Source organism: Centroberyx gerrardi, chromosome 13 (assembly GCF_048128805.1).
Source record: "Centroberyx gerrardi isolate f3 chromosome 13, fCenGer3.hap1.cur.20231027, whole genome shotgun sequence".
Classification (NCBI taxonomy): domain Eukaryota; kingdom Metazoa; phylum Chordata; class Actinopteri; order Beryciformes; family Berycidae; genus Centroberyx; species Centroberyx gerrardi.
This window is the reverse complement of record NC_136009.1, coordinates 4136206-4208294: the sequence shown is the minus strand read 5'-3', so window position 1 is coordinate 4208294 and position 72089 is coordinate 4136206. Positions and strand designations below refer to the sequence as shown.

The 72089-nt window shown below is 40.9% G+C and overlaps 3 protein-coding genes across 4 annotated transcripts; all 3 read right to left on the bottom strand.

Annotated features, from left to right (window-relative positions):
• Positions 1-22371: 22371 nt before the first annotated feature.
• Positions 22372-28424, bottom strand: shhb (sonic hedgehog signaling molecule b). 2 transcript variants are annotated; one of them, XM_071909690.2, is made up of 4 exons: positions 28408-28424; positions 25828-26113; positions 23697-23958; positions 22372-23045 (listed from the first exon to the last, which is right to left on the bottom strand). In XM_071909690.2, the coding sequence occupies exons 1-4, from the start codon at positions 28422-28424 to the stop codon at positions 22372-22374; spliced, it is 1239 nt and encodes a 412-aa protein (XP_071765791.1). The 2 variants fall into 2 exon arrangements, with proteins under 2 accessions (XP_071765791.1, XP_078143887.1); XM_078287761.1 differs by lacking the exon at positions 28408-28424 and having other exon boundaries at positions 25828-26133.
• Positions 28425-51537: 23113 nt separating this feature from the next.
• atg10 (ATG10 autophagy related 10 homolog (S. cerevisiae)) lies at positions 51538-54055 on the bottom strand. Its single transcript, XM_078287921.1, has 6 exons — positions 53951-54055; positions 53730-53855; positions 53239-53431; positions 53049-53146; positions 52602-52699; positions 51538-52319 (listed from the first exon to the last, which is right to left on the bottom strand). Exons 1-6 carry the CDS (start codon positions 54053-54055, stop codon positions 52190-52192), a joined length of 750 nt encoding a protein of 249 aa, XP_078144047.1. The 3' UTR covers positions 51538-52189.
• Positions 54056-60927: 6872 nt separating this feature from the next.
• On the bottom strand, positions 60928-64015 carry fam110b (family with sequence similarity 110 member B). The gene is made up of 4 exons (XM_071909685.2): positions 63893-64015; positions 62977-63383; positions 61432-61837; positions 60928-61335 (listed from the first exon to the last, which is right to left on the bottom strand). The coding sequence occupies exons 1-4, from the start codon at positions 64013-64015 to the stop codon at positions 60928-60930; spliced, it is 1344 nt and encodes a 447-aa protein (XP_071765786.1).
• Between the last annotated feature and the right edge of the window lie 8074 nt (positions 64016-72089).

Sequence of the window (72089 nt, the reverse complement as noted above, 5' to 3'; positions counted from 1 at the left end):
TAATTTTGAAATTATGCTTTACTCTAGTTTGCTCGTGGGAGCTAGCTAACGAAGTGGCTACAGCTATTTGGATGTGATGGGATAGGTAGGCTAGCTAGCTAACATTACTTGTTTAGCTTACCAGAGCAGCTAAAATATTTTAGGCTCTTATCTCTTTTTTAGTCTTTTTTAACCACCTAATAATCTCTGCCACTTTACTCCATGCATTATTTGAAGCTGACTGGCTTTCACTTTACTGCATCAGGCGAATTTTTCCTTCAAGTTGACAAATTTCAACTGGAACCAACTTCTCTTTACCTCAATTCACGCCACCCAGAACAGAGTTGTGTCCATCTCACTCCATTTGCCTCCTTCCATTGACTTTGCAGCATTCACACCAGCTCCAAATTGGTTTTCACATTCTGTCTGAAGGAAGGGTCAGGGCAGGGAGCTAAGTAACAAAGTCTATTGGCCACAGTGGCAAATTGATTCAGAATTTCATTAACTTCCTTTTCGTTTATTAGATGTCAGTCATTTTTTGAAAGGTAAGACTGATTGAGCACTCCCTGCCTGGCTTGTTGCATTGACAGACTTACCACCCAAAATTCACCCACATTTAATTGGCAAGTATTCATTTCCCTCCATGAAGCACATATACATTCTGAAAATGCAATTATGCATTATTTTATAATACTAGATAGGGACTGAACTGATCCAAGCAACTCAAGATCTTGGACTGTTTGATTTCATCTCTGGTAAATGCTGCTCAATGCCGTAATAGAGTGATATGCAAGGACACCAACAGATAGTGTGTTGCTTCCTCTTGAAAAGATAGACATTTCCGTTTACTGTCACTGCAAGACATGTCTTTGAGATCCTTAATCTCCGCGTATGCCAATGCAAACTCACCACAAAACGATGAGGTGGTTCAGTAAACATAGTAAATAGCTGTCACTTTTCACTTCTATCCATGTTTTTCTATTTAAAAAACCCACTTAAGAATAACAAAAAATAGACATTGTTAAGCTCAAATGCAGTCAGAGATGGTTTTTCTATGGATAGACACTGTTACATCAAAATTTAGCAATGAGTCATATGTCACTCAAATATAGCTGACTCTACCTATGAGCCAGCATTGATACAGTGCTAGATCAATTTGTTCATAACAGGGTTTCTCCTGTATTAATGCAGCAGTGCTAGACACCCAAAGCATGAAAATGTCCAACATTGCTAAAACAAATAAGCTGAGAAAATAAAGGCACGTTCTTGTCTTACTTGTCATCCATTTACATGTTAAAACTGGGAGCCAAACACAGAGTTGCCTCAATTTATAGTCACACCAATACCAAACTCAATGGAGAGTTTCCGTGTCCCATGGCTGTTTTAGAGACTTTTCCACCCTGACAAGAATAAAATTCTGGGGGAAAAATATAAAATATCGGCCTTGAAAATCCCACATTGGATGAACTGTACGTAAATACAGGTGCAGTGCCAACGAGGCTGGCTGTTGGTGACATTATCTGTCTAATGGCACTGAACACAAAGACGTGGGGTGAGGAGAGAGGGAGTGTCGGGACGAGGGGGGTATTTGGGTGGTTTTGGGGGGGATGGTCCGGGGTAAAGGGGCACTGGAATTGGTGGAGCATAGAGGGGGGAGGGGGCAGTAGGGAAATGCAGACAGATTGGTTGCCACATAAACATGACAGCTGGCATGCTACCATATTATATTTACTGTGTCTCAGCGACCAAACATTACATTTTGTTGTGAATATGCGCTTCTGACATTCACACTTTAGGCATTTTGTATATATTCTTATCCAGACGAAATGAAGGAGGTCAAAGGTGGTGGTCTTACAGTATTCCTGTGATTATAGAATGATCATGCAAGTGTTAGGAAAATATTTTTTTTGGTGAAAATATATGAATATAGACCTGTTTTTTTTTTTTTTCTTCCCCCAAACATTTGAAGGAGAGTGTTTTATTTCTTCATTTTTAAGAACAGGTATTAATGGTTAGTAATGTCTGTATTGGCACATTGCTATTTCTGCACCACCAACAATCAATAATAAATCAACAGAGAGCTGCAGGGATTTCTTTTCTAACAATAAAGGCAATTTTTCTACTGAATTTACCCCTTGCCAATTTCATTTCCATGTTGTCTTTATTTTAAAGCCTGTGTGACAGGGAGCTCTTCTGGTGGGCTGGCCTCCAACGGCACCAATTGGAGATGTCATGTGGAATCATTTCATTACACTGTGTGAGGGAATTAACCTTGACGTTCAGTAGCAGGGCTGTAATTTGGGATTCACAGCATTAAGGAAGATTGCCTGTCAGGTTTGATCCAATGCCATTTTTTTTTCACTACACGCACTCAAAGGTTTTCCATCTACCATTGAGGACCTGTGTTCAGTCATTGAGATTATTGCCATCAAACCCAGCGTTATTGATTTAAATGGTGTTCAACGGGCACCCAATCACAGGTTCTTTATCAGTAATTAAGTTGACCTGCAGTCCTTATCCTGTGTTAAACATCACAGCCTTCTTGACAAGCTGTGTCCATCTATGCTTGCCTAACAACTACATTCCGTCTATAGAGGCTTTGCAGTTACGTTAACGAATCTCCCAGCGTCTATGGCTGGCTCCATCATGGAGGAGCTAGTATCACTTTGTACATGCTGCCTTTGAGGAATTAATTGTGAAATGCAGTCTGGCAGGCCAATACTACTTTTTAGAAGTCTCCCACAATTGTTAATATTTTATCAGTAACAGAATATCACTTTAGTGTGTTTGCTTGTTAAAATGCTTGTTAGCATTTTGTGACTTCCAGAAAAAAAACATTTTATGATAATGCAGTTCTTTGATAACTGTGAAAAGGTAACAACAAATTATTTACACCATATATATTTCACATGAATTATCAGAACACAGAAAAAGCAACCACAGAAAATATAGATTTTGCCCATAGAAATAGAGCAGGCGTATCACTTGTACTGCACTTTGTGCGCGTGGCCCATTTGAAACGTCACGCCATTCTTATCTATGTATAATCACCTTAGTTAGTGATACAACTATTTTTAAGAAAAAATCATGTGAATTATCAGCACTTCCAAAACGTTAGCTACTAGGTTAGCTAGCTAGCCGCTAACAGAATCACCATGTGGCTTATCACTTGCGGTTGACTCATTGCAGACAGAGGCATGCCGGCGATTGCCTTGTAGGAGGCCGCTTGCCTGACAGGCCTTACTGAGGGAACAAAAGTCTCTTGGGCACTACCCAAGAGCTGAGGACCTCCAATATGGCCACCAGACAGTGGGGTACATCAACTGAACGCACTCTATAGCCTACCCTCCGAATGTCAAATGCCAAATTTGCATTAACTCACCATGTTTGACATTTACCTTAAATGTCAGACAAATTTCTACCTGCAGCATATACAGTATATGGGCACTACTGTACTGTATGTGTGTTTGTGTTTTAGTGTACGTAGGAGGGATATGTGGAAAGACAAAATTCTAATTTAGTTGTATAGCATGGCCAGTAAAATATGTAATCTTCCTCTGATACACTACTCTGTCTTTAGCCAGGTAACACTCATGCTTATACTTCAGGGAGTGCTTGAATCCAGCTAGAAATGATTACACCCTAGTCTTATCCAACCAACATGCCATCCACTTTTGTTTGCTATACATCAAGTTGTTGGTTTTCACAAGGCTCTTATCCTTTTGTTTACAAAATGTCCTCATTGATGCTGCAAGAGTTTGTTTTCCACAAAATACCAATTAACCCAGTCCTCAGCTCGCTTTATCCGTGTTGGTACATGGGATTATACACTAGATGACTTGGCGGCGCTCCTATTGTCAGAGCCTACGACATGAAATTTAAAATCTGCCTCGACTGATATTTAGCTGGTTTTGGTTATCCTGACTGGAATACAATATAATGGATTACAGCGCAAAGCACCGCCGCTGTATGCAAGATACTACTATTTACACAGGAGCTTGCATTAATGCTACAGCGGTTAATAAATAGCTTATACAAAATGAAGAAAGCGAAGAAGTACTATTCTTTTCTTAATCTATTCTTTGTTTATGAGTGTGAAGCGTTCATATGAAAATATCTCATGATGCTGGCCATCTCTTCTTTATGGAGCAGAGGTAAATCAGAGGTGAAAAAGGGAAAATGGTCTGTTGGCTGTTGTAATGGTTAAAGTGATATATTGTGTTGTTGATATTGGCCTTTTCATAAAAATAAGATATTTTCCAGTTTTGTCTACCTCTGATTTGATGGATATGATGCAGTTTGATTACATATTTATTACAGAATTGATCAATACTACTCTGGTTGTCTATGGGAAAACCTTAACCTCAAGTGATCCTAATGTGATATTTTGGTCAGATCACAAGCATTTTGTTCTTATTCTTACCCTGGGAATTTTCCATAGGCAGAGGCATTTTTCTCCCTGACAGGAATAAAACGGAAGACTGAATACAGTCACTTTTGGCATGAAAATGTTCAAATTTAAAGACATTGAATATGGCACAAAATATCGGCCATTGGCAGCTTCAATCCAAAAATATTAGTGTGGCCTTCAGAAAAAGCCATATCAGTTGAACTCTACTTAAAAGACATATAGCATTAGCATACTGAGTATAGTAAACGTAAAAGTAATTCTGCTTCCAAGCCAGAGGATGGTCAACTCTAATAAAATAAAGAACTAAAATAAAGTGTAAAGGAAGGTCTGGATAGGGAAGACTGGGGCTCTACTGGTTCTCTGGTGTAGGGATGGATCATTAACCGGCATGGAACCAATCCACGTCATCCATGCATCCCCAGCAGTGTTACTACCAACACAAGGACTGTTTCTCACCTTCATTCCACATTTACGGTGAATTGCACCCGGTCCAATGCTCAGATCATTCGAATAGAAAGCATAGAGCCGCAGAATGCAGAGTGGTTATGCAGAATCGAATATGTCGCAGGGAATTCAGTTACCATACATACCAGGCATTCTCCACATTCTGCCCTGCATATGCCAAAGACACTATCCCAGGCATTCCAGACTAAACGCTGCAGTCTGGCGAGTGTGTCTGGCCTATGTTGCTGTCAACAGCAGAAGCTGCACCATGGTTGAGCAGCCCAACATCTTCATTCACTGCCTGTCACAATAATCCGCCACACTCCTTCACCTGAACACCAGAACATTTCATTGAGGGCTGTGTGTCTGTGTGTGTGTGTGTGTGTGTGTGTGTGTGTGTGTGTGTTAGGATGTAGTTAGCTGCATATGGCCTGAGGACTGTATCCTGTCACGGTCATCAGTTTGCTTTCAGTACTGCAGGTGCTGGACGCTGCTGCAAAGCTTTTCATGGTAACAGCTATACCATATGTCTGTATATATGTGTGTGTGTGTGTGTGTGTGTGTGTGTGTGAGTGAGAGATAATGACAGAGAGAGAGAAATATAGAAAGGGAGAGAGAGGATGAGACAGACTAAAAGAGATAGCGCAGGCTAGGATAATGACAGAGAGAGAGAAATATAGAAAGGGAGAGAGAGGATGAGACAGACTAAAAGAGATAGCGCAGGCAATACAAATGTGGAACATGAGATGAAACTTTAATGATTCCTGTGGGGAAATTGTGTAATTGCAGCAGCGAAATATTAATAGGACACAGCAAAGAAAAATAGAATATAAATCAGAATATAGCAAATGGTGGTTATATAGACATATGCAACTGAAAACTTCCAACACTAGAAACGTGTGAAGTAGAATGTATGAATGAAAAGTATGGATTATAGCTGTATAAGTGTTCAAAAGAACAGCAGTAGGATTGACTGAGGCAAGGAAAGAATGAGGGCAAATTAGGCATGATATGAAAATGTACCAAAAATATGCTACATGTATACGAATATGCTCTATATATGACAATATGCCAAAAAATTTAAAATACATTCAGTATGAAATTGGTGAAAAAAACATTAATGTGCATGCGGTGGGGATGGGATGATATATCGAAATTCAATATATCACAATACAAAAAGGTGACAATATGTATCGTGGGGCAGAAAAATGAATCGTGATATTAGCTCCATGTTATTCTGCTGTAGTAATCACACATGAGACGCTTGACCATCACAATTTCACAAGCTCTCCATTGAAATTATACTGTTTACACTATGTAATGACATTTTTAAATTGTTGTTTACATTCTAGCGGCCAATGGCATTGCTAGAAAGATTTGTGTCTCAGAAATAAATAAATGAATAAATTCTGCAGTCAGACTTTGTTGTCACTGAACTTTTATTTATTACATCGTATCGTGGTTGTATCGAATCGTGAACCTCATATCATGTATCGAATTGAGATAAGCATATCGTCCCATCCCTAGTATGCAGTATGGAAAATATTGATATATATCCAATATGTAGCAATGAGAAGGCTATGGGGATGTGAAGAAAGCAGTTGTGTGAAATTACAGCCAACTCTGCTGGTACCTTGGTCCCTGATCTGATCTGACGTCTGGACTTCTGCTGTCACCCCGGGTGGCGGCCGCTCACCTCAGGATCAGGAAATGGCTTGCCAGGATCGCTGTGTGTGTGTGTGTGTGTGTGTTAGGGGCTTTTGTTGAAGGAATACACAGAGGTCTGTAGTCGTTAAAGCTGCACTAGAATTGAGACACTGTAGATTAACCTTATTTGTCCAAGTGACGAATCAAAACTTAAAGGAAAAAATTTGCCCTTGGATCCTGGGATTCTGTTCTTAATGCAGAGCTGGGTGCCAATACAATAAACCCTAAGTTTATTCTGTCATTTGTTCTCTCCTTTTCAGGGTGATGGGGGGCTGGAGCCTGTCCCAGAATGCATTGGGGGCAGACGGACAGGTCACCAATCCATCCCAGGGCTAACACAAATAGACAGGCAGACATTCATACCTATGGACAATTTAGAGTCTCCAGTCCACCCGTCAGGCATGGGTTTGAACTGTGGGAGTGGAGCAGTGACCAATGACTTTGGTCAGTGTGATAAACTGTCAGCTTAGAGGGAACGTCGATCCTGAATTCTCCCTGATGTGATTTTATGATATGATATGGCTTCCAAATAACTTTCTGTCAATTTTTGCTTGATCTTTGCGCTCCATCATAATGATAAAAACTACAAGAACGGATTTGGACTCACTTCTATGTGACCCTACCCTTTCCACATTTCACAGAGGTCTAACTAATTTATTGTACTTCATGATTGAACTGATGCTTGATACCATCAAATGGCTTTTGATTGGGTGTCACAGATCCAAAGTCATGAAACCAAAGGAAACCAAGTACCAAAACTGGAGTTATGAGATTTAGACCCAATGGCAGCGTTATGTTTTCTTATCGAAGGAGTTTTCAAATTTCTCACCCATGACTCCCTATCCATCGCAGCAAAACCCCTGAGCAGAATGTTTCCTGCCATCCACCATCCATCCATCCCTCCATCCATCCTTGCACCCATCTATCCCACCATCCCCCCCATTGAAAAAATAAATCATTAAAGCCTGGAGGCTCATATCAGACAATACCAGTTGTGTGGAGGGAGGCATATCAATGTTTACCAAGCCTTACAAACAGCAAACAGGCATGGTAGAATGGTGTGTGTGTGTGTGTGTGTGTGTGTGTGTGTGGGGACAGACAGAGCAGCTGCTACGCTCTGGGAGTCTCTTGGGACCACAGCAGGCCCGTGAACGTTTGTAGTGTGTGTGTGTGTGTGTGTGTGTTTGCTTAGAGAGGCATATGAAGGGCACTTCAATGAGAGGGCCAACAAAACCATGAGACAATGGCTTGGAGAGAACACACACACACACACACACACACACTTGTGCTGGTATACTTGCGGGGACATTCCATTGACCCCTTAACCTAGCCTGGTTTCATGAAATTGCGTAAAATGTAAATACGTACACGAAAAAGCTATTACTTAACCATGATCAAAACCTTAACCCTAAGTTCTTTACTTGCCTAAACATAACCATCAGCTAACTTTCCAATGTGACAAACAGGTGAAAATGCCGTGTCCAATTCGCACTATTGTCACATAATCCAATTCATGGCGGAGGAACATAATCTTTACATAATTTGTGTCCATAACACGGAGTCTGCGTCTCAGAGTTTGTCCTCGTTTCGCAAAATTGTATGAGACTGTGTTGCCTCAACCCAAATCCCTGCAACTCATAATAACCAATTTTCCAAATGAAGTCCAAAAAAGGTCCTCAAAAGTGACTGCAATACAAAAGAAGCAGAGAAACAGAAATACTGTGCAAATGGAGGTTTGTCTGAATAGACCCAGCATGTCCTAATATAGTGATTCTCAACCTTTTTCATATCAAGGACCCTAATTTAGTCCACGGACCCCCATTTGATGAGATTTTGTCTCTCAGACCCCAGTCTGAGAATATTTTTATTGTTAGATATGATTTTGTCCAGAATCCCATGACTATCTGTATTATAGGTAGAGAGATAACAGTGAAACTACGATCATTCTTCTACATTCTCTAACTGTGTTAACTTCTTGTAAATGAAATAATGCTGAAGTTGAATAATTCATCAATTTGCTGGGGACCCCCTGGAACCCCCTCAAGGACGCCTGGTGGTCCCCAGACCCCACGTTGAGAACCACTGTCCTAATATACCAAATCATATACCACCTGATAAACCAATGTCAGTCTACACTAGTGAACCATCAGGGTGTGTTGCAGTGCTGCCACACTGTCAAAAATATTACATGTGTTCTGGCTTTAATGAAGAGGTTTAGGTTCAGAGGCCTTTTCACTCCACAAAATAAATGAATGAACAATGGAAACATTGCGGTACGTCGTTTTTTTTACTGTCTCCTGTGCAATATGTTTGAAGCTAGAGGTCTATCTGTCTCTGTCAAGGTAAGTAGGCTGTTTCATCTTCTTACTGTAATTGTCTCAGAGCTATGCTTCCCTCTAGTGTTGAATATCCGTCAGCAACTGACAACTGATCCACCTTAGAATAGAATACAATAGAACATAGTAGGAATTCTCTTGGTACAGTACAATTACTGTAATACACATACGGCAGGTAATGGAAATTTTGCTCATTTTGTATCTACAGAGTAACATGAAAAGCCATAATTAGGTGGAGAATTTTTTGACCTGATTAAATGTGATGCTATTCCTACTTGGCTAGACTGTTTTGTTTCTCTGTTTAGCTTATTTTCTCTTATGGAGTGATTGCTTCTATGAGGAGACCAGGGTTGGGGTCAGTTCAGTCAATTAACAATGTAAAAAATAAACTCCAATTCATTTGTAGATGATTCCGTTTCCTACCTGGTATGAGTCCAGGCTGGAAGGACCTGATGTTTCAGAGGTGAAACCATCCCAACATGGTTGTCAGGAGCATTCACAGCTCAAGGTCAGGAAGCGCCTCTATTCAGAACTTTATCATTAGAGCTGATGATTAGCTCTGACAATGGCTGCGAGACAGATCAATACACCTGGCCGGGGCTCTTTCACTGGCCCAGTCTTTCAATCAATAGTCACTGTCAGCCTCAACAGTTAGGCTACAGCATCCAATCTCCTCTGTCTGGCCTCTCTCTGATTGAATGTCTAGTAAAGGTATCAATACATTGCTGAAATAGTACTTAAAGTTACAATGTGTAGCGTTTTAACATCAATAAATCACATTAATTTTGAGACATTGGTATAAGCAAATGAGACTCTTGACGAGATTGTCAGTCTCTACCCTTCATTTTACATTGTGTACCGCTGGGTCGGATTTGGTGGGAAATCTGCTGGATTGCTTTGCGGCACAAAGAATATTGTTTTATGGCACAAAACACATTTGTGAACAGATTCAACAACAGATCCTGCTTTTAAGACAACAAAGCAGTCCTGGGTCCATCCTCATTTTGCATTTCTATTCATGGTTTACACTAAAATTTGTATTTAAAAATAAAAGTAGATCCGGTCTCCCAAACAGGAACTATCTCTCCTAAATGGTATCCCTCCGCTATGTTCTCTTCTATCAATAAAAATGCTATTTGGCAAAATTCTGTTCTAAAACGGTGGACCAACAGTCAACTGATAATCACAGCAGCAGGATCTGTTGTTGAATCTGTTCACCAACGTGTTAAATGTCAGTTTTCAGTCTATTTTCGTGGCCTCAATCAAATGAATGGGAAGTAAAAATCTCAACGCTACAAACTCGTCCAGCTGCATCTGATCTTGGTTATTAGTTTATATTCTGGTTTTCATGGCGGTGAAGTGCCGAATAACCCCCATGTTAAAACTAAATGGAATATTGCTTTAAATAAAAGTAAGAGGTAGCTCATTTAAAATGCATAAAGATGCATTAAAAAAATGCAGTAAACAATGCAATTTCCAAATGGCCGTGTCATGTGTACCAGTGCGTCTCCACCATTGAACAGGTATGGTGAGCCCCCCCATCTAGAGCAGCTTCAACCCTGCCTGAAAGACGTTTTCTATTGGTTTCAGAGCCTTAGCAGCCTCTCTGCTCCCCTCTAAGGAACAAAAATTGTGGAGGAACACCGCAGCGTCTGTCTCTGTATCTCCGCTATCTCTCCGTTTGTCAGTATGTGTAGGGATTAAACACAGTCGACAACAGAATCAATGTGCTTCCCTTTGACATGGCAGAGCACGATGATGCCTTATTGCCCTGGGACCTCTACCGGCTGTCTTGGCTGTCTCTGAACCGGGCCTTTAACAATGTTATCTCCCGCTCTCTGTCGCTCTTTCCCTCTCCCCCGCTCTTTATCTCTTCATATTGCTCCGTTGCCATTCTACCCCCCCAACCACTTCAATTTCTCTCTTTCTCTAATTTCTGACATTTCTGACTCTCGCTCTCATTTATTTCACCCTGATTTGGGCTTCTACAGGTAAACAATGCACGTCGCTTTCAAGACGGCTAATTAATCTTTTATGTATACTCTGTGTGTGTGTGTGTGTGTGTGTGTGTGTGTTTTGTGTCAGAAAATAAAGAAACCCCTGCCTATTACCAGGGGGAATTTGGTTTTGAGAAGCTTATTGTGACAGACAGCAGATGAGTGGAAATTAAATTTTCATTGCGAATGATAAATAATAATACCTAAGAGCTTAAGCAAACGCCTGAAAGGTGTGTGTGTGTGTGTGTGTGTGTGTGTGTGTGTGTGTGTGTGTGTGTGGTGATGGGGATTTGTCAAGTGTTTGTAATGCCTCCACTCAGTGTGTAGGATGGCTACCCTATAATCAAAGAGTGTGATGACTATGGATAAGGGATTATTAAAACATTTACCAAGTAATGGTTCCCCATCTGAATGGCTGCTGTGGAATTTGTGGAGGAGTTAATCGAATTTGGAGAATTAAGGGAATATTATGGACTAAGCCGGGCTGGGCGTGTGGGGAGATTGGCCGGGTTGGGGAGAAATTCTGCAAAATTGAAAATGAAGGCAAAACCTTGTATCTCCGAAAGGTCAGCTTTTCAGGAATCATGAATTTACACTTTACACTTTGTTTTAACATTTTATACAATAGTTTGTAATATCAATAGTTTGTCATGTCAGTAATATCAGCGGTTTGTAATATCGGTAGTTTGTAATATCAGTAATATCAATAGTTTGCTTTGGTCCCCTGATCAGGCAAGAACAAAATTTTATGTCTGCTATCAGTTACTGTGAAAAAAAAAAAAGAGAGAATTATTGAATAAATGAGGGTCTTCAATAGGTTAAGGTCAAAGTGGTAATCTTTGAGTTCCTTTTGTTTTTTATTTAGTCTCCGTCTTTGCTGCTCAGCGCTCATCGCTGTGGTGTTTCTGCACTGCACTTCCCAGAGATCACCTGTCAATCAAACAGTGTGGGCGGAGCTTGGATTTTCTGTTGATGCAGTTTGAGTTTCTGTAGGTGGCGCTCTTTTCTTTGTCTGTTCAGCCTGTTCATGGTGGCTATCACTGCTCATGCTAACTACCCAGTTCTTCTTCTTCTGTTTACTCCCAGGAAAGACCGTCCAGACACCGGCTGTTTAGAACAGCCAGTGGAAAAGCTTTCATGAACTGGATATAGGTTGACTCACTCTTGTGTTGTATCAATCAGATAGAGAGTAGCAAAACAGACTTTTTTTTTATAAGGAAATGTTTATTTATATGAAAATAAGGTTAGGGTTAGGTCTTTACTTATTAGCAAGATTGGGGGTCCTCACAAATGCAGTTATAGGAACATGTGTGTTCCTGTGTGTGTGTGTGTGTGTGTGTGTGTGCATGTGTTCTGGGGCTGCTCATTAACCCTCTGTAGTGGGGGGCTCACAGTAAGAAAATGGCAGGCCATATGCAGCTTATCAAGGTTAAAGGGACACACATAGCCTACAGTACATGCCCGCATGCACACACACACTCTCTCTCACACACACACACACACACACATCTTCAAGGTCAGATGGACAACATGCCGCTTAGACTACAGGTTGTCTTAGCTCATAAGGTTCAATGGGCAATACTGGTGTGGTAGTAACCTTTACAGAGACCAAGCCATATTATATATATAGGGTTATTGGTCTTTTATTTAAAAAAAAAAATGATATTTGCAAGTCATGTCATCCACCTCTGATATGATGGAGGTTCCTATCTGACCACAGCTACATAAAAACATAAAATAAAAACCTGACATGACATATTTTCTTTGTGCATTTTATTCATTTAATTGTTCATAAATGCATTTTGTAAATTAATTATTATTATAAAGGCCCAATATATCAGAGTTGAATACTTTCAGTGGGTCACTCTGCCTTAAAGAGCTGCTAACCCTCAAAGAATTTCATCAGTCTGGGTTTCAGTGGAGAGTTTTAGTGTCCCATGATGGTCTAAATGCAGGGTCAAATTTAAGTGGAATATCAACATAAAATAACAGCTGTCGTCAGCTTCAGTTGGTATCGACACTCAAAAACCTGTATCGATCAAACCATAATGACCAAACATCAACTCTCCTACAATACAGAGTTTATTTAACCATCTACATGTGGGGTATATTCACATATGTAGCCTAGCCTACTTGAAGAGAGTTTGAAAGCTCATTCACAGAAATATGTGCTTTTGTGTGCATCCATAGGCCTACAAAAATAATACAAACACATATATACTTATCCCATTCATTGGTGGTATGTAGCTACAAGCTCAGTTGCAATATGCACACACCCTCTGGCAGCCATATTGGAGGTCCTCAGTTCTTGGACAACAGTGTGAAAAGCTGATTTGTGTTTCTAAACAGATGACAAGTTGGTTGGCTGGCATCTAAACATTGAATACATTGTAAATTTCTGTGTTGTTTTTGATTGATTTAGTGTTGAGATAAGGTCAGCTTGTTAGCTAGGTAACCATAGTATCTGGTCAGCTAACCATCACTGTCTTGTTCTTACACATCTGATTGGCACACTAGCTAACGTATCTAGTAGAAGCTAGTAGTGGCTGGCAGTTAGCCTATATGTTATCGTTAACATCAACTATCTTTGCTAAATGAGCCTGTTGGCTAGTTAGCTATCTCTAACAATTTGTTCAGGTTAACTGAGCTGACTCTTCTCAAGCTGCAACTCAATGTTAAAGACTAGGGCTAAAGACAAGACAGTTATTCACTTTCACTGAGAACGTTACTGAATGGATCTACAGCCACAACACCACAAGCTTTTTCAGCTAGCTCTCTGTTTCTAGCCTGGTTGCTATAGATTTCGGCATTATTTGCACACAGCCAATTCTCCAAACAACCTCCTATTGTATACACTGTATATATATATTTTTCAGGAATCTCTTCTTTCTTCTTCTTTGTATCTGATATTTGATATTTAAATTCTATTTGTAAAGCTTGATTGCTGCTTGTTTGTCTGTCTAAATGTCTGTATATTACACTGCACCAACTTCACCAAGTCAAATTCCTAGTATGTGAAAATGTACCTGGCAAAAAATAAATCTGATTCTGATTCTGATTCTGATTCTATGTGGCTGCCTCAAAATTTGTGATACAACTGCAAATCCTCTACACAGGGATAGTCATGACCAGGATGAAGATGAATATAATAAACCGCTTCTGCTGAACATGACCTTAATAGTATATGATCTAGTATCCACAATACTGTGTGCATATGCAACACACATTACTCGCATCTCAATACTGTTAATGAAATGACCTAGAGCAATGTGAGCCCCCCCTCCTCACCCACACACACACACACACACACACACACACACACACACCCTCGCCCCACACACACCCGTCTTATCACTCATGAAGAGAAGGTCTCCTATTGAAATGTCCCAAGATGGCAGCAGAGGGGCAAAGTCAAACTAGTTGGCTCAGCAGTAGCACGGCTTTTGACTCCGGTGGTCGGCGGTGGAAGGAGGGCAGATGGGCAGCAAGAGCCAACAGAGAGATGGGGGGAGGGAGGGAAGGATGGAGGGAGGGTGGATAGGGAGGGAGGGAAAGAAAGGGTAAAGAGAGAGAAAAGAGGAAGTACGTACGTGCTGTTTATATGCTGTTCCTATCCCTTCATAAAAGAGGGGAAGGAGGCACTGATGGCGAGCGAAGGGAACCGAGCCAAACGGGCGAGCAGAGCGGACAAGAAGAAAGAAAGGAGGAGAGGAAAGGAGGGGAGCCGGGGGGATACGGGAGAGGACGGAGAGCGCTGAGATGGGATCTGGCCGCTCTGTGTAGTTCTGTGTCAGTTGAAGGGCTTTTTCCATCATCTGCCAGCGTCCTGTAGTGAGAAACCTGCTGACGCCAGGAAGATCCTCTCAGTCGGGTCAAAGTGGCCTCGGCGCGTTGCCTGCAGTCAGTGTCAGAGCCTGTTAAAAGACTGGGAGGCAGGCTGATGGCTGATACAATCAGAAAGCAATTTAGTGTGAAAACGGAGCTGTTGAACCACAGTTGTGTTAGAATGCGGACCGGACACCGGGAATGATGGGAAAGTAATGGATAAGGCTTCAGCTGTCAGGTGCAACAATTCCAAGATAGGAAGATATCCAACTAGTGGGTTCATCTACATTATCAGGCTTGCTTTATTAACTTCAGGTCAGCTTTTATTAGTTGTGGAATGATGCACTACTGTAATGATGGACAGAAAGACTGGACACAAATTTAAAAAAAACATACTGTAGATTTTAAAAAGCCTCACCTCACAAAGCAGTTGGACGTACAACACTGGGTTCAAAACATGGTTTTGTCCTGCCAAAAATAAAGTACAAATGAAAATAAAGTTGCATATGAAGGAAGAAGCTTTTACGACAATGAGGGATTAAATAGATAAGGGGAACATCTTGTTTCTGGGAAATTGAGATACTGATTTGTTTGTTTGTCACAAAGTTATAGTTGACAGATTATGGCTCCCACTGAAATCACAGTATTTTACACCACAATGCAGGCTTTTTTTTCAATGGCTTGATCCCTGAATCGTGAAACAATTGCTATATGTAAAGGGCAATGTCAGACTGGAATCTCGCTCATGGCCTGTGTTTCATGTTGTTGATTTTATATTATTCCTACCCAACCTAGTGCATATAGTACATATTATTTAGTATAAGCAAATACAGCATGTGTAAAATATCAGCATGCTACATAACAGTTTCAACATATTACATTCAAACCATACTGAAGCCAAAATACTGATGTATATAATGTGTCATGCTGCTGTTTTCCATGGTTGGTCAATTTTTGGTAAGTTTTTTAGCTCTTAAAATTCCTGGATGGTATTTTCGCAATGTCTTCTTTTAACAATGTGGATTTTGGAGAAAAGGAATGGCATGTATATTACTGACTTTTCATTATGCTGAAAAAGTGACCTTGGATGCTTTTCTGGCATTTGTGCATTTTGTCTTGGCAGGGTGGCTCAGCACACAATTTATTCTCAAATGAGTGAACGGCACCACCTTCTGGTTGTCATATCACACTACCAATGGCTGCACACACACACACACACACACGCACACACACACACACACACACACACACACACACACACACAATCAGCTATTCTCAAATGAATCCCCACAGCTTTCCATGGCAAAAAAAACCTAATCATGATCAAAAACCTGAGAAAAACTGGCTATCATAAAAATCTAATTCATGTTAACTCGTCAACTGCATGCAAGTAAATCAAAGGTGCAAAAACAAATTCAAGTAAATGAAAGAGCTCCATATTGCAAAATGCATAGGATGCAGTCGCAAATATAGAAATGAAGTACAGTATTTCTTGAACCTATCGATTATGGTTAAAATAGCTAAATCCATCGTTTGGAAATATATAACATCTAAATCAAAAGGTAATATTTTAACCAATCAGAACTACTGTCATAGATCATATCATAGATCAATTATACATAAAACAAGTATGAGAAATTATATCATACTTGTTTTATGTATAATTTCTCATACTTGTTTTATGTATAATTGATCTATGATACGATCTATGACAAGTATGAGTATGAGAAATTATATCATACCCCAACTGCTTAACCCCCAGTCAAATGTGTTTTACTGCAACTCCAAAAAGAACCGGTTTTAAACTGTATACACCACAGGTACTTAAGCCAATAAAATGGAATTATGGACATAAAACACTGAAACAACATTAAACCAGCTGTAAAACGGTTCTCTATATGCTGTAGAGTCTATGAGTCTATGGGTGAAAAGCCAGACTGGGAGTGACAACAGGATAAAAGCTCATCTGTCCTTTAGTGACATCTAGAGGCGATGACAGGGAACTGCAGGAGTTTCTGCCCAGATTCCATGATTTCCACATTTTTCCTGTGAGGTTTCTGCCCAGATTCCATGATTTCCCTATTTTTCCTGTGGCACAACCTATTTTTAGTGATGCAGCACAAATATATAAGAAAAAAGAAAGAAATAGGAAATCTCAGTAACACTTTAATGGCCTTAGTATTAAGTATTAACCTATGGAAATAATAATAATATAGGTGTATATTTTGAACAACTTTTTTCAAGACCAGTGTTATCCATACTTTTTATTTGTAATACCTTAGGAAAATACCTCAGGACAGTACAATCCTACTTACTGGTTACTAAATCGGAATGTCTTCATTAAAGTGTATCACTACAGTTATACCTGTGTATTTAATTGTACTTAGGCTTCAGTAAAACTCCAAAATCCATTGACAAGTTGTTCAAAATATACAGCACTCAATGTTTTATTGTAAAACGATAACATACACATATAGGACAAATTCAAATCAGTAGGATTTGACATATATGTTCACATCAGTACTGGTTGTATATTGTAAACTAAGGATTTACATGTATCTAAATGTGGATTATGTTTCTGTTCCCTCAGTTGGAAATGATCAGCCCGTGGATTGGTATTGTGTCTGTACATTAGTTTTACTGTAGTCTAAGCACAATGTAAATCCACAGGTATAACTGCAGTGATACACTTTAATGAAACCATTCCAACTTACTAACCAGTAAGTACATTGTACTGTCCTTAGGTATTACAAATAAAAAGTATGGATTAAACATGCATTAGTATTTCTATTCTCATATTTTGTATTTTATGGTACGTTTACCAGTGTTTGTCACTGACTAGAATTTGTAAATGCATAAGATTAAAGTTAACTAAAGTTCTATTAAGTTTAATTATCCTACAACTAGTATTGCATTGTGCTGTGAACATATCTGTCAAATGCTGCTGAACTTGGGAAACAAAATTGAATAGAACGCTTGGTCCAATTTACTTAATTTTACATTTTGAAGAAACTCATATTGTTTTGAAGTTTCTGAAGTGCTTCTCCTGCTTGCCAAGTCTGGATCCAGGCAGCCTTCATTCATTCATTCATTTTATCTTAGTGGCTGTAAATGTGTGTAACAGATTCAAACCTGGTTCTTCTGAATGGAAAACCAAATGTCTTCCCTTTGGCTCCGGCCGAAATTTGGACTTCTTCAGGCTTCAGGCATGGCTTCTTTTGTTACAGCTGCTCGTCTGTGCTTCAATTAAAGGTGCTGTGTATATCATTTTTAAACATCAAAATAGCATTGTCAAACTCATTCTGATACCTTGGTATAATTACCGTAAACGTATGAGACCATGGTGGAGACGATTGGTCACCTCTATCTCACACAGTGGTATTGTTGATGCCAGCTGTTTCTAAAAATTAAGACCACATTACTCACAAACCCTTTTGCTTCCTGTTGTAAAGAGGATGTTGCTTCTCTGTGTGTGTCAAGTTGTTCTCTTCTGCATTACTGAAGAGGATGAATATGTTGGAAGTGATTTTTCCATCGGTCTTTGACTCCTTCCACCATCTGCCATTGTCAACTCTAAAAGGATAATTCCACCTGGGCCTTTTCCTAGTTCTTGCTATCATGATTATTGATTGTGTTCAAAGTTTCCTCACCTGTAGTTTGTAGTCAATGCAGTCTCCAACAGTGAACCCAAAAAGGTGAAGCCTGACACCTAATGGTGAAAAGTAGGGTACTGAACTGGCCATCTGCTATTGGCTGGTCTTTGGTGCCAGGTGATGTCACCTTCCATAGAGTTCAACAGGTGGTGACATCACCTTGCACCAAAGACCAGCCAATAGCAGATGGCCAGTTCAGTACCCTACTTTTCGCCATTAGGTGTCAGGCTTCACCCAAGATTTGGGTTTGGGGTTTAGTTACTCTTTAAAATACATCCTTTCAATACAATAACACACACTGCAGTTACATGTCTTTAATTAGCATGACATTTCAGTTATAACAGTCCATTTGATGCTGTTTTCCATTCGATGTTGCTCACACACTTCCTTGTTCACTTTGCTGGCTGCCGGTCGCGTTCATGTCACATCGGAGGAAGTGGAAGAACAAAATTTTGTTGCTTCAGCTTCATGTGTTTTACTCATTGGAGCACCCTTGGACTGCCAACATTGGTGGTTTCCCTACATTTACTGCTTGTGTTGACACACGAACGCAATTCATGATTCCAGGTAGTGATGTCGGAGCCTGCAAAAAAAGGGCTCTGATATACTGAGCACTTGATCAGAGCACTTGAATGGTCTAGTTAAAATAACATATCTAATACCACAATATACGTTGGAAACTGTTGGAGATTGCTTTGGCCCTCTGGCTGTGTATTGGACAGCAGCGCCCCCTGCGAACTGGAGGTATGTAAAGCTCTACAGTGAAGTAAGCAATTAAATTTTGAACACAATCAATCATCATGATGGCAAAAACTAGAAAAATAAGGCCCAGGTTGAAAATAACCGAAATTACCATTTAAAGCTTTAGTTCAGTTTGTGCTGGAAAAATAGTGCCTTCTTCCTGTTTTGCGTCAACAAAACAACCCAGCAGATTTCCTTCCACATCCCACCTGGTAGCACACAATGTAAAATGCAGTGTAGAGGCCTGTAGAGGCTGTCAATTTTCTTGGCGATGGTCTAGTAATTATAGCCTACTAATGTCTTAAAATGAATGCGGTAATGATTTATTGATGATAAAATGCTACATGTGGTACCTTTAAGTCAGTTATCAGACCAAAACACTGTGATTATATACATCAACTGTATGGTGAAAAATGGACCCTGACATATGCAGCCATGCATGGAAACTACTTCCCTAAGTTTCTAATTCCTGTCAACTCGCTTTCTCCTGTGACTGAAATGCACTAGGACTGTGAAGAGTATGTCTCTCAGGCAGCCACTAGAGGCTCTGCTTGCACCATAGTTTGAGCCTCAGTGAAGTAGTCTTGGACTGCAGTTGGCCCCTTTTCTCTTGTATGGAGAGAATGTCATGCCAAACTCCCTTCAAAAAATCTGGCAGTTTAATGTTGCATTACTTATCAGCAAAAATATGTACCTGGCAGAACATGACTTAAGACCTTTTACCAATTGTGAGAGATCATTTGTCATATAGATGATCCACCAAGCATCAACACTTAATTGCAACAAAATTTCTACTTTTACAATTGGTTCACATTGCTCACTACCGTCCACCACTGTATATTTTGGTGGAACAAGACTGTGAGAATAACATGCGGACCAATTCTAAAGTTGAAACTTTATTTAAATAAGTACTGCTTGGTGTATTGGATATAAGTGGAATTGAAGAATGTTTGCAAAAGTTCTTAACTCATGTTCTACCATGTATAGATGTTTGCCAACAAGCAAAACAGCATTAAATTGCCAGGTTTTTGGGGTGACATTCTTTCCGTACGAGAGAGAACATAAATCAGGGCTAGTGTGCAGTATATCATACCTATGATGATAAATTGATGTCGCCTAAACAAGCATGTATAAATAAGGTTCAGTGTGACTGGCCGTGTCCATGTTGGCCTGTAAAACTGTGTTTTCCCCATCATATGCACTTAAAATATGACAGGGCATTCAAGAAAAAAATATTCTTGAATGACCCTTTTCTGTAATCCCCTGCCCCCAAAAAATGTGTGTGCATGTATCTAAACTTGAAAGATAATTCTAATATCACTATATGGACAGCAGGTTGCAGATTGGAGTATTAGTTATTAGCATTGAGTTAAACCACAATGGGCAGAGCTAAAGAACCACAATTTTGTGGCTTAGTAACACTGGACTGAAACCTGGTGAAAAAGGCAAGGCGTAAAATGAAAAAAAAAAGGAAAAGAAAATCTAGCCATAGTAAGTTAATTAGGTTAGCTAGTTAGCCTAGCTGATCTTCCAAGTTCAAACTAGCCATGCTAGCCTATAGCTATCTAGGTAAGCTAGTTAGCTAGCTGCTGACCTTCCAACATCATGAATGTCATGGCCATGAGTGAACAAAAAAATAAGTCATTATTACCATTTATGTTTATATTTTTATTTTGGCTAGAGTTCCTCCTTTTGCGAGTTACGTTTGCCAGTTAGCTAACTTGTGCTCTGAAAATCCCATTGAGGTTTAACTCAACCAATAAGATTATTTCTGCCTCTGAGAAATGTTTGTAGAACTGAAACGCCACTGTGCAGGTTGGTTGCAGGAGGTCCCTTCATACCTAAGTCAACAAACTGGTACTGATAGCCTACCTAAAAGCACCAGTGCTCCTGAGCAAGCAGTAATCTCCACGTACAATAACCTGCTCTGAGGACAGGTATGGAAAACTACAGTGTCTAACATTTGCTCAAATGCAATCAACATTGTATTTTTCTGTGTAAACCTACAGTCTACAAAATATATTGATGACATATTGATGTTTCATAAGCCTTGAGTCAGTAGTATAATACATTTAAGGAGATTGAACTGTGGGCTCTATGCCTGGGAGGCTCTACCAAAATGAAGCAATGATTGCCAAATATTTCATCAGGCCACTTATTAGTTCGAGGTCGAGTTCCAGTGTATAAAAAATATAATTTATTGATGTCATACTCTATCCATCCATGAAAATATAATAGGCCCTAACAATCAGTTATAACAATCACATTTGCTCTGCATTCATTCAGTAGGCCTACATGAATCATTCAGCATGGTTTTTATACTAAAAAAAACAAAAAAAAAACATTAAAAAATAAAACATTTTCATGCCTCACACAGGCCACTATAAACACCTTCAGCCTTTCTGTAAAGAATACAGAAGAGAATAAATAAAGAGATATAAATTTAGAACAATTTCTGATATATCTGTATATATATATATTTTTTGAAGGCTCTTCATGGTCATTTCAGTGTCCGTTCATTGAAGAGGACGTCAGTGTCTTTGAAAGCAAAAATAAGAACATTTTGACCAGGGACATCAATCCACTTAAGTCCTAGCATCTAATATCATTTACCATCACAACCCACTTCAATCCACTAACTTTCTGGGGGCAAATTGAAGCGATGACTGATGACAAGATATTATTATGTGGGATATTATCATTATTGCGTAGGTCACCTAGCTATTAGCATAGAGGGAACATTGGTCCTGAATGCTCCCTGATGTGACTATATTTTAGATATGGCTTCCAAATAAGATTTCTGTTTTTGCTTCACTACAAGATAATGTTTGGACCATAGACTGGATTGGACTCACTAGGGCTAAGGCTTAGGTTATGGTGAGTGCCACACCTGGTCATAATCATTTGACACTGGTGTTGGGTGGGGTTCAATAGAGGTCAACACTTCCAAATGCTGTTTGTGTTAGACAGGCAGGCAGACAAGTGACATGTTGCCTTCATTTAAACAGGGAAGTCCCATTGACCATCCATTGATCCTGTACTTTTTACAAGGCCACCCTCGGCATAGACTCCATTATAATGATAAACACAAGATCAAATTTGGACTCGCTTTAGGCTAAGATATGGAGAGTGCCACACCTTGACGTACCTCACTGATGCCCATGCTTCTCTTACAGGCCTAACAGAGGCACGAAACTAAATCAGACTTTTGTTGTTTAACCTGGGGTTAAACTATGATTTCTCTGCTCTAGTGTGAATCCACAGATAGCGTGTATATCTCAGCTTAGCGGGTGGAAGGAGCTGCTGTCCAGAAGCCAGCTCCCTATGTGGTAGAGGAGGTCCGGGTACCAGTGCACGCCGTCCACTTGGTGCGCGCCACCGAGCTCCTTCACCATCCCGACCAGCGACGTGAATGCGCGCCCCAGCCGGACTGGCGCGAAAGCCCAGTGCGCGAGCGCGTGGTCCTCGACGACCGCGTAGCAGGACGCCAGCACCCGGTCCACTATGATGGTTCCGTGAGACGTTACCGGAGCGTAAGAGCCTTCGCGTTGCTCCACGTAGACCCGTTTCACCGTCGCGGGGGTCAGGCGTTCCGGTTGGTCGTCGCCCATGATGAGAAGCCGCTGTCCCGGTGTGACGTTGCTGGCGAACACGGCCCTGGTGTCGCCGGTGTCGGTGCTGTTGTTGTTGGTGACGAAGACGAGGTGAGCGGGAGTCAGCGTCAGTTTGCGGCGCGGTTCGTCGGTCTCCAGCACGTAGAACTCTCGCGTTATCTGCCGGTCTCTGTCCATGAACATGAGGAAGTCACTGGGGACGAGATTTCCCCTCCGGTCGGCGGCCAGCACCCTGTCCCCCAACTGGAGCTCCTTCATCGGTTTAGTCCCTCCGTCCGCCAGGATCACCGAGGATGAACCGGGGAAGCAACCACCGGATTTAGCTGCAACAGAGTTCTCTGAAGGAGAATAACAAAAAACACACCATGTTAACTATGAATCTTTCTCTGAGGAATAATTCGTTTCAGTTTCCTATTATAAAACATTGGTGGTCAAGAATTTGGCTAGATTTCCCAAAGAACACTTTAAAATGTAGACTAATAAACAAATAATTCGTTTGTTATTAAGCAGTAGGCTATATTATTTTAATTATTAGGCTATTATTCGTATTATTATTGTTGTTAAATATTTTATAATGCTTAGCTACTTATTTTATTTTGTTTAATTTAAACTAAAAGACATTTTCCTAAAATTATTTAATAAGAATATTTTGTTAGCAATTCTTATTGTTATTCTTATTAAATAACCATAATTTATTATTAAAATATTATTAAAAAATAATACCAATAATAACAATCCTGTTGTTTTGAATATTTTGTATTATATTTAATGCTATTGTAATTAATACATAGGGCCTACATAGCCTACATACATACATACATACATAGCCTACATACATACATACATACATAGCCTACATACATAGGCTACATAGCCTGCCTACATACATAGCCTACATACATACATACACACATACATAGTCTACACACACACACACACACACACACACACACACACACACACACACACACACACACACGTCCACCCACCTGCTTTAACAGAGCAGTGGATGTGGGCTTTGGACTCGTAGTAGACCCAGTCGAAGCCCGCCTCCACGGCCAGCCGGGACAGCATGCCGTACTTGGTCTTGTCCCGGTCGGAGGTGGTGATGTCCACCGCCCGGCCCTCGTAGTGGAGGGATTCCTCGGAGTGATGGCCGTCCTCGTCCCAGCCCTCCGTGACCCGGAGCTTGACCCCGGGCCACTGATTCATGACTGAAATAGCCAAAGAGTTCAGTTTGTCCTTACATCTCTGAAAAGGGAGAGACAGGTTCGGATAATAAGCCTTATAGGTTAGAGTGAAAACCGCTTTTTTTTTTTTTTTTTTTTACCATCAAAACTTCCAAATCTGCTGATATCCACCAAATTTCCGACTTAATGGCTCCCAAATACCTACATTTCTGTTCATTTTTGTTTGATCTTTGCTCTCTCATGATAAAAAAAAAAACCCTACAAGATTACATTTGGACTTTCATAGGCTAAAGGATGGAGAGCCACACCTTGCCATACCCACCTGAAAAAAATAACCTAGTTGATATTCATGACTGAATATTTCAAAATACAGACAGTTCATAAGTGAGATTAATTTCACTTCACTCCAGTCTTTATTATAATACCACGAGGCGATTGCATTGCGACGAATAAAGATGCAAAAAGTTTGCAAATACAGCTGATAACTCCAATATTCGACATGGAGTTTACATTGTTTCTTTCTTCTGTCTTTTTGACAGCAGGGTTGCGTTTCATGAAGCCTTTTTACCAGATGGCTTCCCCCTTGGCTTCAGTAGGCGAACATTCAGAGTTAGGGAGTAACGGATTACATGTAACTGGATTACAGTAGGCCTAATCTGATCATTAAGCAACCGATCCGTTACATTTAGGATATTCAAAAACAAAAAAACCCCACATAATCTGATTACACCTGAAAAGATCTTTAGATTAAGATAGTTTAGACACATATCATTTTAACTTGAAATAACGCATGGTGATAAATAGCCTACACTGTTAAAATTATAAATTACAAGTAACGGGTAGGCTACCGAATTACTGATCACAGCTTTGTGCACGTGTAAAATAAAATAAAATAATAAATATTAAACAAGCAAACAAATAGCCTACACATAGCCTAAATAAATAAATAAATAAATAAAACATCTAATAAATAGCCCTATTCCTAAACGAAAATAAATCGAATTTGCCAACGTCGTTAATTTCTTTCTTTCTTTTTTTTTTTTTTTTATCTTTAGGCAACATCAGCCTTTCTCAGTTTAGTCAAGCACGATATATGGTGCAATGTTGCAATATCAGCTAATGGACTGAACTTTTCAATGTCCGATGCCACCACTAAACAAGCCTTTCTCTGTAAATGAAATGCTGTGGGACTTTGCAATAGGCTATAGGCTGCGATCTTATTTTGATCGGAGCAGATGCTTCTCAATGGGATCAATAGAAATATAGGGAAGACAGCATGCATGAGTTGAGATCGGGGACACCGCATTATAGCCCAGAATATGTGTGCGTTAGCGTGTGTGTGTGTGTGTGTGTGTGTGTGTGTGAGAGAGAGAGAGAGAGAGAGAGAGAGAGAGAGAGAGAGAGAGAGCGCTCACGAGTGCTTCTAAAAATGATGTGCCATCTTCAACACATTTGTTTCCAGTTCGTTTGAGACAGCACATAGGCTATTTGCGTCACTTTTCAACACAATATAAACACACATTAAACCCAACATATGCTGTTCTTAACGTATGTGCTGTCGAAAAAAGTGTCCCAAACTAACCAGACGCGCAAAACGTGCACAAATGCCGCATGCACGGGGAGGGAGGGAGCGCTAGTTATTCACTTATAGGACTTGATATTTCCTTATGGACCCATTCTGAAGTCATCAATAGGTTTATTCCAGTAAAGAGAGCCGCACTGGGCCAGTCTCCCCGTTATTGACCAGTTTAATTTATCATGGTCGGCTGGAGCCAACTGGAGATGTAAAGCCCGCATCACGGTTCACTGGCAAGAAAGAGACCGATGCGCTCTTTTGTCGCTTCCAATCCAACTGTCATTCATCACTTCTTCTGCGCCACATTACCGCGACAAAACGACACAAAAGCTATATATATTTTTTTCCACCTACCTGTGTCATGAGCCGGTCGGCGTTGGTGTTCTCCTCATCTTTGAAAATAATGTCGGGGTTATAGTTGGGAGTCAGGTCCTTGAACCTGTCCGAGCTCCGGGTGATCTTCCCCTCGTACTTGCCGCTGGCTCCCAGGGTCTTCTCCGCCACGTTGGGGATGAACTGCTTCAGAGCCAGCGGCGTCAGCTTCTTGGGGTGCCTCCGTTTCCCGTAGCCCCTGCCCGGTCCGCAGCCCGACCCGACGGACGCCAGCAGCAGCAGGCAAGCAGACACCGGCAGCACCACTCTCATCAGGACCACCGTCATTGGTTTAGCTCGAGGATGTCCTGGAGGATGTGACGGTGTCTTCCTCGGATAAGGGGGGAGTTTCTTTTTTTTTTGTTTTTGTTTTGTTTGTTTCTCTCAAGCCTCTTCTTCCTTTCCTTTCTTTTGGGTATTTTCCACTACAGTACCACCGGTGCAGGTGCCATAACTACTGTAGGTCTCTCTCTCTCTCTCTCTCTCTCTCTCTCTCTCTCTCTCTCTCTCTCTCTCTCTCTCTCTCTCTCTCTCTCTCTCTCTCTCTCTCTCTGACCGCCCTGAGCACACAGATGATGGGAAGAGAGGAAGGGTTGATCAAGGGTTCTCAGCCCCACTGCCTGTGTTAGCAGAGAGGGGGGGGGGGGGGGGGGGGGGGGTTGTTGGCAATTCATTAAACCCTATGCTACAGTATGGCAACATCCTCTATCTAATTTTATTTACCACCGAAACGTCCAAACCTGCTTATATCTACTAAATTACTGGGGGACAAAGTGGAGCAATGACTGATGACAAGACATTATCATTTGGTCAGTGATACATGTGCTTCATGAAACTATCAGCCTAGAGAGAACATTAGTCCTGAATGCTCCCTGATGTGATTTTTTTTCCTTCCAAATTGATTTCTGTTGATTTTTTCTTGATCTTTGCTCTCCATTCTAATGCTAAGGATATGGCAAGTGGACAAGTGGGGTGTGTTAAATTGGCCAGTATAGCTCCAAAGAGTTCAGTAGAGGTGAAAACTTCCAAAATACCATTTATTTTAGATAGACAGGCAACCAGACGAAATTGTGCCACTACCATCCTATGACATTAACGCCTTAATGTAAACAGGGATGTCCCATTGACGATCATTGATCCTTCAACTTTGAGTCCAGGTCACAGACAACGCTAAAACGCATCTCAGTTAAAGAAAAAGGAGAGAAAACGAAACAAAGTGACAGTCAAAGCTGTATCCAGAAACAACTCAACTGAATTTTTTGCGCGGTCTACTGACGTTTGTTTTGGCCTGGCTTGGATTGGTTCCTCGAAATGGCACGGACACGAGGAAAACCTCACTCTGATGCCACATTTCAAAGACTAACCTTTTGACCAAACCACATCCAAGATGTTTTTCCTCTCGCCTTAGTTGATATGAAATTCTATTTGGCTGCGTCACCAACTGCCATACTGGCACTGATGTTGATGAATAACAATGATGTAATTTCTAAACTTCAGACGGACGGAAGTGGATTGGAGGAAGTTTAGAGCTATGCATGATACTATGATGAGTGGACCTAGTTGAAAAACAAAAAGCTATCCGCGCTCGTTACCAGAAAGCACCTTCCTAAGATATGAGAAGCCTCTGGGTCGCACGGTTCGCCTCCTGAAACAGACAAGACATTGTCTTTGGACAGCAGGGTGGCATAGTGAGTAGCACATTATTGTTAGCCTTATTAGATATGCACTGATAAGTATGCTGGATACTGGTATCAGATGTTGTGTGAATATACCAGGTCAAAATAGAGTACTGGTATCAGAGAATTTACCCACTATACTAAAATCCCAAAAGAACATAATTTTTGAACTTTTGTACATCACGTCAGAAGCAGGAAGCACTGGATTACATTTCACCAAAAAACCCCAAAAACCATTAAAACACACCCTTTCAATACAATAACACTCACACTGCAGTTACGTCTTTAAATAGCTATGACTGAACAGCTGTGATTGCGTTGTGTTTTACTCGCTTTTGGGTTTGACTGTTTGAGTTATAGTTGGCCCCTTTGCATTGTATTGGAGAACAGTGCTTCCTGCAAACTGAGAGGTATGTAGCTCTACATTGAAGTAATTGCAGACATTTTGAACAGAATCCATCTGCATGATGGCAAAAGGCAAAAACTAGGAAAATAAGGCCCAGGTTGAAAATAACCACAAGTATGGCTCTTTTCAGAAACGCGAAGTGTAACCTCAAGCTCTCCAATTTGATACCTCCACCATTGAGGAGGTTAGGGAAGACACAAATCAGGCTATATGCAAAGCCACAAAGGACACCATTGGCTTCTCTGCTCAATTTAGTCAAGATGATTTGTTGGAAATGATGTAGGTCATGGCATTGCTTGGGCAGAAATGGACATCTTAGAATTATAGCAATACATGGGCAATACCTGCATTGCAATCTCAAAAATATATCAGAGAAGTGAAAATGAAGCAACAAGATGTCTGCAGGGACCAAGCTCTATGTAACTCATTCCACTAAGATCCTCATCCTCATCATCTTTGAAGACACTCTGGCCATCAAACAGCGCTGGAAGGAGCATTTTGAAGGCCTGCTGAACCAAGAAACATGAGTTCATACCTTTTATTGGACACACTTGCAGACCCTGGACAGTAGAGGAAATATGAGTGGCTGTTGAAAGCTTTCCATACTTTATGTAATGGTTTGACAGGGTTATCTGGGGTGCCATTCAGGTCTATTAATTACCACCACTTGCACCCATGTAACATTGTACAATAACCCTTACTGTCCAATGTGAAATACATACCATCCCTGAATAGCAGTAGACAATCCCCAAAATTCAGATTAACAAATAATGACAAATAAATCCAGTTTAAATTACTTAGTTCATAGATTATTGTATCCTAAAATATGTAATAATCTTAATAGTCAGGTACCATGATCAGTCTAATCCAATGCAGCTTTTCCAACTTGCTTGTGGAGACTCATTCCCAACAATGTAGAGCATGTAAACCAAACGTGAGTCACATGTCTTTGCAGTAACGCTCTTCCAACTGGATTAGAATTGGAGTAAACAGACTCAACAGCAAAACTGAATTAACAAGGCATAATAATCATGAACTGCAACACAACAACACATGAAGGACTTGCCTGCTTCCTGATTGTAGTTATCTTTATGGTAAGGATGTCCCTTCATTCAAATCTCTTCAGGTTATTGTGCTATGGGAACTGGTGAAATGGTTACTTGGGAATGTAGTGCTTAGTGAGTTGGTGTGACATGGCAGCGCCTGGGTTGTCACAATGAAGAACAAGAAACATTGTGCTCTGATGGGAGCCCAGCAGAGGTTCTAAAAGCTAGGGGAGACACTGTGGATAACAAGCATCACTCACATCAAAGTCTTGAACATGGAGCAATTCCATGCTCACCTACAAAATTCAACATTTATCATCATATAAGAACCACTGACATGGCCTTGGCTGAAAGACAGTTATAGGAAAAATGCCAAGAACACCAAGAGGTATACATGGCTTTTACTGATTTGACAAACATCTTCAGTAGGTCAACTGTGAGGCACTTTGGAAAATTAAGTCTACCCTAAGAAATTTGCAACCATCATCAGACTCCTCCATGATGATCATTTTTGTTAATCATCATAATTTTGGAAATCATCATCATCAACATAATCGTCATCTGGTGGTCTGGCACCAGTACTCTATACATCTTTCTTGCAGCACTCCACATACTCACCTAGCATCATCTGGGATCAGCATTCACTACAGGAATGATGGAAAACTTATTAACCTCTCCCCCTTTCCATATTAAAACTAACATGTACAGCATGTAAGATCAAAGAACTAACATATGTGTCCTGACTGAAGCCAAGACCTTCATAATAACCAAAATCATCCACCACGAACTCTGATGGGCCAGACAGTGGGTGCTATGCCAGATACATGTCTACCAAAGCGTCCTCATATGGCCAACTGGCCAACAAAGAGTCCAGAGGAAGGACAATCTGAAACTGTTCTTGAGTAATAAGACTTGGTATGCCCAGGCAATGGTTTGAGACAACTGGCAGCAACTGAATCATAAGGGAAAGCTGTGTTAAGAATGAATGCGTCACTTCTGCGTTTGAATAGGCTCACAAATCACCCACTCCCAACTTGAGGAGGTGGTGACAAAAAATGAGAACACAGGATTCTTGGAGTTGAGCCGCTGCTCCTCCACATTGAGAGGAGCCAACTGAGGTGGTTCGGTAAGAATGCCCCCTGGGTGCCTCCCTTTGGAAGTGTTCCGGGCACGACCGACTGGGAGGAGACCCCGGGGCAGACCCAGGACACGCCGAAGGGACTGTATGTCCAAGCATGTCTGGGAGGAGGAGCTGGAGGGACTACATCTCCCAGCATGCCTGGGAACACCTGGAGATCTGAGCTGGAGGAAGTTGCTAGGGAAAATGACATCTGGGCTGCTCTGCTTGTCCTTGCCCACTGTGACCCTGACCTGGATAAGTGGCCAGAAAATGGATGGATAGATGGACGCTTCTGAGGCCCTGTAATTGGAATGAGTATACTTTTACAGGTGTTTTTGATTTTTGCTACTCATTGATCTATCACAGGACCCAAAAATGCCTCAACCCTAATCATGACCAGTGAGAAATCATCTCTGTGGGATACCTTTGACTGCACCTGTACAACCATGATACCCACCTCCTCAGCTGTAATACTACTGCCTTGTCCCTCGTCTGCTATGCCACTCTTGACTATGCTTGCCCCATACATCAATTAACAACAAATACAGAGGCCCCCTGCATGAATTGTTAAAATGTTGGGATTAGAATTAGCATTTCTTATAATCCTGATCCTCAAACTATGTTAAGAGTCTTAGTTAGGGAATCAGGCTGGTTAGTGCTTTCCAATAGGCACAGTCACTTTGAGGCCCTGGCTCTGAACTGATATGTAAAAACACATGGGACAAAGGTCACTGAGGAGAAGGGAGGAACTAGTCTTTGGCTATTAATAGTGGTGAGGGAAGGTTTGTGAAATGTATGTGTAATCTGTTGTTTTATTTGTATCAATATGAGTAAAAATGATATTTGACCATCATTAAACTTTATCATTAAACGAGTACCTCTTAAAAGATAAGTAAGTGAATCCCTGTACGTTATCTGGTAAAAACACATTTATCAGCTTTAACAGTGGCAAAATGTTTCCCTTAAGGTGAGTCTCTTATAATACTTGGGATGAATTAAGGTAGTTCAATTCAAACTTTATTGTCCCATAGGTGAAATTTGGTTTGTAATTGTGGACTATGATTGATTAAACTCTGGCTTCGATGTCTAGCTCAGTTCTTTTCAAATACACCTTAACAAGCTTTTGGCTGTATTCCAGGTTCAGTGTAGTAATACTCTGGTGGAGCGTTGAGTACATTGTGGCATCGATGGCTTGATTGGCGTGATGTCCAAATCCATAGCAAGCCAAGCCGCTAGATGAATTAACTATGACTGATGAATTGCCCATTGTCAACTTGAACTATGATAGCAGTAGGGTAATAGTTTTGTGCTTTTTGTGCTTGCTCAGGGCCATTAAATAAATCATTTAGACAAAAAGTATGGCACAGTCAAGCCTCGGTGACATCCACTGGAGAAACCTGATGTGAGCTATACATGGATGAATGTTAAACTCAAACAATTAGGATCAAGAATTGCTTCCAGAAATAACAGTCATTTTTATATTGAGTTTATGACTTTGCTAAAGTTACATCTGTTGGATTTTTTCACTTGTTACTGAACGTGAACATTAAGTGAACCTGAAGTGTTCACTTAATTTGGTAATTTTCTATAAATGGTAATGAATGTTTTTGTCTTTTTGTTAATAAGCTCATGAAAAGTTTAATGTTAAGTTTCTTTATCCATATTACCAGTCATATAATAATTAGGTGTCACTGGGTTCATATACTTTGCCTTGACTATAAAGTATCACAGACCCTGGGCATTACTTTATTATTTTTACAGGGACAATTCAAACAGATCACCATTTCTTTAAATATAGCAATATAAGCTAGCCAGTTCTGGCTAATACTGGCAGTAACATGATGTTAAGTAAAAACTAGCTTCATGCTACTTAAAAGCTTGCCAGCTGCAAGCGTCCTGGCAAATGAAAATATAACAATGAATAATAAATCAACAATAATAGCTCACTACTACAACTTAACAATTAACATCACTGCAATATAAACTTAGCAAGGCCTACTAAGCTAACATTACATCTACTACTAGTAGCTAGCTAAATGCTTCCACAACCAATTTGAATGGTAGGGAAATGTGAAATAGAAAAATCAGTCTTCTAATACAACTGCAGTGAAAACTAGCATCAGCAGGAGCATCAGCTGGTCTATAAAGGTTACTAGCAGAGGCAGTTCAACAAGGACCTAATGAAAATACTACAGGCTCTTAGACACATTAGCACATGGACATGCTGGACCTTCTGGTGAACCTGTTTTTTCACAGCACTTCAGCATTTTGGCACTGCTGCTACCAGAGATCAAAACAGCAACCCTTTGACTTCCAGACAATACTGTTCCAACTTGTGCAACTTGTTTCAGATCTCAACTTAATCACAATATTACTGTGCATATAGTGTAAATGGGAATTTCTTTCTTCACATATCCCTCTGAAACACATATCCATGTATACATAGGGGTCTGATCGATTCTGGGGTCTGATCCTGGTTACAGGACGGTGGCTCTAAACACCAGTCCAACCCCACTGCTGTTGTATGACACGGTTACATATTGTTATTATGCTGTTATTATTGTGAGTTGTTTCTTTAGATGAAGGCAGATAGTTGGTTTTTATTAAAGTCACCTTTATTAAATACGGTATCTTTTTTGAATAAGGGAAACTGAATTACGTCGCCCTCGTCTTCACTCAAGGCAGACAGGATAAAAAATGGAGATGACTTCACCTCAAATGCTCCAAATACAACCCTCTAATTAAGACTGATCAATAAATGAGATGGAGAGAGAGACAGAAGAGAATGTGTGTTGTATTGTGTGTGTGTGTGTGTGTGTGTGTGTGTGTGTGTGTGTGTGTGCACGCGTAAAGGGGCAATTTGCAAGATTGAATATTTGTCTTGTAAGAGTGTGATTTAAACTGTCTGTTGGCTTTAGCAGCAGCCTCTAACGGAGCTGCCTTGGTCCTTAGAGACTGAGCTGTGTCTGGCCAGCGACTGGATGCAGACCTCAGTTCACACACCACCGTCGCCAACATGGCAGTGGCACTTACAGTAACGTTTACCCTCATAAAGGCTTTGTGAACTTTTCATTAGCCAAGTTAATGATCAGCAGTTATGGCAGTGCTTACAAGGTCTGGAGGCTGTAGCCCGAACGGCCCGCAGACGTTACTGTCATTGATTTGCATTTGAAATATATTCACTTTACATGTAGATAACACGTATGGGACATAATTGTACTGCATTTGAATCATACTCTGTTAGAGATGACATTTTCAGAAGTAGATTTACCCAGTTACGAATCCTGAAACCGCCATTCCCGACACAAGAAAAATTCCAGGCAGTCTGAATCTTGTCTGAGTGTGTTTTGAGACGCCTTCATCCACAATGAAGGGCAGAATTCCACACTGTCCCTAACCCTTATTAGCAGGTCAGAAATGTTAAGCAGTTTCCTTGTTGTTTTTCCCCCCTCTTTACAGCAGGTCATTCTAATCCCTGCAGGTTTAAGTTACACACCAAACCAAGTTGGCTGCAGGTCCTGGAGAAGTCTTACAAAATGTCTGAACTCATAAACTCAAGGCCTTGAAAGGTGTCTTAAATATGACGAAATATAGAATTTAAGTATTCAGTTGTGTAAATGTTGTGGTTTCTTGATGAGAAATCAGCGAGAAATCGGCCCAGTCATACACATCTCCATTCTGCTTCTGAATTCTGGACAGTTGTTTTCATTTTCAATGTTTATAACAATTACAAGTCTTATATTTCATTCTAACTGGCATTAAAAAAAGTCTTAAATGTAACCTGATGAAACTTGGCGACACCTGGTAATAGAGGGGTTAAACGGCCTTATGCTGATACATTCCTCCACAGGTTGAAATGAGCGAAAGCCTCACACTGCTGTGAAATGTGTGTATGTGTGTGTGTGTGTGTGAGAGAGAGAGAGAGAGAGAGAGAGAGAGAGAGAAAGGTGAAAGAGAGCGGCGAAAGAGAAAAGCCACTTATTTATCAGGGTCTATTTTCATCCATCACAACTTCTGTGGTCAGATCAAACTGTCTGTTACCATGGCAACATGGGAGGAGATGAAGGTGAAAAGAGGAGAGGAAGATGAAGAGGTGGGACGAGACGAAAGGAGAGGAGAGTAGGCGAGGAAAGGACAGGAAAGGAGGAAAGAAAAGGGAAGGGAAGGGAAGGAGGACAGGAAAGGAAAGGGAAAGAAAGTAAAGAAAAGGAAGAATGAGAGGGGAAAAATGATTTATGTTTTTAGTAAAGAGGCGAGGAGACAGGAAAAGAAGAGGAGAAACAAGCTGAGGATACGAAAGGAAAGTAGAGGAAAAGAGGAAGATGGAGGGATAGGAGAGGAGAGGAAAAGAGAGGAGAAGAGAGAAGGAGAAGATAGGATCAATACCAGACAACAAGCTTGGAGATGAAGCGTCTTCAGCTCTTCTGCCCTCACCAATCCTGCCTGAAGATGAACTATACAGCTGTATAGTTAGAAGTATCATTTTTGTTAACTTAAGTTCAAAGTAGTTTGAAAAAATTATCATCTACAATGTCTGCAATGTTATATTATACAAAATCACATGAGTGCAAAAAATACCACTGATGAGGATTTGAACAAAAATAGTATTCTATTTGAAATAAAGTGGAGGAATGTTGACTGTGTTTCTAATGGCCACACTCTGACAGCTGCCTGCCAGAAACAGGAGTCCAAACCAAATAAGCCTATGTGGCTTCATCACAATGTGAACTTTATGTTGGATGTAATGTCCATCACTCCTACATTTACACTCAGTCTGGACATAAACCCAAACCAACAAGTGAAAACTAGCTTAGCGCTACTTCCGTGCTTGCTAGCTGTGAGGCAACAATTGTGATGGTGGTCAAGCTAAACACTTCCAAACAAAATCACACAAAACAAGTCACCACATTCTCAAATTGTGAAAAGACATCTGAAAATATAACAGTGAAAAATAAAATAAAATCACCAATAATAGCTGACTACTACTGCTAGCAAGGCCAACTACGCTAAAGTTACATCAGTGTTGACAACTCCAAGTAGCTATTGGCTGCTCAAAAAGCCGTACAAGTTTCAAGATGACATCACATACTATTTTGCATATGAATATATTTGTTACAGCCCCACACTCCTAGTGGAGGGAGAGGCTACGCATGTACTGGAAGCGCTGTAATCATCAGACAAATTGACATCCGCCATACCAGTTTTTTACCAAACATAACATTTCCAGTAGCCAGATTTTCCTAGTTGATTCTGAGAAATAAAATTACCAGAGTGTCTGAAGTCACAAAAGCAAAAAAGTCACCAAGTTTGCAACCGTGCATTATATCTTCAACAAAGAAAGCTCACTTACAACGAAGAAGTTCAACAAAAAAAAAACCTAAATCAAATGTTTATGACCAGCAATCAGGTTGTCCCAAGGTTGTCTGACTACCTCTGATTGATAACAAATGCTTCTACTTATAATTCTTAACTTATTGTTCATTTTACATGAACATACTGAATACACTTATAATCACATTGTAAGTTAACTGCCTGTTATGTTACGCACATGGCGGGATAGGTGGCGATGTGAACCAGGCCCACAATGCAATCTGAAAAAGTTGAAAAAGTTTGATATTATTCAAATGAGCATGATGGATGCAGCGTAAAAACTAATCATATTTAGGCAAAATGTGGTTTTCAAATTTGTTCAAGTTTGTTCCTAGGATGGATGAGAGAATTTTTACGGCTGTATTGGGATTTCCCGCATGATATGACCCATCTCTGTCAGCTTATAAAGCTTTTGGTGAAATAAAGTATTGAGGGAAGTGGCAGATTGTTGGTCTCCTTGGTGTGAAATGATACCAGAAGTAGCCTAAAAAACTAATACAATAACTGTAACATGTAACTAGCTAGTACACCTAGCTAAAATGACTACAGCGAAAATGACAACCGCGAAATGACAACAGTGGAATTTAACAGTATTGCCAGTATTGTGTGAATGGTATAGCATTACGTTAAAAAAGCAGAAAGGCATGTCTTGTATGAACAACAGAAACTGCTACCTTTACAGGACAAGGTAAAACAGCAATTTTACGGGTTTCATGTGTGAAAGGGGCTCATGTGAAACGCCCACGCCAACGACTTTTGATAGAACAAAATGCTGCAGAGCAAAGTGGTCATGCTTGGTCTGTATGTAGAGCAGGTTTTACACCTGTACATTAGGTTTCAGAGCCTTTTTCTCAGGTAAAACCTTTCCTCTGGCAGTATCAGACTATGGGTACTGGGGATCAAACTTTTTAACCCATTTTGGCTTGCAGAAGATTCCAACATCTTCCAATATAATATAATGGAATATAATATATTTCAATATACGCCTATGCACTTTCTTTTGCCATTTCTTCTATATGAAACAGTAGACAGAGAAGGAACATTTGGCAATGGCCATGTGCTGGATTTGAACTCACAATGTCAAGAGGATATGACGCGTATCTCCGCCCTCATGCTGCTGCCAATCCAATTCACTGTGACATTCACTGGGATGATACATACAGGAAAATACATTTCTCTTTCACCTACTTCACTCTTTGCAATAGTATGTCCAAATAATTTAAAAGGCAAATTTACTGGAGGAAACATGTCCCCGTAATCAGTTCCTCAGTCCTTTGTTGGTTCCTGTTCCTTTCCATCCAGCATAGAGGAAAGAAATGTAACCCCTTAACCAAAGTTAAACAATTTAGAGAGAGAGAGAGAGAGAAAGAAAGATGGAACAGAGAGAGAGAGAGGAGCCTAAATCTCCCCATGATCTGACTGACAGTTGTGGTCTTGATATACAGTAAGTGTGAATTGCCTTGAGGTTGTTCAGGCTGGGCTTTATTCACTTTCAATCACACAAATTCAGGAAACAGATTTCCATCAAAATTCAAATACTGAAAAATTTTGACATGAGAATGTTGTCATAATAAAACCTATTAAGACATAATTGAGAATGACCTATCATGAATTCAAATGAACTACAGTTTCTATGTCAATTTGAATCGATCGGACTGAAAGTGAACTGGCTCTAGTTCAGAAGACGTGCTGCGATAAATGCCAACAAGAGCGCTATTGTGCGCAGACTGTCCTGTCTTTCAAGAGGAATAGAGGTGCTGTGATTTACAGGAGGAATGTAATGTGGAATGTGTGAATTATTTTCTTTAATAGACTCTTAACGCCGTGATCCTTCACGGTGAGAAATCTTACCTTTGTTATTGATATTCGTATTTGTTTGAGAGGAAACCAGGAACATTCTCTCGCAATAGAAGAATGAAAATCCTCAGATCTGATGACAGTCTTTGGTTGGGGACATCAGAGTTCAACATAGAGACTCCATAGACATGGACATCAAGTCTAAAACTGGCTATTCAGTGGAGCTGAGTTGCGTTCAGTTCAGTTAAAGCTCCACTTATCACCTTAAAGGACTGCACTGACGTTTTGGGGGTTTGGCCCATTGGTCACCTTACCCAATAGGTGACGAGAGGAATGGCACTAAAATCACCTCTGTGTCTCCAGTAGACAGCTCTGTTTGGTGCTTTAGCATGCTAACCAGGGGTTAAATTGGGATTTGAAAGGTGGGGGAACAAGAAAGAGAACTAGATAGTTGCTGCAATATTGCTGTCGGAGCAAGTCATATTTATTTATATGGGTCAAACGTTTTTTTTTCACCCTGTTTTTTCACCGGAGCACCATTCTGGAACGTTCTGGCCCAATTTAACCCCTGATGCTAACACTTCAGCATACAGTTGTAGCAACTTTAGGTGATTAGTATTATCCAAAGGATGACAATAAACCTTTTAGTAATCCCAAATTGGAATAGTTTTTTTATTCTGTGGCCTGAAGATTAATAACTTCTAAAAGCAAAATTTGAATCTTCATCATTAGTGAAGTTCATTACAAATCAACAGTGCAAAAAATTTTAGCTGTCTGGCTAACTTCGCTCACTTCCTGTGTAAACAAAACAAGTTACACTCCAAGTCTTGCAGGAAGGCATGTTCTGCCATTGAAAGTGCATTCTTTTTGTTGAATTTTATGTCTATTTTACCAATCCTCTAAACAACCCTGGCAGTAGACATCATTAAAATTAACTATTCATCCAGCCTAAGAGCTGCTACAAGTTTTCATTAATAATTGTACCCGATTATGCTAATTGCCTACAATTACTTAACCTACTGCTTGCTAAAGTGTTAGCATGTGCACCAGACAGAACTATCTAGAGGTCCTCTTGTCAGATATTGGGTAAGGTGACCAATGGGCCAAACTCCTAAAAAGTCGGTGTAGTCCTTTAAATCATAAAGTGGGGCTGCAAAACAGAAGAGCGTCCCATCCCCCCTAAGCAGCAAGCAGAGTCTTCCACCGTAGCGCTGTGTGGCATTATCAGTGAGGAAAATATAGGAGATAATGAGGTAAATACTGGACCCACAGTGCAATCGTAATGAGCGGCGAAAAGTTCCACAGGGAAGTCAGATTTGTATAGTTCCTGTATAGTTCACTGTTATATGTGATTGGCAACTGCTATTTCACACAGGTCTGATACTGGACAGATGACACTGCAGCTCTTTGGAGGGAAAGGGCTAGGTGAGTGGTTGAAGGGTTTCAATTGTAAGCCAGCTTTTGTATGAATTGTTAGACTGTATTTAGAGAAAAGGAGAAACAATATTTCTCAAAACTCCACTGACACTTCTGGGTCTCGGTTCAGCAATGCCTATTTTAACAATGAATATGGTATGATAGGTGAGGGTGACCTTAACTGACCCTAGAACAGCCGTCCCACTGCTGAGACGTTCTGGTTGTGGGTTTGAGTTTTGGCCCGTGTTATAACCGAAGCAATATCACAATGGTTTATTGTTACGGGAATGCCGAGCCAAGATTACACTATTTTGAGAAAAGCTACTTAAAAACACGATTAAGGCAAAAGATCACTTTTGCTGAGTGAGAGAGAGAGAGAGAGAGAGAGAAACAATAGCTTGGTAAAATGCCGCCAAACATCATCAATATTCCTTTCATTTTACAAAAAAAGTGCAGTAGCGGTCAAACCTCCTTCAGTATTTTACAGGCATTATTAGTGGATTGGTTAGCCGGATTGAAATCAGTCCCAGTGCATGGGGATTAGAGCTGTAGTCACAATACACAGTTTTACCATCCAGTACTATGCTGACCAAAGATCATGACACCAAGTAGCAGCACATCTAATTGCCACAAGCAAATTGTACCAGAATTTCAAGGTGGCTGGTGCTGATTTAAAGTAGTCTCACAAGATATCATCAAAGAGAGCAGAAAATGATTTGATGATTTGGCCATCCCAAGGTACAGAAGCAGGATATGAACAGAAACCAAAAAGGTAACTGCTCTGACTCTTTGGTTTCACCAGTTTGGGTTGGGAATTGTAATACCTCAGTAGTATTAGGAGTCATGAAGCTTTCTTTATTTGGCAAGCGCAATTGTCAACAACAGCTCCGTGATATGGTTTGGATGTTTTGGGGGGTTTGCTGAATGCTCATGGTCTTTTGTAGCAACGCCCTAGATCCCATTCATACAGTTACATCCATTCACACCTTAAATGAAGTGTAGAAACATGTTCTCAGATCGAAAGCATTGCTCAAATGAAATGTAGAATGAACGAAAGCACTCTCATCTCAGGGGGAATTTCAAGTCAACTGAGCGATCCCTCATCCAGGCCTCTATAGTTGGGAACAACATGAGGCTCCAACATTGGACGACTGGCAAAAGAGGATTTTATGGGAAATGTGTACGGGAATTAGTGGCAAATCTGGCCACTAATGAGATTTCTTTCTATTTCCTAATCTTTCCTCTAGCCACCATTCAGAGGATCAGGGCAGGACAAATAGCTTGAACCTCGTCACCTCTCACATCAACATCACCATCAACAACCAACTTAAGAAAAAAGCCCCTACCAACTGGTTTTATTCAAATGCGAAGAAACTAAATGTCCAAGTTTTGGATTGGATTTGGAGTGTCTTGAAATTCCAATGGGTGGGGAGTTTTTGTTCCAGATTAGGGTACGGGAAAAGAGTTTTGAAAGCCAAAAACTGAAATTGGAATTATGTGGTTTTCACATAATAGCAGCAAAATACTCGTTTTATTGGCAGAATCGGCTTTGTCCAAGTCCTGTCTCCCTCTTTTTTTGCCCATCTACAATTATTCGTAAAGGTATATTTTCTTCATTCCATTGGCATAAGTTTCCTCCGACCAGATTTCGGTGTTACACTTGTTCAAACTTCAAGGTTTAATAAACATAAAGAAAGCGATTCGCTTGACCACAATTGAGCGACAGGACAATTTTTTTTATATATCGTCAGAATCTGCTGTGTTCGTGTTTGTTTGTATGCTAGAAGTGTGATTTTCAGACCTGTTTCGTCATACAATGGCAGTGAATGGTGAGAGAAAAAAAACGCAGTTCTCCAATCATCTCTACCGGAGAAACAGATAACAGAGAATCAGCCATTTTGGGATTATATCATGGCCAGGAAGCTACACAACCCAAGATACTACCAAAGTTCAATATCTACTGTACGCTTTCTCTCTAGATCCACATGAATGATACCGTGTTATCTTGGGCGAGGCAAAGGAAAGGACATTTGACAAGATTAATGAGAACCGAGGAAGAGAGCTGGGAGGATTATCATACCACCTCCAAAAGCAAAGACACTTTTTCGGTCAACCATCGCCAGTTGCCTCTTGCATGTATCTTGAGCCACTTTTCAGCGATGATCCATTTTCAATATGCTACAAGGTGGTTGATTCAAAAATGAGCAAAATATAAGAATGCTTGGTCTGTGAGCGGGCTATAGAATATCCACTTAGTCAGATATACGGCTATGGAATTAGAAATCATATTTCTTTTTTATGGACGGTGATGATTGCTTGGTGTGGGGCGTCCCAAGGACACCTCAGACGACTGTCCTGATCTATCACTCATCTCAAGTACCTCATAATGCCGACCGTATAAACTCAATATAAACCCCTGTCCCAGTGTTCGGTGGCAATTAGCTGGTGGGACACAGAGCAATAGTCAGCACTCATCTTGCTACACTGTCGGTAACCTCCCATAATTACCTCATTTAAACAATAAAACCAACTATCAATAGAGTGCTCATAAAGCTGACATGGAGTTTATACGTTGCTGACTCCCCTCTATTGTCTGGTCTTATTTGGTAGACACAAAAGAGGGTTATAATAACTTGTTCCATTGTTAAAGGGGCCCTATTAGGAAATCAAACTTTCCCTTATTTATATACATATATAATCAAAGATATTGATTTTGTGTGAGTGGTTAAATTTAAGTAATTGCATTTTCAGAAATCCATCCTTTTTTGGATTTTCTGTTGAGGAAGTTTGTCTGTTCAGCCATGGTGGCTATCACTGCTCATGCTAACTACCCAGTTCTTCTTCTGTTTATTCCAAACAAACCAGAAACATAAAATGCATCACTTCCTGTGTTCCAGAGGATTTTTCCCAGGAAAAAGCTACCGGACACCGGCTGTTTAGAACAGACAATGGAAAAGCTTCCATGAACTGGATATAGGTTGAATCACTATTGTGTTATAGCAATCAGATAGAGAGAGGCATAACCGACATTTTGTCATATGAGAATGTCACAGAATATTGGAGAATAGAGGAGGAAATAAAGAAAACTTTGTGATGACTTTATGCTCATCCACTGTTTGGATCGGACACTATGATAATGAAGAACTGTCCGGAGCTGATGGCTGTGGTACCAGTCAGAATGCACAGTTTTAGCCAGTAGGCATGCCTTGTAGTACTTCACCCCACTGTAGCCTGTTTTATTAAATGTGACCAAAGGTGACCTATTTTTAGCAAACACAGTATGATCTAAATTCAACCCTAAAATCCACCCTAAAACACTTTGTGTTCTGTTCTGTATTTTCCTTTTTCCTGCAGATAACTGGCCATGGCAAGATATTTTCAGCAGCAATGAAGTTTGATCACAGAAAATGTTTTAGGATCTAAAACATGTACAGTAAACGTCAGGCTTTGGTGTCAGTCCCTCAGAATCAAAGAGCGAGGGCTTCTTTCTAGAGCCGCCATTTTGCACCAAGAGACGTTCAACAATCATACAGGGAGAAATCCATCGTAGAAGAGGAGAGAGACCAATTTCTCCACCAACAGTAGCCTCAATAGACCAGAATGCAATGCAGCCACAGCTTGTATCTTTGTGGATCTGTTGATGGTAGCGGGTGGAATCCAATCCAACCTAACCCTTCAATGACTTTATTAGTGATGTGAACAACTGGGAATGGCACCATGGCATTGTTCTTTCTCCACTCTCACTTTTTCTTGACTAGAAAAACGATTGCTTTTGCTCTCTCCACCTACATAATCCAAAGCAGAGGGTTTGTTGAAAGTCATTCTGGGAAATGTAGGAAATAACTAACTGCAGTAGAAGTAGATGAGGCAGGTTGAAGTGGGTACAACAAAAAAGTAAATTCATGACAAAATAACTCCTGGAATGTATTGAACATCTCAGATTGATGAGATCCAACAGTGGAAGAGGATCCAAGGGGGGAGTTTTCCCTTTAAAAGGCCAATAATGGGGAGAAAAGCTCCTACCCACCTGAATGCACAGACTTTCAGCGGTTCTAGGTTTTTCCTGATCTGTCAGTCTCAGTGGGAATTCAGTAGCATGACATCACTGGTTGGCAGTGGTGGCTTTTCTTACCTAACTTGCCCCTCCGTCTGACTTCACTGCCAGACATGCGCCACCAACACAATGCCGCTTAATTGATGGCATCACTTAAAAGCTTTGGCCCACTGAAGTTGGCATCTAGTTTAATATCCTAAGTGCCTCAGCCTGTCTCACGAACTCCCAGAGGTGCCATATGAAGAGAGTCAGTCAATACAAGCTGATCGACTTCTTTCTCCTCTCCCTCAATGCCCAAATAAGTTAGATTGAAAAGCCGTGCATTCTTCTATCCAGCAAGTTCTTTTCCGAGCTAGCCGACATGTTTGTATGATAATGAGATGGTGCAACTCACCTTGTTTTGGCTCTGTAACCAAACCTGGACCACCTGAACCTTGCATCGGCCTCATTCCAACCTACTATCTACTAATTATAGTGGTGTTATTTGGGCCAGTACACATCAGACTAAATTCAAGCCACTCATTGCCTCCAGAAGTAAGCTACTTCAACCAATGAGATCACTCTTCTCCTCTGTTGGGATTTTAACTTAATGTTCAACAAATCAACCACCTTCAGTTTGCACAGATTCTATATAGCTCTCTAAACAAGACTTTCCCCCCCTTTTTTAAATGTTTTTTTTTTTAAATACAAAGATATATTTCACAATAATACCACCTTAAATTTAGACTTTTTGGACCCTCTGTGTCTTGTACATCCTCATCTTAACTCAGAATTACCTAAGTTGGAAGACGATGTCAGTTTTTTTGTTGCTGTCTGTATTTAATATGTGACTGGTGTATGCGAATATGCATGCATGCATTGGTGAGCATTTGGGTATATATACAAACACATACACACACATATGCTGACAGAACCCACATGGCAAAAGACCCAGAACCAGAGGCCAGAATCTTCGTCTCAATTCAAATTTAAAGTCTCTGGCCACACCTCCATCTCAAGCTCACAGAGCTCTGGAGAAACTCAAGCAGACCAGTTGGTTAGAAAAGGGTGGAGACGCTGTGGGCTGTCGTCATACTTCAAGCCAATAAATTTGCACTAGGGTGGAGCATGGCACTGGTGCTCACCTGTGTATTGTCCTACTTTTACCATAGCCTGCTGGTAAACATGCCATTACATCCCTGTTTTTGAGTCTTCGAGCTAAGAATCTGTAAAGGCTTCATCGACTCAATTTGCCTCAAGTCGAAATTTTCATAGATTTTTAACTAAGGAAACTTGTTTCCACCCGGACAGAAAAACAAATCAGAGGCTGCCTTTATCTCCACAAGAAATCTTCTGATGAGAATTTCTCCAGACCTCCATGAGCTCGAGATGGAGGTGTGGCTACGCGAGATTAGCATGGAGCATACTATCACTCAACATAGTGTAGCCTATGCTAAAGTATTAGCGTGGAGAATACTATCACTCATCATAGTGCATGGACATGGATGTGTCTTATATTCTCATCAATTAACAGCTAAGTTGACTAACAGGACAATCTCCCAAAAACTCACTGTATTCCTTTAAGATGAAGAGAGGATGGCTCTGACCCCATTCACCCCTCTCAGCCCACAACTCTGTCAGAGCCGATCTGAAGAGCTGGTACAGACCTCCAAGCTGACTCTTTCATCTTACGTAATTCATTCAAGGGTGACAATTATCTATAAAAAGCATAGATCTATCTGCTCTCTCACTAAAAATGTCCAGTCTTGATTCATCTCGCCTTCTCTCTCTTTCTTATGCTCTTTCTCCTCTCACTAAGAACCTTCAGTCTATAACTGCATCAACTGAACCATCCTGTACAAAGATGTTTTTCATGACATTTATCAAAAAGAAATGTCAACATTTTTTGCTATTTTTCCATCTGTAGTCTTTGGATGGGGACCCTCCACATTGAAATAGACATAGACATTGTTACACTGCAGCCATATAATAGGCTACAGTTCAAAAGTCAGTCAATCCAGAATAAAATATGCAATGGTGACAGTACATTGACAATTATTGCACTGACATTATTACATTATCAGTTGCTACCGTCCATGACCAGACAAAAGGATGAGCCAAAGCCTAGATAGTTTTTTATTACTTTATACATTATAATGGGTTACATAATGGGCCTGTTGAATAGATAATTGTGATTTTAATTCAGAATAATGATGTATGATCTATAATCAAGCCTGGATGCTGACTGCCACTGAGTTATTTTCTTGTACTTGGTATATGGATGTAGTCAATTTCTGTGTGAGTGTTTTTCTATCTTTCCACTAACAGCCATTCATTGTGGCTGTTAGTGAATGTTGAACCTGACTCACTAAACAGGAAAACAGAATCAGAAGAAAACACTGAGATGGTACTTTCCTAATTTAAAGCTCCTACGTGGACAGTAGCAGTTAGTTGCGATACCTTAATTACCATAAACAAATGAGAGCATGGTGGAGACGATTGGTCGCCTCTATCTCACACCAGTGTTATTGTTCCTCCCCCTCCCTGAAGAGGATCAACATGTTGGAAGTGATTTTTCCACCGGCCTTTCACTCCTTCCACCATCTGCTGTCGCGGAGCGCCACCGCAGTTTTAGACCAGCAGTTCTAGACCTGCAGTTTTAGACGACGCATGCGCAGAGCTCCGTGAAGTTTCGAGAAGTAGCGTGCTGCAGCCGCGGAGGGGAACTAGTTATCAAAAACGCTCCTCATTAAAAGTTGTTTTTAAAAATAAATAATTGTTTATTATTAAAAATATGTAGAAAGTATGTACGGTTTGTTCCCCAATACATTTCGGGCTAAACTGGTGGACTGGTTTGTGTGGTGTTTTTTTTTTTTTTTAAATGTCAAAAAAATTACTTTGTGTGCTTTTGAAAAATACTAACTCTGAAATACACAGCCCAGCAAAACTCAGTTAATCAAGCAAAGTTTTTGAAAGATGCGCTCTTGAAATCCCACCTCAAGGGCTGTTTTAAACATTGCATTTGTTGTAGGCTTTTGTAATAGGCCTACTTTGCATACGACTGTACAGCTGTAGCCTACAGTCATGCTGTTCTTACACAAAAAACTACAGTCTATGCCTTATATAAACACACACAATTGAAATATTCAATTAACAGTGCAAAAAAACTGATATTAGATTAACACTGGGTAAATTTCCAGTAAAAGGCATCAAACAAAATATCTTTTTCATGTTTTCCTTTAACACAAACAACAACAAAAACAGTTTAATAGGTTTATTTATTTATTTCTGGTTATTGTGGGGTGATGTGCCTTTTTCTGTGAGAAGAAATAACAAAAAACAGATGCAAATGTGCCAGATAACAGATATTACGCTAAGTTACAGCTTTAAAACCATTTTACATATATTTACAAGCAAATGTTACAACACTGCATTCCCAAATTGATATTGAATAATGCTGCTCTTTGTCATTTTAAACTCCATCTCCATAAGTAACGTCGCTTACCCAGTGGCGACTGGTCATTAGGGGCAGGTGGGGCACAGCCCCACCTGTTGTCACCAGAAAGAACTGTGCAAACAAATGATGTTATTATTAATTCTCAAAGATTATTATCTGCTATAATTTATTATCTATGAACATAGCATCTTCAAAAGTTAGGATTTTGAACTAAAATCGGGAGAACGCAGTCTGAAGCTGCTTCAGACTGCGTTCTCCCGATTCGTGTCCGCAGTACGGTGGCGTGAATGTGGGGCTAGCCCCTGTCTCACAATGCAATGTGTATTGTACGTGGGAAAATATGAATACGCATGCTCAGAGTGTTAGTGTATTCAATGTAGATCACACGAATTTGATGACAAGTGGGGCTGACAGCCCGTAGCCCCACTACAGCGTCATTTCATATTTCAGAGTTGATTGGCTATCTGTCTGTCTGGCGCCAACATTAGTCGGCAAGAAGAGGGGAGACTTTCTTAGTTTAGCTAACGCCAGCTAACTTGAGAAAATGAACGAAGTGGATTTCATACTCGAGCACAGGTTTGAAACCCTTAATTTGGAGGAGAAATTGGAATTAAAGCGCCTTGGTGCCCACCAGCCACGGGATATTGTCATCACTCAAACTGCTGGTAAAAGTAACCGCGGGTTTAATGTGGAGTGGTTTTCGAAGAAAAAGTGGCTAACGGTTAGCATACAAAAGAAGGCACTCTTCTGTTTTCCATGTCTGCTATTTGGTGGAGATGGTACTTGGTCGAGGACGGGTTACAAAGATTTGAAACATCTTTCTGAGAGGATTGCAAAACATGAGAGCAGCGGGAGTCATCTGGACAATGCTGTGAAGTTGGGCTTACTTGGAAGGGTAAACGTCGCTGCCCAAATTGACAGTGCATACAGGCGCTCCATTGAGCAGCATAACAAACAGGTGGAGGAAAACAGGTACGTGCTCAGTCGGATCATAACGTGTATTAAACTGTGTGGAAAATGTGAAACAGCACTGCGGGGCCACGACGAGTCGGCGGACTCTCTGAATCCGGGAATATTCAGATGCATTTTCGAGACCATGTGTGAGGGCGATTCGAGGCTTCAGAGGCACTATGATGCTCAGCCCATCTTCAAGGGGACATCCAGCACTGTACAAAACGAACTGTTAGACTGTATGTATGAAGTGTACAGGGAAGAGATAGCCAAGCAAGTGGACGAGACATCATTTGTCGCCATACAGGCAGACGAGACAACTGATGTCTCTTGTAAATCACAAATGGTGGTTGTGCTGCGATACATGTTGCCTGACAATACAGTGACAGAGAGGTTTTTGGAGTTTGTTGAAGTCAAAGATAAAACTGGACTCGGCCTCTCTAATAGCATCAAGGGTGTGCTGGAACCACTGAAGCTGGGAGACAAGCTGATCGCTCAGACTTATGATGGTGCGGCTGTAATGAGTGGGAACGTCCGTGGGGTACAGACGCTAATGAAAGAGACATACCCACATGCCCAGTTTGTTCACTGCTACGCCCACCAGCTGAACCTGACCTTGCAGCAACTTTGTTCAGCAAGGATGAGCGTCCTGAAGGTGTTTTTTTCAGATTTAACTGCTTTTGCCACCTTTTTCTCTGGCGCTTCAAAATGTGTCGCGGCTCTTGCAGAGGCAACACAGAGACGCATTCCAAGGCCACCCGCTGTGTGATGGAACTTTAAAAGTAGAACTGTCAGTGCAGTTTGGGAGAACCGCGCTGCGCTGCTCCAGTGTATGGAGGACATACGCACACAACCAGGATGGGATGAGGCCACCATAAGTGAGGCATACGGCCTGTCAAAGAAACTCCGGGACAGAGCCTTTCTGCAGCTGCTGGAATTCTTTTCCTTGCTTATGCCAGAAGTGGATGTTTTATGCAACACTCTGCAAAAACGGAGCATCGATGCACCTGGGATTAGCAGTGCGCTCACCCGTTTCAAGGAGAATGTCCAGAATATGCGGCAGCAAACTGATGAATTGGCCGCCACCGCTCATGATGGAGCAGACGAGCCAGGCCGACGAGTAACCAACACAGCGCCGGTGATGAAGGAGGCATGCGACACAGTCATCTCTCAGGTGGAACAGAGGTTTTCACAGTGACCACCTGATCGCTGCAAAGCTGGTTGACAGCTCGCTCTTCCCACAATTTGTCCTGTCATTCCCTACATCTGAGCTTGACTGTGCTGTGAAACTATGGCCTGTAGGAAACGAGGAAAAGTTGAAGTCTGAGCTGACCACTCTGTACCGCCACACTGAGCTTCATACCGGTAAGACGGCCCTGTCTCTGTTAACATCCATCCACGAGAACAACTTAGAGGAGGCTTTTGCTGAGATCGTCACTCTGCTGAAAATTATCGTAACAACTCCTATGACGACATCTGAGTCAGAGAGGAACTTTTCCACCTTGAAGAGGATAAAAACCTTCACTCGCAATACCATGGGACAGCCGCGACTCAACGCATTGGCCATGCTGTCCATCGAAAGCCAGCTGATTCAGCAGCTACATGACTTCATCCCCAAAGTCATCGAGAAGTTTGCCCAGAGGAAGAACCGCCGTGCCGCCTTTCTCGTCAAGTGAGCCCTCAGCTTTGGTGAGTGAAAGCATATTTTATCATCCTGCGTTTGTGGTGCTGCTCCGTGCATTGGCTATATTGTTGTGCTGGATCGATTGATATAGATTGTGACGAGTGTCAGTGTGTCCATGCTTATCTATTAAGGTTGTTGTCATAATGTTGTTGTCATAGAATGGATCTGTATCCCTAAAAAGTTGTCTGTGCGCTTTGTTGTGGCCTTCAGTGGTGTTGAGCTCTTTGCTGTTCGCTTATGGCCCTGTAGGCTCATTTGTTCTGAGCTTGGTTGTGTCGGCTTAAATATTGCATCTTTAATTTAGGCTTGTGACAGTGGTAATGTAACTTGTGTAATTGCTCTCCTTCTCTCTCTCTCTCTCTCACACACACACACACACACACACTCTCTCTCTCTCTCTTCCTCTGTGTATGTGTACAACACCTGCTAGAAGCAAGCCACTCTGTCGTTAAAAGTGTTTTGTGGAGCCATGCACGGACCCATGACGCGGGCCGGCGCCACGAGGGGTCTTAAGGGGGCTTAGCCCCCTCAGTTGTATTTTTTGCCCCCTCTGTTTAAGCTGTATGTATCTATAGAAAAATAGCAAAAAAAATAAAATTATTGGCCAAGATACATGTGACTTAGCTGTTGTTTCAGAACAATGGACAGCGCTGTTTGTTGACGTGTTAAAAAAACACATCAGTAGCAAGAGAGAGTACTGTAGTTTTCCTGGTATGTAGCCTATCTATTGAAGTGGTTGGTGCCCCACCAATTTTTTACATATAAAAACGCCACTGCGCTTACCGTCAACTTCGACGCCACTTTCACTTCTGTCTGAATACGATATCTAAAGCTGCCAAGGCTCTCTGGTTCTCCGCTGCTGCAGCTGTGCGCATGCGTTGTCTAAAACTGCAGGTCTAGAACTGCTGGTCTAAAACTGCGGTGGCGCTCCACGGCTGCAGCTGGATGCTTCTCTCTGCTGCCAGAAACTCTGGAAGCTTTAACTCCATTTGCGTTGGAAGAACAGCGCCCTCTTCCTGTTTTGTGCTGTAAAGCAGTCTCCCTTTTGATTTTATTTGAACAGTCTAACATGTCATACATAAATGCTTGTGCTGTATCAACATTACATACAGTATTATGACATTTGTGTTTAAATTCACAACTGGTGACAGAAAAATCATAACAAGCAAAAGGAAAATGTAAAACGATAAAGAAAATTTGTGAAAAAATAAAAGTAAAAGGAGAATACCTATTTTTTCGATACTTTTCATATTTTCCAGAATATAGCTTTCCTAATACTTGTTGCCTTAGCAATAGACCCATACAGATGCCTCAGATCAATTAAAAGAGAGTTAGAATGAAGTATCCTGGGTTTATGAATTGAGACGTATCCTTTCAGCTGATGATTTGTTAATTGCAATTACAAGGTATTTAACCACTTCATTGTACCTCTATGCCACCTTATTGGACTCATGTATTTCCATTATGTCACATTTATTTCTATTCGAACAGAGGCTTTCGAAAAGATTTCAAGGGCTTCTTATACAATAGGAACCTACTGCTCATTTTTTAAAAACAGGCAGGTGCCATCAGCCAGCTGGCTTATAGTTACAACATTGCTTCCAACTTTGATGCCGTCAATGTCTGCACTGCACAATGTATAATAAAGATTAGAGAGTTCAGCAGCTAACAAAAATAGGAAAGGGGATATTGGGCATCCTTGCCTCATTCCTCTTGACCTCAAAACAAGGGGAGATGCCTGTAGCTAGAGACGTTGCAGTTAATATTTCTATAAAACGCATGGATCATCTTCCCAAACTTTTCCCCAAACTCAAAATGTTGTAGAACGAATGTTCCAGATTGCTGAAGGCTTTGTAAAAGTCCAAAAACAGTGTAATTCCCTCCTCATCAATCATCTCAACACAGTCCAAAATGTCTAAAACAAGGCAAATATTATTAGAGATGTGCCTAACTTTCATAACTCTTGCCTGAGAAAGAGATAATTTCATTCAAACGCAGTTTTAATCTCTTCGTAAAAAAGCTTGTAATCTGAGTTTAATAACGTAACGCCAATTATGTAAATAGATGGCATCCTTATTTGGCTTGGGTATGAGGGTGATTAAATCTTGTTTCATTGAATTAGTAAGCTCACTTTCCCCTACACATTCTTAAAACACTGCCAAAATCAAAGGTTTAAAGTCATCACAGAAAAATCTGTAGTATTTGAAGGTCCTGGACTTTTATTTAATAGAGTTTTTCTACTTGACTCCATTGTTGTGGGACTTTCACATAGCTCGCAACTCTCTCTAGATATTTGGGGATTTAGACCTTAAATAGGATGCATGTTATTTATTGAGAGGCCACAGGATTGAGCCCGAGAAGAAATATTTTGAAATTGAAATCTCTTCTCCTGCAAGAGTCCTAACAACCGTGGCAGCGGCACCGGAGATGACAGGATTTATAGGATGGTCTAGTCCCTGACTCTATCTAATGCTATTTAATGATCAATGATAAAAACAGATCTGTGGGAGCTCATGTGAAGAGCCAAGGGGAGAGAGGGGGACAATTCTACATAAAGCAGGCGACCTCCTAATGGTGGCATGGCAACTCCTGTTGGAAACTCTCAGTATTACACACTTCAGTCAGATAACCAAGATGAAATTATAATAAAACATTTTGGTGATGGTGCTGTTTGTCCTTCATTAACGTTTCCTTTTTTGCTCCAGATCGATTGAGAACTTGGACTCTGATACAATCTGAAGAGATTCAGATGAAACTTTATTGATCCCCTAGGGGAAATTGGCTTGTTGCAGTAGCAAATAATAACAGGATAAGAAAAGTATATAAATACATACTGTATAGGGCAAAATGGGAGTATTAAAGATATGCAACTGACAATTTCAACACTGGAATGTTTTAAGTAGAAATGTATGCATGAAAAGTATGAAAAAATGACCTACAACATTACAAAGTTGTGCAAATTAACAGCAATAGAACTTTTTGAGACAGAAAAAAATTCTGTTGGTGGAGGTTAATATGAAATATGCGTAATAAAATAAGTGAAAAACTATACAAATAACAATATATGCAATATATAACTTATATACATGATGTGCAAAATGTGCATCATATTCAGATCATCAGGCCTACAGAAACCCATACATATAATATGTCTAGGTGTTGTAAAAAACAATTCACTTTGTCAAATATAGTCAATTTACAGACGAATGTAACATATGTGCAGAATCCGCAGATTTGTATTGGTACTTTACTAGCTGTTCACCTTATCAGAAACTCCAGACAGAGACACCATGGGCATCACTGTCTGTTCTCAGTATGAGGACATACTTCTCGATGGAGGTAGCAGAGAATGCAGAGAGATCTGCAGAGTCAGCAGGACAGTGAGGCCTCAGTCTGGCTGGGTCCTGGTGGTGTCGCTGTGTGAGGCTGGATGGGACTGGGTGGAGTAGCTCAGGGGGATTTCCAGGCCAACCAGTGGACCCACCACGCTCAGCCAGGTGACCACGTAGTTTACCGGCCTGCCAAGCCAACACACACACACACACACACACACACACACAGTCAGTAAACTATAACTGCTGCTGCAAGAGGTGTCTGTTAAGGACAACAGGGTCTCACTTGACAGCAAAGGAGAGGGAATTGCCTCATCCTGATTTTAGAAGATAAGAGAGAATGTGATTGCCAGTTTTGGGGGTGTAATGGAAAAGTAAGTAAACTGATGTAAACTAATGACAGTACTTTTGAAATAAGTAAGGAGTAATGAGTAAAATGTGACTTCTTTGGAGTATCCTGTATCCTACCTGAGTTCCTGCTGCGCCGCCTGCATCACCGGCTTCATAAACTCTTCTGTTCTACATGGATGGAGGACAAAGAACGACTGACCCAGCAAAGGATGCTCCTAGCAGAGAGAGAGACAGACAACATTATATATATATGTATATACTGTATATGCAGAGAAAAAGGAGGGTTCTTCAAGGATTACATTATGTTTATTTCTAAGCCACAAATCTTTCTAGCGATGGCATTGTCTTGCTAGAATGTAAACAACAATTTAAAAATATCATTAGAAAGTGTAAATAATAAAATTTGGATGGAGAGCTTGTGAAATTGTGATGGTCAAGCGTCTCATTTGTGATTACTACAGCAGAATAGAATGGAGCTAATATCGTATCGCGATATATTGAATTTCGATATATCGTCCCATCACTAGAATCGGCCCCAAAAAAGCTGATGGTCGCTAGTTTTACCTGCTGTGTGATTGTATTCCAGGGACTCTGCTGTAGGCGAAGTCTGTAGTTAGGATGAACGGCGCTCCACACCTCGTCTAAAGACAGACTCCTACCCTCTGACAGCAGGACAGAGAAGAGCAAATCAGGACAAAATGGAGGCCATCCAAATAAAACACAAGTATGCATCTCACACTCACACACAACTAACCCAGAGTAAAGGCTCTGAAATAGAGCACGGGCGTCCTGTAGCTGCAGGAGTAAAGGATGTGATATTCATATTGAAGCACTCGGCTGCTGCCTTCAGACACCGCGCAAACCCCATCGTCTTCGTCACCGCCGTCATCTTCGATACTTTCAAAGCCGTCGGCGTCACTTGAAGCAGCCGGGGCAGACAAACGCGACTGAGGAGGAAGAGAGAAAATGAAGGAAGTGGTAAATAGAAAAGAATCCACTATGTAGCTAGTAGTAAACTGACTCTCTCATGGTATCTACAGGTCTTTAGGTCAGAAAATGCCTTCAATTGACTAAATTTAAGGCCTTAAATAGCATTAAAATGTCTTAAAATTTTCATTAGTTATGTTCAATCAGAAATAGATTGGTTTTGCCAGCTTTGTTTCTTTATTTTGGTTTTTAAATTGGTCTTAAGTCCAATTCCAGGTAGCATTTTAAAAGGTCTTAAAAAGTCTTAAATTATTCCACCTGTTCTTGCTCCTGTTCCAATTGATCTCTCCCAGTATGACTGGCATTCTGGTTCTCCTGGTTCGGGCTGGAGTCGATGATGACCGACCTCAGTGCAGTCTTCCTCAGGTAGCCTTCCTCCGAGCCCTGGACTCAGACAATACACTCACAGTGTTCAATACAATCTGGCACAGCAGGTTTTCAAGCCCTCTACCCATCATGACTGGCCCAGACCTCCTCACCTGGACCGGCTCCCAGCTCCAGCCGTCTCCGAGGCGGTTGGACTGCTGCAGGAGGAGCTGGCAGCACCGACGGAAGTTCTCCTCATTCAGGAGACAGGAGCTCATCTGGACCGGAGGTGAGGTAAAGCCAGGAGGAGCAAGCAGGTTGATTGAATACATGTCTTCTGTAGAACTGATCAATACTACATTGTCTATGGGAAGCCCTTAACCTGGACTGATTATAATGAGACATTTTGATCAGATTCCACACAAATATACATCAATATGGTTGTTGTTATTATGATAATTATTATTATTACACTATTAATAGTAGTGATAGCAGTAGCAGTAGTAGCAGTAGTGTAGTAGTAGTAACAGCAGCAGTAGTAGTAGCAGTAGTAGTAGCAGCAGTACTAGTAGCAGTAGTAGTAGTAGCAGTATTATTCTGTAGTACATATGCTATGGTAAGGAATGTTGCATTAGTTACAGTGGCAAGAAAAAGTATTCATCTTGCTTGACTTTTGAATCAAAATGCATTAACCTGGGATTTTTCCTGAAATATATACAATCTAGTGCTATCCTATCCATGCTAAAAATGATATTCAATCAATGTACGCTACAGTATAAAACTGAAATAACAGAAAACGCTTTTAATTAATGTTTTCAGTTTCAGTGGGACTAAAATTGCACAATATTACATTTATTTTGAAGGCAAAATTAACTTCCGGTATTATTCTGTCAAGGTACCCAGAATAACAAAGTTACTTCCGCTCACAACTTTCATAATAAAAACCCTAACTGACTAGATGTCACAACTAAACTAAAAATACATAACATGTATTCCATAATGAGGAACCTGTTGTATTGCATCTGTTGTAATAAAATTTCCGAAAACTCATTTTTTCTGAAATATATTGTATACCCCAAATACTTGGTTTCTTTTTTTGAAGTGACATTTTACGCTTTTATTTTGAAGGCAAATCGTTACACTTCCGGTCTTATCCTGGCTAACTCATTCTAACTTTACGCATCTTGATGTCGCTGTGTTGTCAGCGACGCCGAAGAGTCAATTACATTTTCGGGAGGTTCCCACCTAAACGAAACTGTGTAGACGCAGAAAACGCAGACAACTGTATATGATGTTACGCTAACCCCCCTTTACTTTTAACCACAAACTACTTACTGTTAAGAGGATGACTGGTGGTGAAGAAATAGTAGCATACAACAGAGAGAAGGCACGCAGTATTTCTGTTCCGGGTCACGTCAAACACGTCACTGTAACGTTGCCGATATATATATTTTTTAATTATTATAATTCAGCTGTAAAACGAGATATTCTTACACTACCAATGGATTTAAAAAGTCTGTGTCAAAACATAAATAATGTAATATATATTTTTAGAATAACCTCTAGGCTGGTGGTGTCTGGCCTGCCGTTCCTCCTTACAACCACTAGATGGCAGCAAATACAATATAGTAAATGCAACTACACTACAGCACCATACAACAAAATATACTAAAATACAATAATACAGCAGAGTGACTGCTTTATTCTGTGGGTGGGGTCTCCAAAGTTTTACATTTACAGAAATCATGCACTATGACAAACAGTGGGCTAGTGATAAATACCATTAGTCATAATTGTTAGCAAAATTGTCCATCTATTGTATATTGACTCAACGTGCTGTCTATGTATGTAGACTAGGTTGAGTAAAAATAAATGTTACCATCCTTTACATTAAGAAATGTAAAGGATGTATCTCTCTCTCACTCACACACACACGCACACACACACACACACACACACACACAGTTCAGCAACACTACAGTTCCTTGCTCGGCTGTATTTTTACATAAAAATGTGATTTAGGCTGATAAGACAGCTGGATTTTTACATGAAAATCTCGCCTAGCAGTGCAGCTTTAACCATCTGCCGTTACATCAAATATTGATTCGAACAGATTAACACTTGCAAAAAAAAAATGTTCAGACTTCAGTGGCAAAGGATGGCAAAACAAGCCATTTATTGAAATAATGCAAAAGAAACTAAACATGAACACATGTCGTTTTTTTTTCCAATCAAGCAAAATGTAACAGTTTCCACGTCGAAAAACAGTCAACACGAAAAGTCTCAGAGATCAGACAGTTCTGTACCGAGGGCAAAGACCAAAAATAAGTTTTGTTTTTTTTGTCCTGTTCATAATCTTTTGTAACACATAAAACCTCCGGACGAAGAAAAAACAGAAATCCAACACATTGCTTTTTGAAATCATATATATACATTTTTTTTTCTTACAGCATTTACACATAGTAAAGAAAAAAAATAAAACAAAAGCAAGTACCACAGAAGAACTCTATCTGTCAATCCAAAGAGAGAAAAAAAAGAAAAGAAAGAAAAACACATCATGTAGACAAAACGGAACCAAAGCATGATGATGCAGCCAGAACAATACAATATTGTCATAGTAATGCGGACAGAGAGAAGCAGTGGGGGCTTTTCCTGGGGACCAGAGGGGGGGGGGGATTTAGTGGGGAGACACGTGGGAATGGACAGATCGGGTTGTTGGACTGTCACATGCTTCCACAGCCAGGGATTTGGGGGGAAAGTTGGGTTGCCTTCACTTCCAGCTCAGTCTAATTCTACTGCAGTTATGTCATTTCCTACATTTCCCAGAATGCCTTCTGACAACCCCCAGAGAAGGGGAGTGACGACATTTTGCTCATGCAGGTGCGATTGTTTTTTGTGCCTCACCCTGTTAGTTAGCTAGCCAACCTATTCTGTGATCAATGGGGTCTATGATTGTGGTTATACCTCTTCAGTCAAAATGCAACATGACTCGTGGCTGCGTTGCATTCTGGTCTATTGAGGCTACTGTTGGTGGAGAAATTGGTCTCTCTCCTCTTCTACGATGGATTTCTCCCTGTATGATTGTTGAACGTCTCTTGGTGCAAAATGGCGGCTCTAGAAAGAAGCCCTCGCTCTTTGATTCTGAGGGACTGACACCAAAACCTGACGTTTACCACTGAGGATTTTTCCTTTAAGACAACAGATGCTCTATTGTTCACAGATGGAATGGAATGGAACTTTGTAATGCACTTATAACAGGGTCTCTGCAAGTTTCATCAAGTTAAACACTTTTTATGACCTTTTTAATGCCAGTTCCAATGACATTTAAGACCAATTTTATCACTGAAATAAAGCTGAAAGTGGAAACTACTGTAGTCCTATCAGAATATTCTGTAGGTCTGCGAGACTGAGACAATTTCTCAGTGGAAAGAAACCTCTAAAACTGAATTCAAGACTATTTAACTGTATCCACAGTTACATTTCAATACCTTTAGTTTAGCGAATATGATTTAAGACATTAATACTTTTTCAGGACTTGCAGATACCCTGTATAATAGTTAATTTGAACGGGAATTTCATTTGTATTTCATTAATATTTCTTTCAATGGAGAGTTTTGGTGTCCCATGTTTGAAATGCCGTTTCAGAGAATTTCATTAGTGTTGTTTCAATGGTGAGTTTTAGTGTCCCATGGTGTAAATGATATTAATTTCAGTAGTATTGGTTTAAATGGTGACTTTTAGTGTCCCGGGGTCTAAATGCTGTTAATTCTATCAGTACTGGTTTGAATCAAGAGTTTTAGTGTCCCATTACTGAGAATTTCGTCAGTATTGGTTTCAATGGTGAGTTTTAGCTGGAGTTCAGCTAATATGATTGAAGACATTTCAAGCCTTTTTCAGGAGTTGCAGACATCCTGCATAACTTGGAATTGACTGAAGTGAAAGTGAAGCGATCCCAGCTGGGTTTTTGTCACAGAACTTGAATGGATAGAACGGTCTTTCCCATTCAAATCAACGTTCCTGGACGGTTGGAGCGGCGGCCATTTTTATGTGAACCGTTGGGCTAGCTGACTTACAGCAAGAGGCCTCCACTAGGTGGCGCTCTTTTATACGTTTCTGCTGTCTTTTTAAGTAGGTCAAAAGTTTTAACATCCGTGCAGTCAGTGGAAGTGGTTATAGTTGAACTGTTTCAACCGATGTTCATTAGCTGTTTAACGTTAACGCGAATGCTAATTTTTCTTCTCCACTAAAGGTAGGCTAAACTATTTTAGTTTATATCATTTAAGAGGCTAAAGTTGATGTTTACCAGCTAGGTTTGCTAATATGCTGATTTTGACGAGAAGAGCTAGCAAGAGAAGCATGTTCTTTGATAATGCTACGTTAACCTTGTTGCTAGCGTTAGCTTTCAGTTGAGTTTTGACAGTTTGCTAAGCACTCGTGCAACAGACACATCTGTACAGTTCTCAAGCAACTGTGACACACTTTATGGCCTGAATGCCCAGACTTGCCATAGCTCACTCACTCACCATAGCATAGCCATAGTCGTCATTTTATGGTGTGCCAGCCAAATTACCATGACAAACAGTGGAAGGACCGTTCTATTCATTCAAGTTCTATGATTTTTGTTGTTCCACACACCGAAGCAGAGCTGCACCAGAGGTTTAAAGGTGAGGTGGGGGGTGTTGGGGGAGGGGGGGCAGACAGACACACTGAAGAGTCGGTGGACGCTCGACTGAGGCGCTGCACTCACACCTAAATATGGCTTCAGGCCTTGAGATAAGTCACCACCATGTACAGACCCACATATAGACATATAGGATGGGGTGTGACGGAGGGCGAGGGCGGAGTCGAACTCAGGAACTCCCGCCGCCCCTCGTCATCAGCGAACACGCGAGGGAAAAGCATCGAGTTATCTTCCTACGAATTGCTTTGAGGAATCTGACAGAGAGAGAGAGAGAGAGAGAGAGAGAGAGAGAGAGAGAGAGAGAGAGAGAGGTTGAGAGATATAGAGAGAAAGCTGAGCTGCTTTAAAAACTAAGAGCTGAGGGCATTGACAAGGCGTCCATCTTGAAAACAGTCTAGTGTTCTTTCACTTCCCGCAGAAGCCCTGCTGGAGTTCCTGCTATGTGTGTGTGTGTGTGTGTGTGTGTGTGTGTAAATGCATAGGTATATAGTATATCTCCAATACTATACACTGGTTTCAATGTAGAGTTTTAGTGTCTCAGACTAAATAGTGTTTCAAAGAATTCCATTAGTATTTAATTCCTCTTTGTTTCAGTGGAGAATTTGAATGGTCTAAATGCTGTTTCAGATTTCATTAGCATTGGTTTAAATGGGGGGTTTTAGTGTTCCATGGTCTAAATGCTATCTAGGAGAATTTCATTAGTATGGATTAGAATGGATCATTTTAGTGTCCCATGGTCCAAATGCTGTTTCAGGATTTAATTCCTATTGTTTTTAATGGAGAGTTTTAGTGTCACATGGTGTAAATGCTGTTTCATAGAATTTCATCAGTATCGCTTTGAATGGAGAGTTTTAGTATCCTGTGGTATAATTGCTGAGAAAGGCCTTTCCCCCTGAGGAGAAACAATGCTGATTTTATCCCAGTTGCCAATCACCATCTCTGTCAAAGCCAATATTGTTCAGCTGCATTGACTGTCCATGGGTCAAACTCATGACCCATATAATCTATGACCTTCTGGTCTTTTGACTTTCCAAGAGTCCCACAGATAGCTAATGAGTTAAAAAGCGATTGTACTGTATATGTATTTGGGTTCAATCGATACGGACGTTTGAAGGCCAGTACCAGTATTTTTGGATTGAAGCAGCTGATAGCCGATATTTTGTGACAAAACTACCCTACCTTTGATCATATCACCAAATTTGACCATTTTCATGACCAAAAATTGCAAGAAATGACAAGTACTCAGTGTCTGCCCCAGAATTATATTCTTGTCAGAGTCTCTAAAACATTTAGACCATGGGACACAAAAACTTGACATTGAAATGATTTTTCGATACACTGATATCTGATTTTTTAATAAAAGGCTGACGCTGGCCCAATATATCAGCAAACTGATATATTGGTTTAACCCTACTGTATATGACTCTGTCTGAGATTATTTTTTATATGTTTATGTATGTGTATATCTGTAGTATCAGTCTAAACTGCTCCATGTCAATGTCCTCTGTCTCTTCTGTCACTCACAATCATCACACACTCCAGTGCTTTGATACAGCAATTGCAAAATCTAGCTTAACAAGAGCTTAAGTTTAGCGAGACCTAGCTTAACGCCATCTGTATTCCTTCATGACCGAGTTCGTCAACATTTTGCACTTCAGTATAATAACCACTGTCTTCGTTCACCAACTTCATTCGTAACTTAACTGGTCCTTAAGTTAGTTCTGAATTGGTCTTTCATTTCGTTTACAGTCTCCTATAACAAACATCACAAAACTTCCCTAAATTCATTTAGCTGACTTCATTAAGGTCACTCAGTGCACCAGCATCGCTGATTTTCCAAAGTGATTTCTATTTTTTGACAGATAGAGTTCAGCATTTGTTTTGTAAGGACGTTGGGACCTTTTTCAAAGCCTATTTAAAGTGAGACATCAACATTGTGAAATAACCCCCTCTTGGTGAAATGGTCACTTTATGGATACTTGGACAGTCGCAGTGCGTCTCGCTCTTATTCCAGTTGTTCAAACACATTGATAGACTGTCTTTCTCTGTAAGTGTCCATAGAGAAACAGTTAATAACATAGTTAGTTTTTGTACCGATCCCCTCTGTTTGTCTGTCTGTCCGGACTGAAACATGGTAAACGTTTTGTTCGTCTGACTGTCCAAGTTTTACTCCTGTTTGTTCTTCGTGTTTATTTTTGCATTTTGTTCTGGAAATAGGAGAATTTCAGTCCGTCTCCTCGTCTTTTCATCCATTTCTAAACATGGGGAAATTCTGGTCTGTTTGCTCATCCAGTCTCTCTCAGACCTGTGAGACTTTCTCTTAAATCCATCTGCTCACATCCATCTATCTGAATGTCTGTCTTTCCAACTTTCCCATTCAGCTTCCAGATCCATCTCTCTAAACCTGTGAGACTTTGTGGTCCATCTGTCTAGCCATTCTGAAACTTGTCCATCCGATTTTCAGTCCTCCTAAACATGCGAGACTTTCTGCGTCTCCCTCGCCTGTTTGATGCTGTACAGCCACTTGATGACTCTTGCATTGCGCTCAACGGCCGAGATGCCGTAGGGAACGCGCTCCCCGGCTTCCTCCTCCTCGTCCTCGCCCTCCTCCCCGTCTGACAGCCCCTCGTTGGAGGAGCGCCGCGACCTGTCGCAGTCGGACGAGATCATAGACGCAGATCGGAAGTTCAGGCTGACAATGTCCGAGTTGGCCCGAGCGAAGTTCTCTGGCCCGACCGCCTCTAGCTCCTCGGGGTCGAGGCCGCAGTAGTTAAAGAAACGCTCCACGTCGGCTCCGGCTCGGGCGTACCGGTCCGACAGGTCCGATTTAGATCGATGTAAGGAGGGCCGACGGGCCACGGAGGAACCGAGTCCAAGCTCCAGGTTTGGGTCGTTTGAAGAGTTGGAGGGGTCTCCGCGATCGCAAGGCAGCGACTGAGGGGTGGTGTTGTCGCAGGGCGAGGGGGACGGAGCTGGACGAGGAGGAGGCAGCGACAGGGAGAGGGGGGGCGGAGGGAGGGAGGCGGGGTTGGGTTTGGGAGGCAGGGGCGGAGCCGAGGAGCTGCTGGATCGGGCCGTGCGGAGCGGCTTGCCGTTGCACAGTCGCAAGAGGTCGGAGGAGGAGTGGGAGGTGAGCAGAGGGGGCAGCGGAGAGTGGGAGCGCCCGAGGCCTCCTCCTTCGCCTCCTCTCTCGTCCAGGACTCGTCTGCTCAGGTTGAGGTTTCCTCCCTGTTGGGGGCTGCGACGCCCCCCACTGTTGACTGGCGGGACCTTCAGCGAATGGGAGAAGGATCTGAGGGAGTGGGAGGTGCTCGGACTGGGGGCGGAGTCTGGCGGCTGCTCGTTAAGCGTCATCGTGGATCGGTAGGTTAACGGCATCCTAGGAGCAGAAAACAAGGAGTGGTCAGACTACTAGGAGCAGAAAAACAAGGAGAGGTTAGATTGCACATTAGAGTTTTAGTTCTACAAACATTTCTCAGAGGCAGAGCTGCTCTGGAGGCAGAAATAATCTCACTGGTTGAGGTAAACCTCTATCGACGGAGCCAAAGAATCAGTTTTTCTGTTTAAGTAACATTAGACTAAAAGCAAGGGGTAAGAGAGGAGGAAGGCAATATTATAAAGCCTAGCACTCTGCTACTAACTGAAAAAATGCAATCTAGCCATATTAAATTATCTAGGTGAGCTAGTTAGCCTAGCTGACCTTCCGAATTCAAATCAGCCATGCCAGTCTAAAGCTAAGCTAGTTAGCTAGCTGCTAACCTTCTAAGATGATGAATGCCATAGTGAATGAATGAAAAAAAAGAAGTCATTGCCATTTATATTTTTTATTCATGTTTTGAACAGAGTTCCTTCCTTGCCATTTACATTTGCCTGTTAGCTAACTTGCGCTCTGGAAAACTGGTTCTTTGGCTCCACCAATAGAAGTTTAACTCAACCAGTCAGATTATTTCTGCCTCCAGAGCAGCTCTGCCTCTGAGAAATGTTTGTAGAGCTAAAACTCCAATCTGCAGTCAGATTGCTAGCACAAAGCAAGAAGTGGTCCGATTGCTAAGAGCAAACAACAAGGAAGGGTTAAACTCCTACAAGCGATGTTCCAGAAAACAAAAATATTCAAAGAATCATTGAGTCTTGTGGTTGACCTTTAAATCTGTCAGGCTGAACAGGAGAGTTGTCAAAAAAGATGGTAAAACCACTATTTATTCTGGGTAGAACCAAAACATGGAACTAATGCTATTGTAAATACAGTACATGGACTTTTACAGTCCCAGCTCATTAGTGACTGTAGTAACAGTTATTGTACTGACAAACTAGTGCAAGTTTGGATAGTTAGCTATGATTGGATTAACAAAATTCAGTCAGAATCAGTTTTAACAAAAAACAGTGCTTAAAATGTGTCAAAATTGTGTAAATACTCTAAACTCCAAAGTGATTTGAGTCAGCGCGCTGAACTTATAAATGCGGCAGATGCGAGGAACAAAAGTCTACAGAAAACATCATGGCGTCTTGATGACAAATTACCTTGATGGCGTCCAACTCCTGGCCCCTCCCCCCGATGACCTCATCAGCACAGCACTCTTGGCACCCTCACATCCCGCCCCTGACGAGGACGACGAGTTTAGGAGATTTTTTAGGATCTCCAGGTTTAAATTCTCCCGTTTGCTGCTGCCGCCACTTGTCGTGGCGCACGTGTCCGACTTGGCGTTGTTATTGGATGCTTTGAACGACGACCCGCCTCCATTTCCTCCCCCTCCGCCAATCCCGGAGCCCCTCTTGGAGAGGAGGGCGGGGCAAACGGGGGGCTTGGCCAGGACGGGCGGTTTGATTGGCTCCTGTTTGGCATTGATGACCTCCTGGCTCTTGACGTACTTGGCCTTGTCTGCTTCTAGTCTCTCGACCGCACTGAGGCGCTTTGGATTAGGCTCAACCTGAAATACAGTAAAGATGTATGAATAAAACAGATGAACAAAATGTATCTAAATCACTTATACAGTTAAAATTCCTCTTACTGTCACTACTGTTATCCCTACTGCTCTCCACTAGGCATGGGCAAACGCCAAAATTGAATATCGCGATACTGTCCCACCAAAATATCGCGATATATATGATATTATCCTATTATCCTAGTGTTCTGCACACTTAGGTCCATGCAAGTTTCTTTAGAATACAGAATGCAGTGTTTAAAATATGGCATTTTTTCAAATAACAAAAATACAGATGTAATTCAGTCACAGCTACACATAGCTAGGCTTGGGCGATATCTAAAATTTTATATTGCAATACTGTCCCACCAATATATTCAATATCGCGGGAAATATCTATATAATATATATAATTTCCCTCAATATCAAATATTTTGGCGGGACAGTATCTCAATATAAAATTATTGAATATTCTATAATATTGAATACACCTACACCCAGCGGCAAAGCAGTACCTGTCTCCTGAAATAGTCGGGGCCCTTGTTGAGGATGCGGAGGGGCACGGTGGAGGCGAAGGGCGCCGCAGGGCCCGGGGCCTTGCTATCTGGCAGGGCTGGAGCCAGTGTCTCTGTCGGCATGGCAACGAGGCGGCTGGGGGGGCCGGCCGTGGTGGCAGCGGGTGCGGGGGGGTCGACAGAGGGCGGGGGCACCGGGGGACCCCCAAAACATGAAGACGCAAGGTGGAGAGGAGGGAGTCTAGAAACAGATGAACCCTCCGGCCCTCCACATCGCCAGACTCTGGGTTGGAGCACCGGCAGATGCGTCTAGTCTGCTTTGTATGTGCGATAAGCTTCAGCTAAAATCTAGCTCTAGCACTCATCCAGTCCTTAGACCATTCTAGTTTAATACTACAGAAAGCACCAAATGTCAAAGTAACAAATTCTCCCACTTCCCATTACTTTGAGCATGCTCTAAGTTCATAAAATTCAGGAAATACTATAGTAGCGAACTAATACTACTACATTGCCCTAAGCCCCAAAGACAGACCACCACTTATACTGACAACAACTGACTTAACTGGTCTTTACTGAGCGGTTTCTACTGTTCGGTTTCCACTGCCCCATTAGCCGAGCAACATGGACCGATGGATGGACAGAAAAAGAGAGAGAGCACAGCGATAGAGTGGAAAAGAGCGATGATTGTGTTTCAGTTCAGCGGTGCGGACGAGTGCTTCCACAGGGCCGACGGAAAAGCAAAGGATGGTGGGAAGGAAGGATCAACCCCCCCACACACACCCCCTCCGCCACCCGCCACCCCCGCCTCGTCTCTCTCCCCTTCAGCCAGACAGACAATCTGAAAAAAAAAACAAGAAGACAGAAACAGCCAATGGGGTTAGAGTGAGGCTGTGACATCACACACCTAGCAACAACAGCAGGAATAGCCAGGAGGAGAGACACACACAGACATAGATAACAGTGCGTATGCAGGCAAAGACACACACACACACACACACACACACACAATATACATATAGCTTGCTAGACACGTGCACTGCTTGCTAAACACACACACACACACACACACACACACCTTTCCCTAAACTTCTGATGACATTAACTTGATTAGCATGAAACCAATTGAGTTTTTATTTCATTTATTTATCCAGGAAAGTCAACAGAGCTCCACGCTCTTTTCCCAGCAACACCCTACTTCACATCCATTCAGTTCCACACATTCACACTGGGAGCTGACCAGTACAACCACAGTCTGACACTGGTATTGGTAATAGGTAAATATCGGTATAGGCCTTCAGAAACCTATGTCAGTCGAACCTTAATATGTATAAACACACAGCAAGAGGGGGGAAAAAGGCAGAGAGGGTGTAAAAAGTGCTGACACAGCCACTAATGGTGAGCTGTTTTCCACCACTGAGTCAGAGAGAGAGAAAGAGAGAGAGAGAGACATAAAGAGAGAACAGAGTTGGTGAGGCCTGACCGGGAGCTTCCAGGTTTTATGGAAAATCTGTATGGAATATCTGCTGAGTCATACAAACAAAACTGTCTCCACTGGGGAAGCTAGCAGTGGTTCAGCGTCACGTTAGCTGCATAATTCGGCTGGTTTATTATTTTCTGGTGGATTTCTAGCGGTTGGATTTCCTGCTGAGTCATCCTACAGCAATGCTGCTGCCTGTCCTGCTACACTGACTCACTGTTATTACTGAGCTGCTCTCCAATGGCAGACAAAGTGTATCACTATCGTCTTTTTAATCACATCTAATAGACTTCCCTTTACGCAATTGTGTTTTTATTTTGCCAACTTTGAATCTTTTTCTCATTGTTTTGAATCATTTTCTCCTGAATGTGTCCTAGTTTTATCTCCTCATGGTAGATTTTACTATTCTTGTTTTTTGCCATTCTGTTCTTTGTAAAGTGGTATACATGCTATATAAATAATATTTGTTATTATTAGGCTATTATAGAGAGCTTTCAGGTGATGTTCAGATGTCCTCTGGCGGCCATATTGGAGGTCTCAGTTCTTTGGAAGCAGTGGCTGTGAAAAGTTGATTGTGTCTCAAGTCTAAATGTAGAACAGCAAGTCAAGTCAGAACAAATCAAGAGTCCAGTATCAATTTAATATCTTAAAGAAAACTAAATATCCATGTATCAATGCAATATGGTTTTAATAAGATAAAAACTTGGTAAGAGCATTATGAGTTTGATTTCTATAATCAGTTTCAACCTCAATAAATTCAATCATTCCATACAAATTCAGAAAACAGAATTTAAATTCAGTCGTCTGCTGGAACAAATCTCATCACTTTCAATCTAAGTCATTTACACAAACACAAGATCTCAAGTCAAGACTTTAGAAACCTTTTCAAGTCATCAAAGTACAAGTCAGAGTCAAGTCCCAAGTCACCAGAACCCAAGTCAAGTCAAGTCTCAAGTCTTCTCTTCATGCAGCAAGTCAAGTCTCAAGCTATTAAATTGTGACTCCAGTCTGACTCGAGTCAAAGTCATGTGACTCGAGTCCCCACCTCTGCTTGTTGCTAACACAACTGAATTGCACACCTGCTAACGTATCAAGTAGAAGCTAACGTTAGTAGTGGCTAGTAGCTGCATGCTAACATCAGTTGCTTTGCTAAATTAGCTTGCTGGCTAGTTAGCTAGCTAACTAAGAAAACCAACAGTTTGTTCAGTTGAGCTGACTCTTCTGAAGCTAACAGTGTTTTGGAGTAGAGACTAGAGCTAAAGACAAGACAGTTTACTGTGTCACAGTAAACTGTCTTGACATTCATTGTCACCCATACTGTCATTTCACCTAGGGCTGTCATGGTGAAGGAATTTCCCCTGCGGTGATTTAGGGTGGGTCAACAGCGCTGTATGCAGTGTATGCGATAAGAAGTCGCCGGATGACGTCACATGCTAATTTGCATATCAATATATAACCTACAGTCTCCGCTCGCAGCGGAGGGAGGGGGGCTACGCTGTGTGTGGGAAGCGCTGTGATCATCAGACCTCTCTGGATGACAAGCAAGTAGAGCAAACCGGCATCAGCCGTATCAATTTATTGCCAAATGCTTTGGGATTCAACACATTAACATTGTTCCCCATGGTCAGAAAAAGTCACCAGATTTGTCGCTAGTCGCTTTTCAGAAATAAAGTCGCCAGGGGGTTCTGAAAAGTCGCTAAATCTAGTGACAAAGTCGCCAAGTTGGACTGCGGTTACATGAGACATTTTTTTTCATTCTGAATGAAATCATTCTGAAGGAAGATTGCTACGCAAGTGTTTACATGAGCGCTAAATATAACGATCGCATTAAGATGTGTGTTTACATGCTCCACAGTATGTGATCAGAATAAAAGTTCCTGACATGCGCAAAACACTGAATCCAGCACTCTAACATGGTTACGTTTTTAAAAGATGGACCTGCGTCGGTTATTTCTTTACTGCTGTTCTTTCTGATGAAGCAACAGTTTTATCAAAACATACGACTCCATAAGTGTCAGAAAAAGACGTTTTGTTTTGCCTCCGCAATGATTGGGCCCATTTGTAATTTTCACCGCTGTAAACCGAAACTGGCCCGGAGAGGCGGAGTCAGCACTTGATATAAAAACGGGCTGCACCGCCTACATCAAGCCCGAGCGCCCCGGGGTTAATAACAAGCACATCCATTCGAATCCTCCCGGAAAAAAAGGGTAACGTAATTGACGTTACTTACGTTAAATGCGCGAGCGTGTGCAGAAAGGGGTGAGATAAAGAAAGTGATCGGAATGAGTGTTTACATGATGAAATTTTATCCATCGACCGGATTATGAAAGGGTTAAACCACCCCTCTCAAACGGAATGAAATTTCATTCGGATCGGCCAGTTTATTCTGATTGAGGCGTTTATATGAGGCATTTTTATTCTGATTGGGCTGCTATTTTGATTAAAAGGCTCCATGTAAACGCCGTTGGCGGGAAACAATACACTCTTATTGTTTTCATTATGGATTTATTTAACATTCAATACACACGCATTGAAGTGTAAAACAAGAAGTCCCTAGCCTCATGAAAAAAAGGAAAAACGTGAACATAGCGCAGTTGCTTGCCATCCACCGCGGTTGGCTTGTCTATAGTGCGGTATTGCAATATTGCGGTTATTGCGACAGCCCTAATTTCACCATACACCCATAATCTGATATACAGTATTTCCCATTAGGCTGACCACACACACACATACACACGCACACACACACACACACACACACACTGCTCACAGGAAAATACAGCATACACACAAACATACCAGTAACCCTTCATAGCTGTAATTAATATTCCATAAAGATTTTTCAATCCAATATCAGCAGCCTCTTATTCCCAGATTAGACTAGACTATACATAATCCTCAATGTGTGTGTGTATGTGTGTGTGTGTGTGTGTGTGTGATTGAGATCTCATTCTAATCTGCCCTCTCAATTCACCCCTTGCTGAGATGGCTTACACACACACACACACACACACACACACACACACACACACACACACACACACACACACACAGCGGTGCCTCTCTTTAGGAACATAAGTACGACTCTAAATGGGAAAAAGTAATATTTACGTAATTTGCTCAAGCCCTGTATCCCAACACACACACACAAACACACACACACAGCCATTGTGCGGCAGTCTCTCATTAACAAAGAGTGTGTGTGTGTGTAAGGGTAGGGGAGGGCGTCATACGGGTTCAGCCATTCTGTAATTATAAAAGGGAGGGTAACACACACCCATACACAGTAATGACATGGTGACACTAGCCACACACACACATACACACACTTTGGGATGACTACATGCTAATGTATACTGTAGACCACAAAGGAATAGCAATGGGTGTAACTTCTACCAGTAGTCCAGCTATTTGTGCTGCAACAAGCAAAGTTACCATATTATTTTATAGATAGATTTAACATTTGAAAGATTACGAATACTCTATCAAATGTTAAATCCAATAAAAGGATCATCTCTAATCAAGACCACGCCTTTTTTCAATATTTCAGTGTAACAAAATTTAGTAAAAAAAAAAAAAAAATGTGACCAATAAACCAAAAGTATTAAGTCAAATATACACATATGTTGAATGAATTCAACTGTATTTAGTGGTAGATATAGATTGCAGGTTCATTGTGTTCAGTCTAGGCTACTGTTCTTATTGATTTCTTAATCTATCCATGGAGACCATTCTTCTTCTTCGTACTCTCTAAGTTAATGGTGGATCGCCCATGGAGGCCAGAAAAGAGCAGCCGCACATTCATAACTCTGATGCAAAGACTCATTTATGAAATTAATTGCCGACGTTTGGACGGGCAGTCCATCTTCATCGGGGCCAAACATGAAGTCAGAGTAGAGGCTGGGATAGGGAATACGCACCCTTGCACATTGTCATGTGAGTAGGGTCATTACAATTTCTATGGAAGGATATGTACGTTGTTGCGATTGAGAATAATACATGCATTAGAAGTAGTATATACTCAGTAATATAAAACAGTAATCCTAAAAAAAATCATCCAAATGTTCATAGACCAACAATGGCAAAAAAGATTTTGTAGTATTTGCTGCAGCCCAATTAAAGACAGGTTTTTATTTAATCTGCACTTTAAAATCAATGAGTCACAACTGAATTTTACTGAATGATATAAAATAAATGTGTGGCAAAATATGATACTTTTACCCACATTAATGCTCCCATCTCAAAAGTAAAGGCATACCTTGACATTTTGGATTTCACTCTGTTCTCTTTTTCATAAAAACAATTTTGCTTCAGGGTGGTTAGAAAAAGCACCTGGGTTGGCTGCTAAGAGCTGCAACACTGATCAAAAATATTTGATTGGTTATTGATTTACTGATGACTGACTCATATTCATATTACAGGCTATGTGCAGGTTTCTGAGAGCCAAATTTAAGACATTTTATGACCCTAGCATTACTTGGAATTTAGTTTAAGAAAAATTTGACAACGAAAATAAAGAAACAAAGGCAAAACCAGCCTATTTCTGGTTGTTCTGACATTATAAATGGTCAGAATAAAAGGAAACCAGGAAATGAAATGTTTAGCAACATGATATCTAACATAATATTAATATTGTATTAACCGGTCCCATTCACATCTTTAGGTGAAACTACACAATTCAAGGTAAATGTAATGAATCTGTTTATACCATTATCTGATTTTACAGCTGCATCAAAATGAAACTGAATTGAAAATACACTTGTATTGCACAGTGAAAATATTAAGACCTCTAAAAACTGTATTTGAGACATTTTAATTAAAATGTAAGGCTTTACATTTTGCGGACTTTTTAAGGAACTGCGGATAGGCTGTATTATCTGAATGGAATCCCCTCAGTGATCCCAGTAGTGAGCAGGTCCAAATGTTTCCAGTTTATCATGAACACACTCTCTTCATCTGATGCTGTGGAATTGGAGCTTTCTGCTACACACACAAACACACACACACACACACACACACTCTGAAGGACGGATTTCTTTTTAATTAGGACCATGTGTCCTCCTGATTTGCTGCAGAACACAGGATAAAAGAGAGAATGGAGAGAAAGGCAGCCTCTGTTCTGTGTGGACTAATAAACCTGTATTTACTTACATTATCTTACAGTCAGTTCCTATCTTTCTTTTTTTTTTACCTGTACTGTACTGTATAAAACATACTGGCAATTAATTAAACAGAGAACGATAGACTGATGCTTGTGCATGTGTAGAGCAAGGCCTATGTGAATTTGAATTGAACATTTGTATGAGTATATTCATATCTGTTGTGAAACAGACAGCAGCAGAAAATCACTGCTTTCCACATTCTTTCTAAGCCTGCATTCATTAGTCTACATTCTTCTTTCTTTCAAAAATCAAAGCTAAAAATCAGCTGACCCACCCACCCACATACACAGAGCCTCTCTAAACACATGATAGTCATGAGAGAGAGAATGAGTTCCACTTTTAAATGACTGGAGGCCTATTCCTTCCCAGATAACGCTTGGCTCTTATTAATTTCTGGATTTATGAAATGTAATGTATTTTTATTAAATTTGCCAGGACCCAAAATGTGGGCTGCAGGAAAAGTAAGATATGCAGCCATAAGTACTCTTGCTATCCAAAGCTACAGGCTATGTTGTGCTGAAAAGTACGGAAGCTAAGAACGGCTGTATTTACTTTTTGATGCTTATCTTGAGATCACAAATTAGATATTGGGTTATTATATCATAACAAACTGAATTGTCTTGAGATCATGACTTATCCCAAGAAAACAACACAGAATGGAAGCCTTCAGTTTAAGCTAAATTTGAATGCTATCTGTAAATCAAAGGCACAATGTAATGTCTGCCTGTGTTAGACCTTGATTAAAGTCAAATCTGTTTTGTTTGCTTCCTCTGACATAATCTTCCACTACTTTGATTTCTATCCAATAAATTAGGCTACACTCTTAAGTCGAAATGGGACAATTACGCAAGTCGTGATCTTGAGAAAACCGTTTCTGCGATCTCGAGACAATACAATTAAGTCGTGATCTTGAGAAAAACATTTTTGCGATCTCGAGAAAATACAATTAAGTTGTGTTCTTGAGAAAAACATTTTTGCGATCTCAAGATAATATAATTAAGTCGTGATCTTGAGAAAACAACTTCTTGTTATCGAGATAACTACATTGTGCGAAAAACAAGAACAAGAGCAAGAAAAAGAGCAAGAAGAGGAGCAAGAAAGACATTTTTTGCTATGAAGAAATCGTGATCTTGAGAAAAACATTTTTGTTAACTTGAGATAAGATAATTAAGACGTGATCTTTAGAAAAACATTTTTGTTATCTTGAGATAACGGGGTAATTAGTCATCATCTTGAGAAAACAAAGCGCGATGTCGATAACACAATAATTAATTCAGAATCCCGAGATAACAGGATTTGAAAAAATATATGCAAATAAGGCCTTTTTTGGCTTCCGTAGAAAAGACCTTCCCAATGTATGTACAATAGGCTGAATAAAACGCCTTGGACTAATAGGTTAGTCGATTACTAGTCTGCACAAACACCTAGAAAAGAAGGTTCAGTTGGACAGAAAATCATTTTCAAAATGTGAGTCCACAGAGAAAAGGCTTGGACAGCACTTGATTACCTCTTGATGCTCTTTCCGGGCCCACTTACAACAAGTGCCACACTAGAAACC

What these genes read in the sequence shown, in the direction of transcription:
- shhb (XM_078287761.1), bottom strand. Translation starts at nt 26,133, where the DNA reads ATGACGGTGGTCCTGATGAGAGTGGTGCTGCCGGTGTCTGCTTGCCTG. An exon ending in CCGACCGGCTCATGACACAG is followed by an intron (nt 23,959 to 25,827) that starts GTAGGTGGAAAA and finishes CTCCCTTTTCAG; the next exon opens with AGATGTAAGGACAAACTGAA. An exon ending in CCACTGCTCTGTTAAAGCAG is followed by an intron (nt 23,046 to 23,696) that starts GTGGGTGGACGT and finishes ATTCTCCTTCAG; the next exon opens with AGAACTCTGTTGCAGCTAAA.
- atg10 (XM_078287921.1), bottom strand. Translation starts at nt 54,055, where the DNA reads ATGAGCTCCTGTCTCCTGAATGAGGAGAACTTCCGTCGGTGCTGCCAG. An exon ending in TTTCAGAGCCTTTACTCTGG is followed by an intron (nt 53,147 to 53,238) that starts GTTAGTTGTGTG and finishes TCCTGCTGTCAG; the next exon opens with AGGGTAGGAGTCTGTCTTTA. An exon ending in GGAATACAATCACACAGCAG is followed by an intron (nt 52,700 to 53,048) that starts GTAAAACTAGCG and finishes TCTCTCTGCTAG; the next exon opens with GAGCATCCTTTGCTGGGTCA.
- fam110b (XM_071909685.2), bottom strand. Translation starts at nt 64,015, where the DNA reads ATGCCGACAGAGACACTGGCTCCAGCCCTGCCAGATAGCAAGGCCCCG. An exon ending in CCGACTATTTCAGGAGACAG is followed by an intron (nt 63,384 to 63,892) that starts GTACTGCTTTGC and finishes ACTGTATTTCAG; the next exon opens with GTTGAGCCTAATCCAAAGCG. An exon ending in AGGAGTTGGACGCCATCAAG is followed by an intron (nt 61,838 to 62,976) that starts GTAATTTGTCAT and finishes TTCTGCTCCTAG; the next exon opens with GATGCCGTTAACCTACCGAT.